This window comes from Lepus europaeus, chromosome 19 (assembly GCF_033115175.1).
Source record: "Lepus europaeus isolate LE1 chromosome 19, mLepTim1.pri, whole genome shotgun sequence".
Classification (NCBI taxonomy): Eukaryota; Metazoa; Chordata; class Mammalia; order Lagomorpha; family Leporidae; genus Lepus; species Lepus europaeus.
In genome coordinates, this window is record NC_084845.1 from 8064758 (window position 1) to 8131321 (window position 66564).

Below are 66564 nucleotides of genomic sequence, written 5' to 3' on the forward strand. Positions count from 1 at the left end.
TGGCCCATGCTAAAGTATTGTTGGCATTTGGGGAGTGAACCAGTAGGCAGAAGGTCTCTGTCTGTCTCTCTGATTAAAAATAAATAATTTGGGGCCTGCGCTGTGGCATAGTGTGTGAAGCCTCCTCCTGTAGTGCTAGCATACCATGTGGGTGCCAGTTTGTGTCCTGGCTGCTCCATTTCCAATCCAGTTCTCTGCTAATGTGTCTGGGAAGGCAGTAGAAGATGGCCCAAGTGCCTGGGTCTTCACACTCACCTGGGAGACCTGGAGGAGGCTCCAGTCTCCTGGCTTCCGATCAGCCCGGCTCCAGCCATTTGGGGAGTAAACAGGTGGATGGAAGTCTGTCTGTCTGTCTGTCTCTCTCTCTCTCTCTCTCTCTCTCTGCCTCTCTATAGCTCTGCCTTTAAAATAAATAAGTGAAAATCAATCAATCAATAATTTTAAATTAAAAAATAGTCAAAATTAACATGTTGAACCCATTATATTTAAAATGTTATCATTTCAACATTTGATCTATATAAAAACTTACTGAACTGGCATCTTTTGCACTGAGTCTTCCACATTCAGGCTGTGTTGTGCACTCTCCGCACATTCCCGCTGGGCTAGTGCCTTGCCCAGTGCTTCGTTGCCACGGACCAGTGCTGTCACCATGGACCACACAGCTCTGGGAGAGAGCAACTTGAGTTTATATATCTGGCTTTGACCTTTCTTGTTGTTGCTGGCAGGCCAAGGTTTTACTTGTCTTCTGAGCTTGTCTATGCGTTAGAAATTACCTTTTGTCATATTTCTGTGTTTCTAGCTGGAGAAAGTGGTCGTCTTAGGCCACCATGTTACTATAATCCTATATCAACCATTAGGATTGACCTACCCTTAATTTTTTTTTCTACAGATTTATTTATTTGAAAGGCAGATTTATATATAGAGAGAGGGAGAGACAGAGAGAGATCTTCCATTTGCTGGTTCACTCCTCAAATGGCTGCAATGGCTGGGGCTGGGCCAGGATGAAGCCAGGAGCTAGGAACTTCATCCGGATCTCCTATATGAGTGCAGGAGCCCAAGCACTTGGACCATCATCCACTGCTTTTCCAGGTGCATTAGCAGGGAGTTGGATTGGAAGTGGAGCAGATGGGACTCGAACCGGTGCCCGTATGGGATTCTTGCCTTACAGGCAGCAGCTTTACCCAGTATGCTGCAGTGCTGGCCTGCTCTTATGCCCAGTTTACAGATGGGGAATCTTGGACTTGTGGCGCTGGCGTGACTTGCCCAAGGTGATGTGGCTGCTGGGTCCAGATGCAGGTCTGCTAGATTTCTCAGCCTGTGCTGTACCCCTGTGCTGTGTTGCCACCTCGTCATTGTGAATCCTCCTTGTTCATTTTCAGGAATTGGCTGCCATCAAGGGCCCTCTCCCACCAGGCACAGCTTTGCTCCTCCGGAGAGCAGGCCTTGGCCAGGACCTGACGGGCCAGCCATGGAGCAGTACGGCCTGGGGGACGAGGGTGCCCTTCCGTCAGAAGTGCACCTCCCCTCATTTTCTGAGGGCCAAGGGCTCAACTGCAGCGACACCCTCAACCGGGATCTGGGTCCCGACACACGGGACCTGCTCTATGCTGGCCTGAGTGGCCTGGAGCTGGAGCCCGGCCTGCCGACCCCCGACGTGCCCAGCGAGGCGCTGGAGGACAACCTGGATGCTCTGTCCCTGTACTCGGGGAAGGACAGCGACTCCGTGAAGCTGCTAGACGAGTATGTGGACCCCGAGTCGCAGACGGCCCTGCAAGGTGAGGCTCTGCCGGGCGGCCGACGGGTGGCCATGGGCGGCCGCGGGAACCAGTGAGGAAGAGCTCTCCTCCAGCTGCTTCAGGGCACAGTGACTTTCTTTCCTGCTTGGGAATTGCCCCCCCCTTCCTACTAAGGGGCATGGAGCACTCGTCCCAGTCACCTGTGTCCCAGGGCACAGCACTGCCCACCAGCATGTCTCACGGGCTCTTGGCGCTTTTCCAGAATGAGCCGGGCTCCTGTGCATCGCGCTGCCTGGCTGTCTGACCCTCCCAGGCCCCCTGTGGTCCTCGGTGACCTGGGGCAGTCATCATCTGCTCTCTGCCACTCCGCAGAGTGGCAGCCAGAGGGGTGGGGGTGGAAGCCCGTCACAGCCTCCCAGCCCCGGGGAACACACTTTGCTTCTTTCTACCAGCGTTGGCGTCTTTAATTCTGGACAGGCCGTTGATTCTGTTCTCAGCCCCTCCCCTCCACAGCCGAGGCCAGAGAGAATCTGAACTCATGAAACACGACGGTCGGCTCTCCTTTGAGAGAGCCAGAGTAGACTGGCATGGGGAAGACACACTTGATGTGGCCTTGGGAAAGCAGGCGGTCACGTTGGTTGGAAAAAACAGCTTAAGAAATGTTGTGAAGCTCTTGGCTAGGATGGGAACTTCTGAGAGTCCCCACTCTGCACAAGGCGTAGTGGACAGGGCACTGGCCTTGCCCTCGTAGTGGAACAGTGAGCGAGTATGAAACCCTGGAACGAAGAGATGAGCGGGTCAGGCTCTCACCCCGGGCCGCAGAAGCTGCCTGGCAAGCGCTGGTGGTGCAGCTGGCCGCGCGCCGTGCTGGGGGACTGGGAGGACGGTCACTTTCCTTGGATTTTCACAGGGCTCTGTAAATGCATTAACCTAGTCTCACTTTTCCTGATGGGATATTTTATCATATGGGAAAAAATTCAATTTTACCACCAAATAGTAAATTTCAGTTCTTTCTACTTCTGTAACCTAAATTCAAGCCCACATCAGTACACATACTTACGTTAGTTTTTTTAATTGGAGAAGTAATATATATTTGTTAAAGCTTAGAAAATAAAGTCACAAGGAAGAAAAATCTGCCCTGACTCCCATACACAAGCCGTTAAGCACACGGACATGGCCGGCACGCTGAGTGCCGCGGAGACGGCGTGAAGCGTGATTGTTTCAGGGTGTTTGTTGTACACAAAGGTCCTCCCCACACCATCGTCCCGGTGCCTGTGGCATTGTTAGACCGCCTGAGTGGCTCTGTGCATGGCGTTTTACGTTGAGTATTTTGGCCAATTTCTTGGAACATTTTCTTCCAGAGCTGCAGAGCAGGGTCAAAGCCCAGACAGCTCTGCTTTCCAGTAAGACCCAGGGACTGCCTGGGCCTGTGGCTCTGCTGGCCAGGTTTTCAGTTTTCTTGACAATTATTTATTTGAAAATCAGAGTTACACACAGAAGGAGAGGCAGAGAAAGAGGGAGAGAGGGAGGTCTTCCATCCACTGGTCCGCTCCCAGATGACTGCAATGGCTGGAGCTGCGTCGATTCGAAGCCAGGAGCCAGGAGCTTCCTCCAGGTCTCCCACGCAGGTGCAGGGGCCCAAGGATTTGGGCCTTCTTCCACTGCCTTTCCAGGCCATAGCAGAGAGCTGGATCTGAAGTGGAGCAGCTAGGACTTGAACCGGCACCCATATAGGATGCTGGCACTGCAGGCGGCGGCTCTACCCACTGTGCCACAGCACCGGCCCCAATTCTTGACAGTTTTTAAAACCTCTTCTTCTGTAGCTTAGTGGTTGCTTTACCGCACACTTTAAGGTAGCTTGGTAAGACTGAATGCTTTCCCCCGGGAGGTCCGGCTTCTCCTTGTTGGAGCTGTCGGGCGTATCTGTCGGCTTGTCACAGGGACTTCTCACGCGGAGAAGAGGAAGGCAGGCAAGTTAAGTGACAGGAGGCCACGGCCCCGGCGGGGCTGGGTGAGAGCCCAGGTGCTTCCATGCTGCGTCTGCGTCTCGTCAGCCTGGGAGAATGCGCCTTCCAGATCCTTCCCTCCTCAGGCCCTGGCCTGCTGGGCTGTTGCTCCTGTCCCCCAGCGCCCTGGGTAAACACTTCCTTCTAAACTTGCCCTTCTCCTAAGGTAGCCTGATGCCTGTTGCAGACCAACCTAGGGGCAGAAAAATCCTCCACGGTTCATTTTCCAAATATGCAGTGAGTGCCTGCTGCTGCCAGAATGGGAATCCAGGCCGTGAGCGGGGCAGAGGCTCGTACCCAGGCCCCCCAGCTTTTGGCTCACGGTCACCCACGCAGCCCGGCCCAGAGCCCTGGAGCCCCAGCAGCAGTCAGCCCCTCCAGACCCAGCCCCTCCACTGCACTCTCCGCTTCAGGCCTGGGCTGCGTGCGCTCCGCGGCAGGCTGCCTCCTCCGCCACCGCACGGCATGGACACCTTTTGTTCCGTCGGCTGTTTTCCTACAGTTCGATTGCAAGTGTGTGAGTCCTAGACCCTCTGCACAACATCACAGTCGCATGTGTGCCTCCTGTCAGACGTGTGCTGTTTCTAACATGTCACTGGGAGAAGCAGCGGCGGGTGAGCTACTTCTTCCTGCGTTTACCTGCTCAGTCAAAATCCCACAGAACTGGGCGGATGAGTCACGGGTGTACGCTCCCCAAGGCTTTGGAGGATGTATTTGCAGACTGCCCTCTGGAGTGCACCAGGCCGTGACCTGGCCCCAAGCCCTGTCCGTGCTGGTCACGCTTCCTCTAGGCGCTTTAGCCTGCCACAACCCGGTCCCTTGTGTGCAGCACCCAGACGAGGCGCTGTGGGCAGGTGTGGCGCCGGCTCCCTCTCCTGCTCCTCAGCCACATTTTCTTGCATGCAGAGTGGCTGGAGTTGGAGTCTTGGCCAACTTCCCCACGGCCGCCTGGTCCTCCAGCCGGGGCCTGCGTCTAACCTGTGCTTCCTCCCTCTGACAGACCTGGGGCTGGGCGTGCTCAAGGTGCCGAAGGAGCCCGAGGACGGAGGCAGGGCCGCCTCGGGGAGTGCCCGTAAAGGGAAGCGGCAGCACAGCTCGCCCCAGAACCCTCTGCTGGACTGCAGTCTGTGCGGGAAGCTGTTCAGCAGTGCCAGCTCGCTCAGCAAGCACTACCTGACGCACAGCCAGGAGCGGAAGCACGTCTGCAAGATCTGCAGCAAGGCCTTCAAGCGGCAGGACCACCTGTACGCAGGGCTGGAGGGCGGCGGGTCCCCCTGGGCCCCCTTCCCGTTCCCGTTCCCGAGGGTCCCCTGGGCAGGGGCTGCGCTGCCCTGGACGGTCGCTCTTCCCAGCCCCCAGATTCACCCAGTGCAGGAGCCGCTGCTTCGCCTTGCAGGGGGGACCGCAGGTCTGCTGGCTGAGGCCCTGGGCTGTCTGGGGGACCAGATGTGCCTCCCTGAGGAGTGTGGTTGGGGCAGTGCGGGAGCAGGGCGGGTTCTGAGGCTGTTCCTCAACCTTTATCGTCTTTGTCTCCTTTGTTTTTCAAAACTCTTGATTTTTTTTTTTTTTAATTCTTGATTTTCAGAAGAAAGCCCTGAGATGTAGGAACAACATTGCCTTTGTTCTTAATGTCTTGGGGCTGATAGCCTTTCTGCCTGGAAGGGAAGAAGCCCAGGCTGTTTTCAAACCAGAAGACTTGCAGGGGAGCTGGGCTTGGCATTTTTAGGGTGCTCCTCACTTCCACAGCAGGCCTTGCTGGCGCCATCTTTCATTTCTTTTATTTTCTTTTAAAAGATTTATTTATTTATTTATTTGGAAGAGTTACAGAGAGGCAGAGAGAGAGAGAGAGAGAGAAGTCTTCAATCTGCTAGTTCACTCCCCAGATTGCCACAACAGCCAGAGCTGTGCCTATCTGAAACCAGAAGCCAGGAGCTTCTTCCGGGTCTCCCACATGGGTGCAGGGGCCCAAAGACTTGGACCATCTTCACTGCTTTCCCAGGCCACAGCAGAGAGCTGGATCAGAGGTGGAGCAGCCAGGACTCTAACCAGTGCCCATATGGGATGCTGGCACTGCAGGCAACAGCTTTACCTGCTATGCCACAGCGCTGGTTCCATTTCTCTCTCTCCCCTTTTTTTTTTTTTTTTTTCAGGCAGAGTTAGACAGTGAGAGAGACAGAGAGAAAGGTCTTCCTTCCGCTGTTCACCCCCCAAGTGGCCACTACGGCCGGCGCAATCAAAGCCAGGAGCCAGTTGCTTCCTCCTGGTCTCCCATGCGGGTGCAGGGCCCAAGCACCTGGGCCATCCTCCACTGCCTTCCCGGGCCACAGCAGAGAGCTGGACTGGAAGAGGAGCAACCGGGACAGAATCCAGCACCCCGACCAGGACTAGAACCTGGGGTGCCGGCACCGCAGGCAGAGGACTAGCCTAGTGAGCCATGGTGCCGGCCTGGCTCCATTTCTTTTTCTCTTTCTTTCTTCATTTCTTCCTTTCTCTCTCTCTCTTTCTTCTCTTCTCCTCTCCTCTCCCCTCCTCTCCTCTTCTCTTCTTTCTGTTTGAGAGGCAGAATGACAGAGAGAGAGAGGGACAGAGAGATCTTCCATCCTCTGGTTCACCCCCCAAATGGCCGCAACAGTTGGGGCTGAGCCAGGCTGAAGCGGGGAGCCTTGAACTCCAGCCGGGTTCCCCACAGGAGTGCAGGGGTCCATGTCCTTCAGCCATCATCTGCTGCCTTCACGGGCATACTGCTGACAAGCTAGACTGGAAGCAGTGCTCCAATGTGGGATGCTGGTACCGCAGGTGGCGGCCTCACCTGCTGCGCCCCAACGCCAGCCCCTGTCTGGCTTTTCACCCTCTCACCAACCCCAGGAAGGCAGAGATTTGCTCCTGGCACAAGTTAGCAGTAGACAGGGCTGGAACCGAGCTCTCCTGATTCCTTCTCTGTGGCTTCCCTCAGAGGACGCCAGGGCTGAGCTTGGGGAAGGCTTTGTTGTTTCGTGGCCGCGCCCGTGAGCCCACTTTGCAAGGGCCGTGCAGAGCAGGACAGTGGGCAGCAGTGGGGACTTACTCACTCCTGGGTACTCTGAAGGGGTCAGTGTAGATGCAGACTCGCCGTGGGTACAGTGCGGGCTTCCATGCACGGCGGGCTGTGGGGCCGGAGACAGTCTGTACTGACTGGGCTCTGTCAGCCAACTTCTCCGCTGTGGGGCTTCCAGGTAGCGGTCTCCACAGAGGAAAACTAGGTCAGGCACAGACTCTGCTGTTAACAGAGGTGAGGCCATGGCTGTCCTCAGAATGCCAGTGGGCTCTTTGTAAAGGAAAACAGAGCGGCTCCCCAGGCCAGTGAGTTGGAGAGAGCCTGGGAGTTAGGCAGGTCTCCGTCTCTCCACGCGGCCTTCTAATTTGCTGCTCTGCACTGTGGGGGCTTTGCAAAGCCTGTGTGTCAGCTGTGCCCAGGCCTGAGGGAGCAGCCGGCTCCCATGGTTGTTTCCACAGAAAGGCTTTGCCCCTTCTGGGCTGCCGGGCATCTTTCCTCCCGGGGACCCTGCAGCGGCTGAGCTGGGGCCGCCCAGCGCCTGCGCCGGAGGCTGACCCCTCTGTGTTGCCTCCAGGACCGGGCACATGCTCACCCACCAGAAGACCAAGCCCTTCGTGTGCATCGAGCAGGGCTGCAGCAAGAGCTACTGCGACTACCGCTCGCTGCGCCGGCACTACGAGGTCCAGCACGGCCTGTGCATCCTGAAGGAAGCCCCCCCGGAAGAGGAGGCCTGCGGAGACGCCCCGCACCCCCATGAGCTGGCCCCCGGTGGGCTGCGCTCCCTGGGGCCCCCAGAAGCCAGGTCCCCCAGCGCACTCTTGCCCAACCGAGACCTCCTGCGCTGTATCGTGAGCAGCATCGTCCACCAGAAGATGCCTTCTCCTGGCCCGGCCCTCGCGGGGCCTGCGGACAGCGAAGGGAGGAACTCAGCCTGTCCCTGCCCCACCTCGTCGGCGTCCTCCTGCACCCCAGCCAGCACTCCTGCAGCCCTGGGAGCCCTGGGCACCGAGGATCCTGAGGAGCCTCGCGCCTCCCATAAGGAGGCAGCCACCCACTCCAGGGCAGCTGAGAATGGTGCCCCTGACCCACTGGAGTCGGAGCCCCCAATGCCTCAGCTCCCATCCAGTCTGGAGGGCTGGCCTGAGGGTGGTGCCCTGCCTGCCTGCCTGCCTCTCTTCCGAAGCCAGACAGTCCCTGCCGGTTCCCAGCCCTCGGGCCACAACTTCCAGTGGCTCCGGAACCTGCCAGGCTGCCCCAAGAGCAAAGGCAGCAATTTGTTTGTGGTCCACAAGCCCCCTGCAGTGCCGTCTCGTGAGGGCTGTGAGTCTGGCCCCGGGCCCAGCAGCGCCTCCCCCTCGGCTGAGCCCCTGTCCAGCGCAAGCACCGGCCCCGGCACCGAGGACATGCCGGCCTTCCCTCCCACACTCCTGAAGGGGCCCGCTGAGGCCCCAGGCGACCCCCGGTATACTGGAGGCGAAGACGATGCCTGGGCCTCCAAGAAGAGCAAGTTCGACTGTGACTCCTTCTCGTGGCAGAGCCCCGGGGAGCCTGGTCCCCAGGACGTCCAGAAACCGGGTGGGCTTCCGTCCGACGCTACGCCGCTCTTCCGCCAGCTGTTCCTGAAGTCGCAGGAATCCCTGGTGAGCCACGAGCAGATGCAGGTGCTGCAGATGATCACCAAGTCCCAGAGGATATTCTCCCATGCCCAGGTGGCCGCCGCCACCTCGCAGCTCCCGGGGCCCGAGGGCAAGCAGGCCACCCTGAAGCCGTGGCCCCAGCAGCCTCCGCCACCCGCACCGCCTGTGGACTCTCTCCATGCTGGGCCCGGAAACCCAGAACCAGAGGGATCCCCAGCCCGCAGGAGGAAGCCGGTGCCCGCAGGGCCCAGGGAGGCCTCCCCGGGGAGCTCCAGGCGAGACGCCAAGGGAGGGCTCAAAGTGGCTGCTGCACCGTCGGCCCTCACAGCACCTGCTCTGGACCCATGCGGGAAGCCAGACATCTCTTCCCTGGCCAAGCAGCTGCGGTCCTCAAAAGGCACCTTGGACCTGGGGGACATCTTTCCTGCTGTAGGCCCACGGCAGACCCAGTTAGCAGCGGATGAGCTGCCCGGGAAGCAGGCCGTGGCCGAGAACAGCACAGCTTCGGGGGCCGCGAAAGGCGAGAAGGGCCCAGGCTGCTCCCGGGGCGGAGGCTACCGGCTCTTCTCAGGTCACCCCAGGGCCCAGCGGTTCTCCGGCTTCCGCAAGGAGAAGGTGAAGATGGATATGTGCTGCGCGGCGTCTCCCAGCCAGGTGGCCATGGCTTCCTTCTCCTCAGCTGGGCCTCCGGCAGATCCGCCCCGGGACGCCAAGACCAAGCTGACAGTCCTCAACAGAATCCAGGTACCCGAGCCCTATGCCGCGTGGCCCGAGGAGTGGGCGGGGCGGGGGCTGGTTGTCCCGCTGCTGTCACTCCGACCCCGGGAGTCCTTAGTGCGATGTTCACAGAGAAGGAAGTCAGGTTCAGAGGACGAGGAGCCGCGTGCCTGTCAGCTGCTGTCTCACTGAGCTCTGCTGGCTTTGGCCTCTCGCATCCTTGGGTTCTTCAGGCCACGGAGATAGAACCTCCTGCCTCACATCCTTCTGCTGGAGTAGGCGCGTGCTTGCCCCGCCTGAGGCTCGGTTCCTGGCACCAGTGACGTGTGCTGACGCTGCAGGCCGTGCCCGAGGTGCTGAGTGTCAGCTCGGTTCCTGTGCATGCGGTCTCCCCGGGGACCCTGCCACCCTCCTGTCAGCCATTCCTTCCTTTCTTTTTTTAAATTTGAATGTAAGAGTTACATAGAGAGAGGGAGAGACTGAGAGAAAGGTCTTCCATCACTAGTTCATGCCCCAGATAGCTGCAGTGGCTGGGGCTGGGCCAGGCTGAAGCCACAAGCTAGGAGCTTCCTCTAGATCTCCCACATGGGTGCAGGTACCCGAATACTTGGGCCGTCCTCTGCTGCTTTCCCAGGAGCATTAGCAGGGAGCTGGATGGGAAGTGCAGCAGCCGGGACTTGAACCGGTGCCTGTATGGGATGCCGGTGCTGCAGGTGCTGCTGCTGTTTTAACAGCTTTATCATTCAGATACCAGAATTCACCACTTTAAAGTGCACAGTCTGGCGGTCTGTGGGGTATTCAGGAGATGGTGCTGCTGTCTCCCCAGGTGTCCAGAATAGTTTCATCCCCCAGCAAGCGTCCGGCACCCATTTGTCGTCGCCCTAGTCCCCAGCAACAGCAGCTCTGCCTTCTGCTTTATGGATTGGCCTGTTCTGCACGTTTCCTGTGCATTGCAAGCAAGGTGTGGCCCCGGTGCTGGCCTTCCTCCCCAGCATGGTGTGCCGCTGTTCCCCTGAGCGGAGGTGACCGTCGCGCCCTCACTGTGTGCCCAGCCGAGTGGGTTCCAGTGCACAGACCATGTGCTCTTTGCTCCTCCGGACTGCTGTTGTGGGGAGAGCTGCTATGCGTGCCTCTCCCTCCAAGGTTGTGTGGATGTGCATGCCTGCCAATGGAACTGCCTGGCCACGTGCAGCTCCCTGCCCGGCGTCTGAGGAAGTGCCAGGCTGCCCACCGCCCTGCACGCGTGCTGTTGTGTCAGAACCGCCACGGGAGGTGGCAGCTCGTGGTTTGCATTGTGTTCCTCTGGAGGTGCCGCTGTGCCTGGCGGCCGTGTGTCTTCTTGGGAGAAGCTGTCCAGAGCTCGTGGCGGTGGTCACTGTGTTGTCTTGTGCCCAGGTTTCGGGAGTTCCTCATACTCTGGATGCGAGCCCCTTGTCACGCGCGCGGTCAGCTGCACCCTCTCGTTTCAGGGGCTGTCTTTCTGTCTTAGTTACAGTGTCTCTTGTGGTGCGAAAGTTTTCACTGTCATCCGATTTGCATGTTTGGTCCTATCTGAGCCAGGCCAGGGGTACCCTCTGATGTCCTCCAGGCGCGTGGCTTTGGCTCTCCCTGAGCTCTGCACTCCCATGGCACTGCCTCAGGTATGTTTTCCTCTACAGGGTGGAAACGTCTACAGGATACCCCATCCCTCGAGGGACGAGCACGCAGCAGGCGCATGGTACGTGCTGCGGCCCCACCCACCTGCCTGGGGTGCCCCTGCCGCAGGCACCCTCTGTGGCTCTGGTGCCGGCCCTGGGGGAGCGAGCGGGGTGCCTCCATGCTGAAGAGGACGCTGCAAGCAGCAGAATCTGGGCAAAGCCTGCATCTGTTAGAGGTGGTCCAGACTCCCAGAGCACCCTGACGGGGGGCGAGCCCCACTCTCCCATCCTCCCCTCTGCCTGTCTTCCCAGCAGCCACCAAAACGGGGGCCCTGGCGAGTGGCCAGAGCCAAGGAGCACGTACGTCTGCAAGACCTGCAGCCAGATGTTCTACACGGAGAAGGGGCTCAACAGCCACATGTGTTTCCACAGCGACCAGTGGCCGTCCCCACGGGGCAAGCAGGAGCAGCAGGTGAGGCTGGGGGCTCTGTCCTGGGGGGTGTGCGCAGGGGCTCAGGGTCAGGGCTGGCTGTGGCTGTGGCTGTGGGGTGGCAGCAGCTGCCCAGCCCTGTCTTTGGCCTGTTCTCCACGGAGAGGCCTCTAGGGCTTCCCCTGTATCCTGGGGCAGCTCCTCTTGTCCCTGCCTGCCATTTCCTTAAGGAGCCCCCTTTTCTCTGGGTTCAGGGGTTTGGCACAGAGTTTTGCAAGCCGCCAAGACAGGCTCTGAGGCCAGATGGGGACGGACAGACTCCCCCGCGAGCCAAGAAGCCCTTGGACAGCACGGCTGTAGCCTCTGTGGTGATCCCCATGCTGGTGTCTGTGGCTCCGGGGAGCCGAGCCCTGGGGAGCCTGGCCCAGGTGGGGGCTCACCGCCTGCTGCCTTTCTGCCACCCTTCCCAGCTGTTGGCGGAAGCCGTGGGAAAAACCCAAACCCCACACCCTAGAAAGTCCTGACACTGAAGAATTCGGGTTGCACATCCGCTCAGTCATTCCGTGTTCACTGAGCCCTCTGTGCTGGCCTGGGCTGGGGCAGCTGGGGACATAGCACTAACCGGGACAGCCTGGCTCCCAGTCCCAGACCTGTGCCACACAGTGACAGTCCAGAGTGGGCAGGGCTGGTGGAAGAGGATTTCTGGGGGAGCTCCGAGGGGCTCCTGATCCAGCCTGAGGAGATCAGGGAGGGCTTCCTGGAGGCGGAGCTGTCAGAGCTGAGTCCTGGGGGATGAAGAGGAATAAGGCCAACAGGGGTGGAGATCTCCTGGTGACCAGTGATCACGCTGTGGGGCCTCTCTCAACTGTACAAGGACCCCATGAGACATTTGTGCTGCACTCGTGCTCAGTGTTTGGGGCCAAAGATGCCCGGGTCCCGCAGGAGCTGCTTTTTCCACTTGGTCCCCTGGCCCACTCCCCCCTGGCCCCACTCGGTAAGTGCTGGCCACCAGAGCCCACGCCGTCCTCCCACGCTTCCCAGATCCCCAGCCTCGGGCCTCCTGGGGCTTCAGCCGTGGAACGTCCCCGCACCTGGTGTCTCGGGGCTGGCTTGGGTGTGGCGGCGGGGCAGAGCTGCCCAAGGCCCTGCTCGGCCCTGTTTGCTGAAGGCTCCAGGCGTGGCCACGTCCTCTTTCCCTCTGTCCCCTTTTCCGGCCTGCTTGCTGACCTGAAGACCGACTGCTGTAGTGAATGCCTGTGGTCCCCAACTCCCTTCTCCAGGGACAAGAGAAAGACGAGGAAGAGAGGGACAGCAAGGAGGGCGGCCAGCACAGGAAGCGGAAGAAGCGCCCCCAGTCCAAGGCGCTGCTCATCCCTCCCCCGCCCTCGGCCTTCAGGGCGCCGAGCCCCGGGGGCCACCAGAGCTGCCTGCGCTCCCCGGTGTTCCTGGTGGACCGCCTCCTGCAGGGCCTGTTCCAGTGCTCCCCCTACACGCCGCCTCCCATGCTCAGCCCCATCCGGGAGGGCTCCGGGCTCTACTTCAACACGCTCTGCTCCACGTGCTCCCAGGCTGGGCCCAGCCAGCTCAGCAGCTCCGTGCTGGGTGAGTAGGGCTGGGCTGCTCCCTCTCGTGCTGCCTAGCCCCTCTGCCCTGGGCCACTGCGCGTGCCTTTGTAGCATCTGGTCCAGTGGTTCTCTCTGGCTATGGGGTGCTTGGCCTGAGGATCCCGCTGCTGCCCAGAAGTACCCCAGAGCCATCTGGGACCAGTAGCCCTGGGTGTTTGGAATTTTATAGCTGGAAAGAAAACAGAGACCGTTTAGCCTGACCATCTTGCTGCCTGCTCATCTCAACATCATTACTGAGATCCAACATCATACACGTCACCCATGTCGCGTGTGACATGTGGCAGGGATTTGGCACCGTGGTTAAGATCCCAGCGGGGACACCTGCATCCCACATCAGAGTGCCTGGGCTCCAGGCCTGGCTCTACTGATTCCAGCTTCCTGCTGCTGCTCCCAGGAGGCAGTGGTGATGGCTGGGGCACCCAGATGAGGTTCCCAGCACCTAACTTTGGCCTGGCCCAGTTCTGGCTCTTTCTGGCACTTGGGGAATAAACATCTCTGTCTCTCTCTCCCCCTTTCCTTACCATTCAAATAAAATGAATAAAAAAAATCCCGTTTTTGAGGATATCTACAAGCGTGTGCCCCTCCCCATACAGTCTGATTGTAGAGCATTGTCGTATCCTGGAGGAAGCCTGAACCCTCTAGAAGTCACCCCTGCCCTGTATCCCAACAGTCCGGACCCCAGGCAGCCTTGCGTCTGTGTTGCTTCTGCGGGTTGGCTGGAACTGGAGTTGTGCAGCGTGCGGCCTTCCGCGTCCGATCATTTCACTTAGCACAGTGTTTCCAGGGTTCGTCTCTGTGGTGGCAGGTGCCAGAGCTCGTTCCGCCGCAGGGACGGACCACGTCTGGTCTGCCTGCTCTTGCGTTGCTTGGCGGAGAGCCTTGTTTCCACATTGCGGCGGTGAGGGATAAGCTGGGAAGAGCCTTCCTGCACAGGCGTCTGCTGTGGATGTGTTTTCTTTCTCCGAGTCACGTGACCACTGTCTGTTTCAACGCTTCCCCAACACTGGCAGCATTCCCCGCCCCCACCAGCCACGTATGAGGGTCTTGGTTTCCCCACCCCTTGGCCGATACTTGTCGATGCCTGGCTTTTTGCTGTAATTAACTTAGCAGGTGTAAAGTAGTATTTCATTGTGGTTTTGATTTGTATTTCCCTGACAGCCAGCGATGTTGGCTGCCTTCCACTGTGTATGTTCTTAGAAGAAGTGTCTGGACCCTGCCCTGTTTCTTAACATGAAACGACCATCTCTTTATCACTGAGTTCCAGGAGTTCCTTATGTTCTGGACGCAAGCCCCTTCCCAGATCCCTCTCCCATCCTGTGGGCTGTCTTTTCATCTTGTTGATACTATCACTTGTGGTCCAAAAGTTTTAGATTTTGATATATTTTTCCTTTTGTCACTTGTGCTTTTGGTGTTAAATGTTAAATTTTTTCCTGAAATGTAATTCACGAACAGTCACTCCAAGGTTTTCTTCTAAGAGTTTTATGACTTTGACTCTGTCATTTAGGTCTTCACTGCATTTTTAAGTTATCTTTTGTATATGGTGTGAGGTAGGGATCCATATTCATTGCTTACGGTGTGGCTATCCAGCTGTTCCAACACCATTTGTTGGAAAGATGATTCCCATAGAACTGTCTTTGCACTCTTGTTGACAATCCTAAGTGTATGGGTTTATTATTGGGCTTTCAGTTCTGTCCCATGTTTGTCCTTATGCCAGTACCACACTTTTTTTAAAAAAACTATTTACTAGCTTTTATTTGTTTGAAAGGTAGAAAGAGACAGACAGAGGTCTCCCATCCACTGGTTCACTCCTCAATTGCCTGCAACAGCTGGGGCTGGGCCAGGCCAAAGCCAGGATCCAAAAGCTTCTTCCGGGTCTCCCACAAGGGTGCAGGGGCCCAAGCACTTGGGTCATTTCCCACTGCTTTCCCAGGCCACCGCAGAGAGCTGGATCTCAAAGCAGCCAGGACTAAAACCAGCGCCCGCGTGGGACGCCGGCGCCGCAGCCCCCCAGCTCGCCATGCTGCAGCGCCGGCCCCACACGCGCAGGCGCCCCTCCCGAGCACCACGCTACTCTGCTCGCTGCACCTCTGTGACTGGTTTGAGACGGGAGATGTGAGTCCTCCAACGCTCTCGTTCCCTGTCAGGATTGTAGCTCCCAAACCCATGCGTCTTCAGACTTTAGGACTAGTAGGGATTCTCACAGCTAGTTTGCTAAGTCTGTGTGTCAGCCAGGGGAGTGGCTGTCCTAGCCTTTCTGCCCATGAACAAGGATGTCTTTCCATTTACTTGCTCAATGTCTTTCAATAGAGTGTTTCACAGTTTTCAGTAAGTCTTAAGCATCTTTTGTTAACAGCTAAACCTAAATATTTAATTCTTTTTGATTCTATTGCGACTAGAACTGTTTTTTTAATTTCATTACTGGTATGTAAATATGGCCATTACTGGGGTCTAGCGCTGTGGTGCAGCAGGCTGTCACCACCTGCAAAGCCAGCATCCCACATGGGCACCAGTTCAAGTCCTGGCTGCTCCACTTCCAACCCAGCTCCCTGCTAATGCACCTGGGAGAGCAGCAGAAGATGGCCTGAGTACTTGAGCCCCTGCCACTGTGGTACGTGGGAGCTCCAGATAGTTTCAGGCTCCTGGCTTCGGCAAAGTCAGGCAGCAGATCAAAACACTCTCTGTCTCTGTCGCCCTCTTGTCACTCTGCCTTTCAAATAAGTAAATCTTTTTAAAAGATGTTTACTCCTGGTTTGTCAAATAATGATTGATTTCTATACTAATCTCATGCCCTGTGCCCTTGCTAAACCCAGTTAGTAGTTCTGAGTTTTTAAAATAGGTTCCTTAGAATTTTCTGTATACCAGTCATGTCATCAGCTAACAGAGGGAGCTTTACTTCCCTGTTTCCAATCTGCATGTCTTCTACGACTTTTTCTTGGCTAATGGTCCTGGGCGGAGCCCCGTCATGCTTTTGGAAAGAAGTGGCAGGGCAGGGCAGGCGTCCTCGTCTTACTCCTCCGAGGCGCCTGCTCCTGAGCAGTCCACTGTCCCTCTCACTGGGATTTCCTCACACGTCAGCAGGTTTCGTCCTCACTTTGCGTTTGGGATTTTATCTTCGACTTTCAGCTTTTTGTCTGGATGTGGATCTCTCTGTGTTTACACTACTTGGCGTTCATAGAGCTTCTTGGATGTATATATTGTAGGTTTTTTTTTAAGACTTATGCATTTGAAAGGCAGAGTGATAGAGGGGGAGAAACAGAAGGGTATGGGTGGAGAGAGAGAGAGAGAGAGAGGAAGGGAGGGAGAGAGAGAGAGAGAGAGAGTCTTCCATCCACTGGTTCATTACTTAGGTGGCCACAATAGCCAGGGCTGGGCCAGGTGGAAGCCAGCAACCAGGAGTTCCATCCTGGTCTCCCACATGGGTGGCAGGGGCCCAAGTATTTGTGCAATTTATCTACTGCCTTCCCTGCCATGTTAGCAGGAAGCTGGATCGGAAGAGGAGCAGCCAGGACTTGAACCAGCACTCTGATATGGGATGCCATCATTGTAAATGGTGGCTTAACCCACGGTGCCACATTGCCCCTGTTTTTTAAAGTATGTATTTACATTTCATCTACTTGAGTGGGAGAGCAGGAGAGAGAGAGGGAAAGAAAGATCTTTCATCCTCTGGGTCACTCCTCACGTGCCCACAGCTGTCAGTTCTGGGTCAGACGGAAGCCAGGAGTCAGGACTCTCTCAGGTTTCCCCTGGGAGTGGCAGGAGCCCGAGGACTTTGGCCATCGTCTGCTGCCTTCCAGACGCAGCAGCAGGAAGCAGTATTGGAAGCAGTGTGGCTGGAACATGAAACGGGCTGCAGGCGTCCCAGGTGGTGGCTTAGCCTGCGCCACCTGCCAGCCCCAGCCATTGGCATTGAGATTTCTTCCTCTCCTCCCCTTCTGGTCTTCCCAGTACACACAGTGGCTGCACTTCATTGTGTGCTGTGTTTCTCCGGGGCTTTCTCCACTTTGCTTCATTCTTTTCCTTGTTGGTCAGAATGCATTATCTTCATTGATCTGTGTTCAGTTTGCTGGTAACTTCTTCCTACCAACTGCAACCCATTTTGGTTACTTTACTTTTTTTCTTTAAAAAAAAAAGATTTATTTATTTATTTGAAAATCAGAGTTACACAAAGAGAAAAGGAGGAGAGGGAAAGAGAGAGAGAGAGAGAGGGGAAGAGAGAGGAAGGGAGGAGGAAAGTCTTCCATTCACTGGTTCACTCCCCAATTGGCCGCCATGGCCAGAGCTGCGTCGATCCAAAGCCAGGAACCAGGAGCTTCCTCCAGGCTTCCCACACGGGTACAGGGGCCCAAGGACTTGGGCTAACTTCTACTGCTTTCCCAGGCCATAGCAGAGAGCTGGATCCAAAGTGGAGCAAATGGGACTTGAACTGGCGCCCATATGGGATGCTGGCACTGCAGGCAGCGGCTTTTACCCACTACGCCACAGTGCCAGCCCCACATGATCAGTCTTGAAAGTGTGTTAGTCCGGCCTAGCGGCGCCGGCACACCAGGTTCTAGTCCCAGTCGGGGCGCCGGATTCTGTCCCGGTTGCTCCTCTTCCAGGCCAGCTCTCTGCTGTGGCCCAGGAAGGCAGTGGAGGATGGCCCAAGTGCTTGGGCCCTGCACCCCATGGGAGACCAGAAGCACCTGGCTCCTGCCTTCGGATCAGCGTGGTGCGCCGGCCGCAGCACGCCAGCCACAGCGGCCATTGGAGGGTGAACCAACGGTAAAGGAAGACCTTTCTGTCTCTCTCTCTCTCTCACTGTCCACTCTGCCTGTCAAAAATTAAAAAAAAGAAAAGAAAAGAAAGAAAGTGTGTTAGTCCGAAGCTGTGTGGCCCAGGAGGCTTTAGCGAGGTGTCTGTCCATGTTCGCTGTGTATCACCTCAGCCGCTGACCCCTCATGGAGCCTGCCTCCACCAAGGCGAGCTGAGGCGCTGAGGGCCGCTCTCCACTGTTTCCTAGATCAAGGGGACGGCTCTTTTGGCATCTGTGTGGTGAAGGACGACTCCAAGATCAGTATTGAACCGTGAGTTGGAACAGTGCACCTGGGGCTCCCTAGGAGAGGCGCTAGGTTCCCCTTGTGTGTGTATGGGAGGCCCCGCCATTGCTTTATCCACATAGGCATCTCTGGCTGCAGGGGGCCGAGCGCCCGGGCAGAGGGTTCTAGGCAGAGTTGGTGGTAGCTGAGGGCAAAGTTCAGGCATGGCGCTCCCCATCCTAGACCCAGAGCAAGGCACTGGGGCCCAGAGAGGCAGCACCGGAGGGAGGAGCAAGGTGGGAGTGTCCCGGAGAGGCCTCTGAAGCACCCACACCACGCCCAGGGTGTCACACACCTGACACGGAGACGCCCATGCCTCTGCTGCCTCTCCAGCCCCAGTCACCTGTCCGTCTCACGCACCTGTGTGTGGCCTGGTTTCAGACACATCAACATAGGAAGCCGGTTTCAGGCTGATATCCCGGAGCTGCAGGACAGGTCGCTGGCTGGAATTGATGAGCACGTGGCATCTCTGGTCTGGAAGCCGTGGGGCGACGTGATGACCAACCCAGAGACACAGGACAGAGGTGGCTGAGGCCCTGGGCGGGGTCCCGAGGCCCCTCTTTTTGCCATCTCCACCTGACCAAGCAGCAGTGTCCCCAGGGCAGGGGTGGGGTTTGGGTGCTGGCTGCAGTCAGTGCACCTTGCTCCTCCCACCCTGAGTCCTGCCTGGTGGCTGCACCTGAGCAAGTGTGCAGCCAGGGCTTCCGCCGCTCCTGCTCGCCCTAGCTGCCCCCAGCCTGCCCCGCCCCCGGGTCAGTGTGTGAGGGAGGGGAGGAACGAGAAGCCCCACCAGCCCCTGCTGACTCCCCTGCATCTCCTTTTGCCGGGGCCCACAGTGACAGAACTCTGCAATGTGGCCTGCTCCAGCGTGATGCCAGGAGGCGGCACCAACCTGGAGCTGGCGCTGCACTGCCTGCACGAGGCTCAGGGCAGCGTCCAGGTGAGGCGGGGCCCTGACCGCTCCCTGTGCTGCCCACCCGGGGCTGGGCTCGCAGCCACTGAGAGCTCGGGATGCCATGCTCTTTCTCTGGTGCTCCTGGGAACTGAGCATAGGGGCGTCCACATACAGGCTCAGTCACTGCCTCCCGGAGCCCCAGCAGGGGCGCAGCATGTGGGGGCAGCCCGCTAGCACCGGCTCAGGTTTGTGTTAATGTGCTTTGTGTATTGAGCTCTATCTTCTGATGAAAACCCCTCGAACAACACCTCTGGTGCCAAGTGAACGCCTGTGCCGCTGCACGCCCCTCCTCACATGCTGAGCGGTTTCCAGCTCTGGGTGCTGGGACAAGGCCAGGGTCCAGTGTGGCCTTGCTCTGTGTGGAGCTGGGAGGCGGTGCCTGGCACGTAGTGGGTCTGCAGCAGGATGATGGGTGCTCATTACTGGGTACTCACTGGCTGCCCGTGCTGGCGCAGGCACGCGTCGGTTACAGCTCCACCATCTCCATCCTGGAATCCCTCATGCTTTGGGCACAAGGGGCCTTGGGTTTTCACCTGACCGGGGCTCCTCAATGGGGAGGGAGACAAGATCCCTGCTGTCACGGGGCTTCCACTTTAGGAGAGTCGAACAGGAAATGCATCGTAGAAAGTTGTTAACTCACAGCAGCAAGTGCTGTGGAGAAAGTGAAATGGGGGCTCTGGGCCGGGCGGCCCCTCCCAGTGCTGCCGTCAATGGAGTAAGACCCTTTGCCAGAGTTAGCTCAACGGCCTTGAGAAAGTCTTGCTAAAAACGGCTGTGTCAGCTTCGCTTGTCCTGTGCAGTGACGTCGCTCAGTGCCCTAGACAGCTCCCAGGCTGGTGGCCCTGGGCGGCAGGGACCGCAGTGGGGTTGTGTTTTTCAAATGAGTGAAACTGCACAGGTGGTCCTCCACCCCATCATTTCTGCCTCTGGGAGTGGCCCGCGCCCCCTCTCATTCCAGGTTGCCCTGGAAACCCTCTTACTCAGAGGACCCCAGAAGCCGCGGACTCACCCGCTTGCTGACTACCGCTACACAGGTGACTGGAGAAGGACGGCTGGGACAGTTTGGGCCCGTCAGAGCCCCGCCTCTGCCCTCTGCCTCGGGCTCTTCCAGCCACATGGGGGTGGCATCCTGGCCAAGGCAGGAGAGCTGGGCTCAGATTCAGCAGTTGGGCCCACCATTCCTGGGGCCAAGCAGTGCGGCCCTCACCTGCCCTGCAAGGGGCGGCTGCCGAGTGGCGACTGCAGCGGCTGCGTGGGGTTTGTGAGGATCGATCAAGGCCAGTGTGGCCGAGTGCGAAGCGGCGGCAGCGGCAGCAGGGAGGTGCCAGGACCGTGGTGGCAGAGGGCAAACGTCCTCCCTGTTGGCCTTGTTCTCCATAGGTTCAGACATCTGGACCCCCATAGAGAAGAGGCTCTTCAAGAAGGCGTTCTGTGCCCACAAGAAGGACTTCTACTTGATCCACAAGACGGTAAGGCAGGCGTGGCTGCTGCACACAAGGCCTCACCCAGGAGCTGAGCGAGCAGGGCCCAAGGACCTCACCAGCTCGCATGGCTCCGCTCGTAACAGCCCCTTGTTTCCAGGGCTGTGACTGACTCCAGGTGGTGCTGGGGATTAAGCGCCCACGTCCTACAGGAGTGCCGGTTCAAGTCCCGGCCACTCCCTGCTAGTGCAACTGGGAAGGCAGCATATGATGGCCCAAGTGCTGGGGCCCCTGCCACCCACGTGGGAGATCAGATGGAGTTCCAGGGTCCCGGCTTTGGCCTTGTCCAGCCCTGGCCATTGAGACTTCCGGGGGCAGTGAACCAGCAGATGGAAGATCTCTCTCTCTCCTTCTGTCCTCTTTTTCTGTTATCCTGCCTTTCAAATTGATAAAGTATATCTTTTTAAAAAAAATTAAAAAAAGAGGACTTACCAAAATGCGTTCCCTGCCCCACACCAAGTCCTGCACGCAGCTCCTGACGCAGTAAGAAGCACCGCTGCCCCGGCGCTCACCGGTGTTGCTGCCGGGCAGCGTCTGCGCGCACACGGACAGCTGAAGGGGGTGAGGTCGTGCCGCACAGCGGCTCCCACTGTCTCCTCTTCTTTACAAACCTTGACGTACACCAGATGGCACAGGTTTGGTGAGTTGACTTCATCAGACCATCACCACCGTCAAGATAAACATGTTCGTCACCAGGCTCCTCCTTGACCCCGCCACCCCCTGTCCCCAGCCAGGCCTTGATCTGCCCTCCACCACTGTAGGTCTGTCTGCGTTTTGTGGAGTTTTATAGAGATGGGCTGTGCGTCGTGCAGCTTCCTCCTCGCAGCCTGGGCAGGTCAGCTGAGCTGAATCCCTCAGCGGTGAGGGAGGGCCTCCAGTCTGGGGCAGTCACTGCGCTGCTGTGCGTGTCCGGGTGCGTCCGTGTTCAAGCCTCTGTGGGCAGTTGCTTTACCCCCTGGGCAGGGTGGCGGTAAATGTGACGGTATTTCAGAAAGTTAATAGAAAATGGAACTGAATGATAAGTTTATTTTGTGCAAAAAAAATTGAAATCCAGCTGTAGTTTTTTCCACAAGGGTTTTGAAGTAGCCTCGTTCCTGGGCGTGGAGCGGCCCGGTCAGGTGGCAGGTGCAAGCTTCGCTTGGCAGGACGCTGCGGACTTTTCCAGGGCAGCTGTGCCGTCCCCACTCCTGCCAGCAGGACCCGAGGTTTCAGTGACATGCTTGGTCCTTGATCTCAGCCTCCCTGAAGAGCGACTGTGTGTGTATCTCTCTGAACCAGAGATGATGGCCGGTGACACTGGGCGTCTGTTTGCATGCTTGCTTGCTGTCCGTGATGCCGCTTCTGGGGAGGTGCCTGGGCGCATTTTCACCTGTGTCTTTATTGGAGTGCTCGCGGTTTTGTTACTGAGTTGTCGATCTTTGTTCTGGACAGAAGTCCTTTATCCAGATAGATGCTTTGTCAACATTTTCTCCCAATCTGTGACTTTTAGGTCTGCTAATAATATCTTTTCAAGAAAAAACTTTGATTTTGATACAGTCTAGTTTATCAATTTTTCTCTTATGGTTCATGCTTTTGGGGTTGATTTAAGAAGTCTTTTCCTAAACAGTCATAAATATTTTCTCATGTGTTTGCTTCTGGAAATGTTAGAGTTTTGGGCTTTATAGTTAGGTTTGCAGGGCTGACGTCGTGGCACACTGGGTTAAGCCTCTGACTGCCATGCCGGCTTCCCCCATGGGCACTGGTTTGAGACCTCATTGCTCCACTCCTGATCCAGCGCTCTGCTAATGCACCTGGAAAAGCAGCAGAGGATGGTCCAAGTGCTTGGACCCCTGCACCCATGTGGGAGACCTGGAAGCTCCTGGCTCCTGGCTTCGGCCTGGCCTAGCCCTGGCTGTTGTGGTCATTTGGGGAGTGAACCTCTGGATGGAAGATCAGTCTCTCTGTCTCTCTATCTCTGGCTTTCAAATAAAGAAGTAAATATTTTTTTAAAAAAATACATACTTAGGTTTGCAGTTCCCTTTGAGTAACTCTGTAGCACGAGCTGTGAAGTTGGTTTTGGCTCATGTGTGTCCACCTGCCCCTGCATCTGCACTCTATCGTGTGCCATTGGTTCCTCTGTTACTCAGCTAATGCCGCACTCTCTGCATTATTGTAGTTTTATAATAAGTCTGAAATTAGGTAAAGTCAGTCCTTGAACTTTGTTACTCTTTTCAAAGTTGCTTTTGCTATTCTAGGTCCTTTGCATTATCATATGAACTCTGCAATTAGTGTATCAATTTCTACTAAAAAAAAAAAAAAAAAGGCCTGCTTGTGTTTTTTAAAAATTGTTATTTATTGGGGGCCGGCTCCGTGGCTCACTTGGTTAATCCTCCGCCTGCGGTGCCGGCATCCCATATGGGCGCCAGGTTCTAGTCCCGGTTGCTCCTCTTCCAGTCCAGCTCTTTGCTGTGACCTCGGAAGGCAGTGGAGGATGGCCCAAGTGCTTGGGCTCCTGCACACACATGGGAGACCAGGAGGAAGCACCTGGCTCCTGGCTTTGGATCAGCGCAGCGCCGGCCGTGGCAGTCATTTGGGGAGTGAACCAATGGAAGGAAGACCTCTCTCTCTGTCTCTCTTCTCTCACTGACTATGACTCTACCTGTCAAATAAAAAAATGTTATTTATTTATTTGCAGCACAGACACAGAGAGAGACAGAGAGCTCTCCTCACTGGTTCTCTCCCCACACGCCCACAACAGTCGGGACTGGGAACCCAGTCCACGTCTCCCAGGGGGAGGCAGGAGCCCAGTGGCTTGAATCATCACTGCCTCCCAGGGTGTGATCGGTGGGAGCTGGAGTCAGGCGCTGGAGCGGGGCAGCAAACCCGGGTACGGAGATATGGGATGCAGGTGCCTTAATTGGCATCTTAGCCAATACGCCAGGACCTCCCCTCCCGGCCTGGTAGGGTTTTGTTGGGTAGTACAGCATCTTAACCACATGGAGTTTCTGACCCATGAACAGGCCTGTCTCCCCACTTATGTTGTCGATAATTCCTCCTGGTCCTTAGTGTACAGCTGCTCCACATATTTTGTCAGTTATTCCTCAACACTTCTTATTTTCTGATGCAGCTATAAGTTGTACTTATTAAAAACTTCCATTTCTGATGGTTTGTGGCAGGTGCATAGAACTGAAAGCTCAGTGGGTCTGCGGTGTTGGTGCCAAACTCGGGGTTCTGCCGCCTTTCTGTAGATGGCGTTGGCTCTTCTGCATGGACGGTCATGCCGTCTGCCAGTGAGGACGGTTTTGTTGTTCCTGCCCATCTGCGTTGTCTCCGTGTGGTTGCTGCAGCCCAGAAACCCCAGTGCAGTGTCGACTGGAAACGGTGACCTTAGAGGGCAAGCCATCCAGTCTCGACCTCTGGCTGTGGTGCTAGCTGTCGGGTTTGCAGATGCCGTGTCCCATTGAAGAAGCTCCGTCTAGTTTGCTGGGAGCTCATATCAGAGACAGGTGTTGGATATAACAGGGCTTGCTCAGCGTCTACTGAGGTGTTCACGCAGTTCTTTTTTGGTCACTTGAGTGAACTACATAGATGCTTGGATGTGAAGCCAGCGTTGCATTTCTGGAATGAGGTCCACTTGATCACAGTGCATTATTGTCCTTTTTATTTGTTCTTGGATTCCACTTGTTAAGGTTCTGCTGAGAACTTCTATCTATGTTCACAGGTGTGTTGGTCTCTAGTTTTCTTTCCTCGTAAGATCTTTGTCAGAGTAATGTTGACCTCAGAGATTCAGTTGGGAAGTATTCCCACATCTTTCTTAGAAGAGTTTGTTTATGGTTAGTTTTACTTCTTCCTTAAATATTTGGTAGTGAAGCCATCTGGGCCTTGAGTTTTGTTTGTGGGAAGATTTTTTTAAAAGGATTTCTTTATTCATTTGAAAGGCAGAGTTTCAGAGAGAGAGAGAGAGGTTGATACAGAGAGGTCTTCCATCCACAGGTTCGCTCCCTATAGGTTGCAATAGCTGGAGCTGGGCCAGGTTGAACCAGGAGCCTGGAACTCCATTTGATCTCCCACGTCGGTGGCAGGGGCCCAAGCACTTGTGTCGTCTGCTGCTGCCTTCCCAGGTGCATTAGCAGGGAGCTGGATGGGAAGTGGAGCAGCTAGAGCTTGAACCAGTGCCCATATAGGATGCTGGCACTGCAGGTGGCAGCCTAACCCACCACAACACAGTACCAGCCCTGTGGGAAGGTTTTTTAAAAAGATTTATTTATTTATTTGAAAGCCAGAGTTACAGAAACACAGAGAGAGAGAGAGAGAGAGGTCTTCCATTCGCTGGTTCACTCCCCAATCGGCCGAAACAGCCGGAGCTGTGCCAATCCGAAGCCAGGAGTCAGGAGACTCTTCCGAGTCTCCCAAGTGGGTGCAGGGGCCCAAGGACTTGGGCCATCTTCCACTGCTTTCCCAGGCCACAGCAGAGAGCAAGATCGGAAGTGGAGCAACTGGGACTAGAACCAGCGCCCATATGGAATGCCCGCACTATAGGTGGCGGCTTTACCTGCTACGCCACAGCGCCGGCCCCTGTGGGAAGGTTTTGAAGTGTAATCTCAACTTATGTAACATACACGGGGCTATTCAGGTTATCCTGTCTTCTTGAGTTGGAGTGAACAGTGTCTGTCAAGGAATCATGCGTTTCATCTCGGTTTTGGCCGCAGTAGCCAGAGCGTCCTGTCAGGGTGCTGCCGCCCTCGGTCCTGACCTTGCTCGTCAGCCCGGCCAGAGTCTGCGCAGTTACTGATCTTCTACACAGTCAGCTTTTGGTTCTGTTGATTTCTCTGTTTAATTGAGTTGTGCTTTGCTATTTATTATTTGCTTTCTTCCGCCTGCTTTAGGTTTAGTTTTTTTCTCCCTCTCTCTCTCTTTTCTTTGCTGCTGTTGGTGGTGGTGGTGGTGGTGGTGGTGCTGTTTATCAAGGCGGAGCCGAGGTGGCAGACGGCAGGCCTCTCTCAGCCCCGATGCAGGTGTGTCGGGAGCTCGTTCCCATTCAGGCCGGCACGCTCTCCTTCCCCGACCGCGAGGGACTGGGCTCCGTGTGTCTGAGGACTTTGCCAAGTCCTCTGTCGCTGCAGTGGGCAGAGAATGGCTTGTCCTTGATGGACAGCCGTGGCTAGCCCCGAACGTGATCCACTTCTTGACTTATGGTCGAGTGCTGCAGAGCGTTCCGCGGTTACTGGTGGAGCCCCCACCCGTGTGTCGGTCGCTTCAGGGTGGCTGGACACGCAGCTGTCATGCCAGCGGTTTGCGTGAGGTCTGTGTCACTGCTGCTGTTGCTACCCCCACGTCTGCGCTGTGTGCGAACGTTCTGCTGGCTTCGTGTTCCCCTGGTTGTCCTGTTTCCTGCACTGACTGCAGTTCCTCGTGTGCTGGGTACGTTTGCATGCCTACTAATGTGGTTCCACTTTGTTCTCACACCCACATTGTTGCTTTCGAATTGGCTTCTGGGTTTCTGGTTGGGACGGGGCAGCTCTCTGCCTGAGAGAATTACTCCTTATCGCGAGGCCCTGCTCACTTCTGCACCCCATGCCCCGGGAGGTTTCCCACCCCGGCTGCTGGGGGCAGGCTCTGTTCCAGGCCCTGTGGGGGTGACGGGCTCATGTCCATTCATTCCCTTTGATGGCCACTCCCCGGCTTGGCGTGTGCTGTCCAGCACTGACTGGGGGGACTCCTTCCACCCGGGGGAGCTTCCTGTGGGCGGTGTCCCCCCTTGGCCCGCCCCCGCCCTGTGCTCCAGGTGGACACAGCCTCGTGGCCACCTCAGGCCGTCTGCTCTGCCCAGAGTCCTTCTTCCCGGGCTGTGGCCCAGAAACTCAAGGCCACCAGCTGGCAAGAGGTAGCGCGTTTCCTGTCTCGGGCTCCCCTGGCCAGTGGCTGATTTTGCCCATTTTCACTGTCTGGAGGGGATGGTTCGTTTGGCCCCTGTTGCTCCGTGTCGTGCGGGAGCGTGCTGTGTGGTGTTGTTTCTAAGCCAGGCAGTGCGTGTGCTGGCTCCTAGCTGTGCGCACGTGCAGAGCTGGCACAGACCCCTGGGGGAAAGTGTCTCCGGGAGTACACTCAACCGCCAGCCTAGCTCCCTGAGAATTTTTGCCAGAGCAGTGAAACTTTTCTGTTTTGTTTTTACAGAAGTTATTTTAAAAATATTTTTAATGCATTTGAGGGGCAGCATGAGAGAGAGAGATCTGTTCACTCCCTAAATGCCTACAGCAGCCAGGACTGGGCCAGGCTGAAGCCAGGAGCCAGGAACTCCATCCAGGTCTCCCCTGTGGGTGGCAGGGGCCCCAGTACTTGGGCCTGTTGCCTCCTTGGGACACAGCAAGTCCTTTCCCAAGAAGGGGGCGGCGTTGGCCTGTGAGGCCTTGAGGGCCAATCCCAGGGAGCCAGCACCTGCTTGTGTCGTCCCCACCAGATCCAAACCAAGACGGTGGCACAGTGTGTGGAGTATTACTATATCTGGAAAAAGATGCTCAAGTTTGACTGCGGCCGGGTCCCGGGGCTGGAAAAGAGGGCCAAGCGAGAGCCTGAGGAGGCGGAGAGGCCGGAGGAGAAGGTAGCGGAGGGGCCGGGCGGCAGGGCCCCCGGCAAAGGCCCGCGAGCCCCAGGCCGCCTGCCTCCTCTGCTTTCTGCCTCCGCACAGGCCACTGGCAGCCCTCGGGAGACGCCCAGCCACCGCCCGACGCCCGACTTCAAGATGAAGACCAAGAGCTTCCGGAGGGAGTCCATCCTCAACTCCAGCCCAAACGCCGGCCCCCGGCGGACCCCCGAGGCGCCAGGGAGCGTGGAGAGTCAGGGCGTGTTCCCGTGCCGCGAGTGCGAGAGGTACTGCCCTCTCCCCGCTCTGGGGTCCCTCGGGGCAGCCCCCCCTCCCGTCTCTGAGGCCTGCCCGTCCTCTGGCTCCGCAGGGTGTTTGACAAGATCAAGAGTAGAAACGCCCACATGAAGCGGCACCGCCTCCAGGACCACGTGGAGCCGGTGGTCAGGGTGAAGTGGCCGGTGAAGCCCTTCCAGCTGAAGGAGGAGGAGGAGGAGGAGGAGGAGCTGGGGGCCGCCATCGGCCCCCTGCAGTGGTGACTGCTGGCCAGCAGCAGGTCTGGACGGGGCCCTCCAGCTCTGTCCTCCCTCCCTCAGGCCTCCCCCGCATCTGCGGCACCCCGCACCTGCCCCCCTGGGCCAGCCCTGTGAGCAGACTTGGGGCCACGTGGCCACACGTGGCAGACACACGGTGTCACCGATGGAGTCCTTGTGGGCAGGGCGGAAGCGCTGTTCTCCTTGGTTAATAGTCTCTCCCCGCTCACCTCCACCTCAGAGCGGGAAGACCGGGGCGGGGAAAGTTAGGTCTGGGTGGCTCTTAAATCTTAGCCTCGGTTGTGGGGTCCGGTTCCTTTCATTAGATGAGGCCAAGAAGCAGAGAATCAGTGGGAAAACACCTCCAGATCGGCCGCGGCGGGGTCTCCGTACCCCGGAGGCAGCCCCTCTTCTGCAGTGACCTGTGCGTTGTTACGTGTTTTTGTACGTGTCTCCTTGTAAATCTTATTAAATTGGGTTCGTGAGCAGCTGTCTTCTGACTTGCCCTGCTGGGCCCACCCCACTGAGGCTGTGGAGCCCCAGCCCCCTCCTAGCCCGTGCCCGCCCAGGCCTCATGGAGGAGCGGCCTGGGTCCGAGCGCCCATGCAGCAGCTGCTGCAGTCCGTGTGAGGCCCTGCCCGCTCACGTGGCGGGGACGCGGGAAGCTCGTGGGCGTCCATTTGGGGAGGGGAAGCAGCAGCAATCAACAGGTGAACACGGTGACTGTCGGCCCTGATGCTGGGCGCGCCGCTGGCTGTGGCTGACACCCGGGTCAGCGGGGTCAGGCGGTCCAGTGACTATGTGAATCAGGGACCCGTGGCGGCCAGTGTCAGTACCTTGCCCCCTCCGCCAAAGTCCAGACCAGCACGTGGGCAGCTCCCCTGGTGGCTCTGGCTGGGACAGTAGTCTGTGCCACCTCTAGGCCGATCCCTAGCAGTGGGACGGGGGATGACGTGGTTGTGCTGGGGCACTCAGGGTTTATCCCCACCCTAGGTGAGCTCTGGGCGCCTCCCTGAAGGGCCGCCAGGTGCACTGGTTGCCTGTTGCTTTACATCCGACAGCCTAAAACACATGGCAGCTTGGTACCAGTGCTGCTTGGACAGGCACGGAACCGAAATTGCCCGTGGCAATCCAGACAGACCCCTGCCGGGGCTGTGGTCGGCACACAGCAGCCACCACAAGCAGCGGCTCAGGAAAGCGCTTCATGGAAGAAGAGAGCTGGGCAAGAGGTCGTCCTGCCGTGCCCTGGTCAGTCACCCCCAGCCCCGCACAGCAGTGCGTGCACACACGCTGGTCCCATGCTGGGCGGGGTTCTGGAAAGAAATGGACTCCTGTGCCTTGCAGGCTCAGAATGGGGATCTGAGCCTGACTGTGTAAAGCAGCTTTTCAGAATAGGTTCCCCAAACCCCAGACCCACAGCTCCCCCACGCTTGCCATTAGGCTGGTACCTCTGATGCAGTGAACAAGCCGATCCGGGCACCGTGTGGCAGCCAGCGTCTGTGCCCTGACTTCTTGAGTTCAATCCGACGCCACCCTGCACTGAGCCGCCGTGGCCCCCTAGGCTCTTACTAGGGAAGGGGAGCAGGACTAAAATTCAAGATCAAGACACCAGGCAATCCTGGAACCGCCGGCAGGCAGACAGCTGGACTTGCGGCGAGTGGCCAGCGGCCAGGTTGAGCTCCCTGCCTGGCGGCTGGCCGGGGAAACCGCCAGGACAGAGGGCCCACGGCGAGAGGGGGCCCCCGCGGCGCCAGCAGCGCCCCACGCTCTGCGCGGCCCCGCGGCTCACACTGGCGAGTCCGGCCCCTGGGAAACAAGCTCCGGGGGCGACGCCTCTCGTTCTCTGCCCGGTCCCTGCGTCCCCCTCTCGCCTAAATCCCACACGCTCGGCTGCAGGCGCTCGCATCTGTCAAGCACGGCACGGGCCTCCCCGCGCCAGTTTCAGCATCGGCCGGCAGAGGGCGCAAGAGAAAGCAGAACGCTCTCCTTTTTTCCCACTGAGGCCTTTTCGAGTGAAAGGAACCACGCGAGACAAGGCTTAGAGGCGGGACTAAAACACCGAGCAAGAGAACTGTCAAACCCAAGCGTGCGCCGGAAGTTGTCACGTGACAGCCGCCGCTCAGCTGACCCGTGCCCAACTTCCGCAAGCCGGGGCGGACCCGAGCAGAGAGCGGCTGCTGATTGGTGGAGAGGCAAATGCTGCGGCAGCACTTTGGGGGAGGGTCCCTGACGATGAGAGCTACGATTGGCTAGTGCGGCGTCACGAGGTGCTTGGTGCAGAGCATCCGGAAGAGAGTCAGGCTCAAAGCAGGTGGGTACGCATGCGTCGAGATCTCGGGACGCCGATTGGAAGTCGCGAGTCACGGGGCGGTGCGCGGCGGCCGGCCGGGGCGTGGCCAGCGGGGAGAGCGCCGCGCTACGAGGTCCCTGATTGGCCAGTGCCAGTCACCTGGTGCCCGGCCTCGGGCGGCGCGCGCCGGTGCGACGTCAACGCAGCCAACTAAGCTCCCGGGACCTGTGTGCCGCGGCCCGGCCGGGCCTGAGTCCTCCTAGGGCCCGGGTCGGGCGGTTCGCTGAGTTCGCTCTGCGGCCGCCATGGATAACTCGGGGAAGGAAGCGGAGGCGATGGCGCTGCTCGCCGAGGCGGAGCGCAAAGTGAAGAACTCGCAGTCCTTCTTCTCCGGCCTGTTCGGGTAGGAACCAGGCCGAAAGGTCGGCCGGGACCTGGGCTGGGGGCCGCGGGAGTCACGGCCTGGGGCGGCGGGGGGGCGCGGGCTGGGGACCCACGGGCCAGGCGACCACCTCTTGAGGCGGGGAAGGGGGTCCAGGCTGAAGACCGGCTCGGGGCCAGCGGAGAGCCTGGGCGAAGCGGATACGGGCAGTGGCCTTGACGGGGACCAGCCGCGGGGGGCAGCTTCCAAAGCCTTCTCAAGCCCTCGGGGGGTCCGTGTGAGGGATCGCGCTGGGGCCTGGGGACACCTGCCCAAGGGGATGACCTTCCCCAGCCCAGGCGGGGGCTGCTGCGTGACGACAGGGCTCCCAGAGGCCTCAGGGCCTGGGGACAGGCGCCCACAGAAGTTGGCGGCAGCTCAGGGCCGGCCGCACTGAGGGGCTTTGGGGTGCGGCTGCCGCTCAGCCCGCGACCTGGGTGAGTTTTAATCTCCCCGAAGAAGGGGTGGCCATTGGGCTGGCGGATGGCGAGCGCTCCGAAGAGGTGGCCGGCAGTGATGGGAGTGCCCTGCAAGGAAAGAGGTGTGCGGGTGTTAGGGGCTGATAGAGAGCCAGGCGGGAGCCGGGGAGCAGGCTCAGGAGCCGAAAGGGGGCAGGAGAGGCCTGCGGACCGCGGGGCTTGGCGGGGTCAGGGCACGGGGCCGGGGAGGGGTAGCGGAGGTCAGCTGGAGGCTTGGCGGGGTCAGGGCACGGGGAGGGGTAGCGGAGGTCAGCTGGAGGCTTGGCAGGGTCAGGGCACGGGGCCGGGGAGGGGTAGCAGAGGTCAGCTGGAGGCTTGGCGGGGTCAGGGCACGGGGAGGGGTAGCGGAGGTCAGCTGGAGGCTTGGCGGGGTCAGGGCACGGGGCCGGGGAGGGGTAGCGGAGGTCAGCTGGAGGCTTGGCGGGGTCAGAGCACGGGGCCGGGGAGGGGTAGCGGAGGTCAGCTGGAGGCTTGGCGGGGTCAGAGCACGGGGCTGGGGAGGGATAACGGAGGTCAGCTGGAGGCTTGGCAGGGTCAGAGCACGGGTCCGGGGAGGGGTAGCGGAGGTCAGCTGGAGGCTTGGCAGGGTCAGGGCACGGGGAGGGGTAGCGGAGGTCAGCTGGAGGCTTGGCAGGGTCAGGGCACGGGGAGGGGTAGCGGAGGTCAGCTGGAGGCTTGGCAGGGTCAGGGCACGGGGAGGGGTAGCGGAGGTCAGCTGGAGGCTTGGCAGGGTCAGGGCACGGGGCCGGGGAGGGGTAGCAGAGGTCAGCTGGAGGCTTGGCAGGGTCAGAGCACGGGTCCGGGGAGGGGTAGCGGAGGTCAGCTGGAGGCTTGGCAGGGTCAGAGCACGGGGCCGGGGAGGGGTAGCGGAGGTCAGCTGGAGGCTTGGCAGGGTCAGGGCACGGGGCCGGGGAGGGGTAGCAGAGGTCAGCTGGAGGCTTGGCGGGGTCAGGGCACGGGGCCGGGGAGGGGTAGCGGAGGTCAGCTGGAGGCTTGGCGGGGTCAGGGCACGGGGCCGGGGAGGGGTAGCAGAGGTCAGCTGGAGGCTTGGCGGGGTCAGGGCACGGGGCCGGGGAGGGATAGCGGAGGTCAGCTGGAGGCTTGGCGGGGTCAGAGCACGGGGCCGGGGAGGGGTAGCAGAGGTCAGCTGGAGGCTTGGCGGGGTCAGGGCACGGGGAGGGGTAGCGGAGGTCAGCTGGAGGCTTGGCAGGGTCAGGGCACGGGGCCGGGGAGGGGTAGCAGAGGTCAGCTGGAGGCTTGGCGGGGTCAGGGCACGGGGCCGGGGAGGGGTAGCGGAGGTCAGCTGGAGGCTTGGCGGGGTCAGGGCACGGGGCCGGGGAGGGGTAGCAGAGGTCAGCTGGAGGCTTGGCGGGGTCAGGGCACGGGGCCGGGGAGGGATAGCGGAGGTCAGCTGGAGGCTTGGCGGGGTCAGAGCACGGGGCCGGGGAGGGGTAGCAGAGGTCAGCTGGAGGCTTGGCGGGGTCAGGGCACGGGGAGGGGTAGCGGAGGTCAGCTGGAGGCTTGGCAGGGTCAGGGCACGGGGCTGGGGAGGGGTAGCAGAGGTCAGCTGGAGGCTTGGCGGGGTCAGAGCACGGGGCTGGGGAGGGGTAGCAGAGGTCAGCTGGAGGCTTGGCGGGGTCAGAGCACGGGGCCGGGGAGGGGTAGCGGAGGTCAGCTGGAAACTGCTGAGGCCGAGCAGGGGACAGGGAATGGGACGGGGCGGGGAGGCCCGTGGGGCCAGAACCACACAGACACGGAGTGGACAGCCTGGGACTGGGGTTTGCTGCAAGCCGGGGAAGGGGGTCTGGGAGGCGGGCCGGGGGCTGGGGCTGGAAAGTTCGGAAGCGGGGGAGGGCTCTTTCCAGGAGAGACTGAGCCTGCCCTTGCTGTTGGAGGTGGGATAACGTTAGCAGAGGAAAACGTGCCTGGCAGTTGCCCGGAGGGGAGTGGCGTCCGGGCCCTCGTGGGTTTTGTTGTAGACTCAGAGTAGAGACCGTGTGTGTGTGTGCGGGTGCGTGTGTGTAATTCCAGTGCGCTGTTCTGAGGGTGGCTTGTGGTGTCTGGTGCCCTTGGCCCAGGGTTAGGGCCCCGCTGGGCTGCACTGGGGGGGCCGCTGGGTTGGGATGGGGGGAGCGACACTTGGCGTAGACTAGTGAGGTTGGGTTGTCTGGATGAGGTGGGTGGGTGATGTCTTTCAAAGCCTGCGAGTCAGGCCTGGGGCCCCAGGACTCCGGGCGTACGGCCCCTGGCACGAGTGCTAGTGAGCAAAGGTCTCACCTGGTGACAGGGACGGCCGGGGTGGCCTCCCTCGGGCGTGATGGGCCATCGGGGGTGCTGTGTGCTGGGGGGCTGTGAGGCGCGCCCTGTGGAGGTTTAGTGCAGGGGGTTGGAGCTGGGCCAAGGTGAGGCCACGAGCAGGGGCTTGGACTTGAGCCGAGCCGGAGAGCGCTGGGTCTGAGTGGCAGCTGGCGTGGTGTGGCGGGGGGTGGGGGTGGGGTGGGGGTGGGGGTTGCTGCCCGTGCTTCCTGACACACACTCTGATCCAGCCGGGCCTGGCGCTTCTGTCCTCACCAAAGCCCCGTGGATAGAGGAGGCTTAGAGACATCGCCGTTGGTGCTGGGAGCGGCATGCGCTGCCAGGCCTGGCGCTCAGCCCCTGCCCCTGCCATGGCCGCAGCAGCTGCTCCAGGGCCGAGCGCCCTGAGCTCTGCAGTAGGGAGGGTGCCGCACACCAGGCCTCCTGGGGAGCTGTCGCCCTCTAGCCCCTCCCCGACAGTCTTCCACGTGTGAAAGGAAGCAGCTTTGGGGCGGTGCGGCGGGGAAGCCACTGCCCGGCATCTGGGCGCCAGTTTGAGTTCCGGCAGTTCCACGCTGATCCAGCTCTCTGCCAACACGCCTGGGAAGGCAGCAGATGGCCCAGGTGCTGGAGCCCCGGGTGGAGGGTCTAGTTCCTGGCTCTGGACTGGCGCAACCCCGGATCTCTATGTCTCTGTCTCTCTCTCTCCACTCCACCCTCCTCCTCTCTGTCACTCTGCCTTTCAAATAGATAAATAGAAAATAACCGGTGCCGCGGCTCAATAGGCTAATCCTCCGCCTGCGGCGCCGGCACCCCAGGTTCTAGTCCCGGTCGGGGCGCCAGATTCTGTCCCGGTTGCTCCTCTTCCAGTCCAGCTCTCTGCTGTGGCCCAAGTCCTTGGGCCCTGCACCCCATGGGAGACCAGGAGAAGCACCTGGCTCCTGGCTTCGGATCAGCACGGTGTGCCGGCTGCAGCGGCCATTGGAGGGTGAACCAACGGCAAAGGAAGACCTTGCTCTCTGTCTCTCTCTCTCTCTCACTGTCCACTCTGCCTGTCCAAAAAAAAAAAAAAAGAAAGAAAGAAAAGAAAAGCAAGCAAGCAAGGGTGTTCATCCCAGTCTCCCAGCTCTGAGAGGGAGTGAGGCCAGGGCCAGCAGGCTTCTCCTCGCTCTGGGACCCTCAGCCATATCTGCTTCCCAAGCCGTGAGGCCTGGGGGGGGAGGCCAGCCCTTGGTGGGGGAGGGGTTGCTGGCCACTGGGCAGCTGCAGCCTTCACTGGTCGGGCTTTCTGGACTGCCACACACCAGGGGGCTTTGAGGCAGAGCAGCAGCCAGCAGCAGGTCAGAGCTGTTCCAGAACTTTCCCCAGGCAGGGGCAGTGAAATACAGCAGCCCAGACCTCTGTTCCGGAAGCAACAAGAGGATGGCACATTCCAGGTAGGCCTCAGCGAGCTGGTCCTGCAGGCCGGGGCTTCCTTCGCAGGGACTGCGCGGGTCCGAGTGATGGGGCCCTGTCCCCAGGGGCTTCACCTCGTCCCCACTGAGTCCCACCACCTCCTCAGACACTCCCGGACAAGAACATGTTTCCTCTTGGCCCAGCTGCCCAGGGCGTGTCTTCTGTGAGTGGGAATCAGGTACTCCCTGCTTTCCGGGTTGTTGTGGAGAGCGTGAGGCACAGCGCCCGACGTTGAGCTGGGGGCGCTGGAGGAGGGAGGTATTCTGTGGGCATCGTCGCTGGAGAGCTGGGCCAGGAGCCCCCGAGGGCAGAGTCCCTGCCAGCATTGAGGAGGTGCCCTGCTCCGGACTCGCCTGGGGTCCCAGCTCTGCTTGCAGACCCCTTCTGCCTGCAGAGCCGGCGGAGGCCCGGGTGAGTCACGGTGCCCAGCGGCGCCCAGGTCCGCCTTCTCCGAGAACTCCGTGCCTCGTGTCCAGGCTCAGTGTGGCCTTTCCTGGGCAGGCAGCATTCTCCAGGCTTTGCTGCCTGGTCGCCCAGAGGTGTTTGTGCTCCCCCGTTTGGGATGGGGCCGCGAGGGGCCTTTGAACTCTCTCACTGGCTCACGGGCCATGCTGAAGGGTGGTCTCGCTGGCATGCAAGGGGCTTGCCTCTGAGTTTGAGTCCAGAGGGGTGCTGGGTCCCCAGATCAGCACCCTCAGCATCACGGCGGGAGGGGAGGGCGGCGCTTAGCCAGGCTGGAGCTGGAGGAGGTGCTGAGCCTTTGAAGTGGGCCGCAGTTCTGGAATCTGCTGTGGGGCCCCGTGGGAGTGATGCGGCTCTGCTGAGCACCTGCAGGGGGCCGGGCCGGGAGGGTGCACCCTGCCCCCCGCCCCGTGCAGCCCTGCAAGGTGTGGGGGCTTCTCCCTAGTGGCAGGTGAGGATACTGAGGCTGGCGGGTGAGCAGCTGGCGTTTGAAGCCAGGCCTGGCTGGTGACTGACAGCGATTTGCCCTGCCCTGCTGCAGCGCCCCCGGGTGGCGGAGGTGGAGGCGCCTGTAGGAGTCCGTGGCTCTGCCCACTGTCACACCCCCGGGGCAGCTGCTGTGGACGCCAGAGCCTGCTTCTCAGCGGGGGGCTGCTGAAGGGACAAGATCCCGCCTGCCCTCCTCTGGGTCAATGAGAGAGGGACAGGCAAGGGCCCGGGGCTCCTTTCCTGGCCCTGCCACTTCCCTGTGGGCCCCGGGCCTCTCACTGCTTGGGAGCAGGTATAAGGGCCCCAGCAGAGTCAGGGCAGTGGGGCCAGCGTCTGAGGGTGGGGGACCGGGACTCAGTGAGGGACAGGTGGCCGGGATCTCAGGCCTGCCGGAGCCGCCCCCGCCTACCTTTTCAGGTCGCAGGAGCTGCAGGCCAGTGGGGAGCGGGTGGCAGGCGCAGCAGGGAGACGGTGACATGTTTCTGGAAGCCTGGGAGCCCCCAGGGGATGGAGCAGGGGCGAGCAGGGCTGGGCCTCTGGCCCTGGTCCTGCCAGGCTGCCGTGCGCGCCTTCCTGGCAGTGCTCACCCCTCCATATGGCGTCACTGGGTTGGTGGCTGCGCCTGGGAGGCCCGAGACTGCTTCCCCCGCTTTGGGAGGGGGAGGGGGTAATTATAGACAGCCCTGCGCCCGGCGGCCCAAACCAGTTCCCTCTATTCCCAGGAGGCTGGGAGGAGGGCCACTGTCACATATGCTGCCCACCCCCCCACAGGCGAGGAGGCTCACCAGCTCCTCCGCATCTCACACAGGAGGCAGAGGGAGGAGGCCTGGGGGGGCACCCTTGGAGGGGTTTCTGCAAGCCCGCCTGGCTTGGGAGAAGCCCTGTGGTGCTGGGGTCTCTGCCTTCTGGTCACGGCTTCCCTGCTGGAACCCTCCTCTTATACTAGTACAGGGCGTACACCCTTATCCTGGCCCATTCCTCTACCTTGAACTTGCCACACTCGTTTCTGTCTCAGGGCCTTTGCACCTGCTGTGACTGCTGCCTGACTGTCCCCCCTTCCCCTTCCATGGGTGGCTCCCCGGTCATCACTGAGGACGTAGCAGCACCCTCACATCCTCCACCCCCAGCCCCTGGAGAGCTGCTCCCAGTTTGCTGAGGGCCGGCCTTGTTACTGTGGTCACTGACACAGAGCCGCTCAGATTCGTCTCCGATTCGTCTCCATGAGCGGCTTTCTGGGTCTTTCCCTCCCAGGGGACCCCTCCCACCTGAGAGGAGGAGGAGGGGGCCAGAGCCCCGCCCTGCCCTGCCCTGTGGGATGACCAGGCCCAGTGTTCAGGGGAAGCAGGAGGCCAGTGGGGGGGGGGTGCTGAGCAGGGTACCCCACAGTTAGAGTCATGGACCCAGGGCGGGGCTGGCCAGTCCCAGGCTTTGTGCTGTGTCTGCTCCGTGGATGCAACACACGGCGACCGTGCTGACTGCTCCTGGTTGAGCTCCCGGCTTGGGCTGGGTGGGGGGAGGTGGGGGCTGTTTCTGGGCCCCGAGTGAGCCCACAGGGACGGGCAGGGCCTGAGAGGCAGGAGCTGTGATTCAGGTCTCTGGACCTGTCCTGTTCAGAGAACATTCCAGAGGAAATCCTCTGAGGCTTTTTTTTTTTTTTTTTTTAGTAAGTCAGAATTACAGAGAGGAAGAGAGAGAGATCTTCCATCCGCTGGTTCACCCCTAAACGGCTGCAGTAGCTGGGGCTGGGCCAGGCCCAAGCCAGAAACCAGGAACTCCCTCTGGGTCTCCCACATGGGTGACAGATACCCAGGCATTCGGAGCCTCTTCCGCTGCTTTCCCAGGCGCATTAGCAGGAAGCTGGATCAGAAGTGGAGCAGCCACAGCTTGAACTGGGGCCCATCGGGGTGCCGGCGCCGTGGACAGTGGCTTAACCCGCTGTGCCAGCACGGCCCGTGAGGCATTTTTCCTACCAGGCCTCGAGGAACCTTCTGAGTCCTCTGCCGGAAGCTGGTGGGAGTTCCTCACTTCCCCACGGCCGGGGGTGGGGCCTGAGGGAGTCAGCCCAGGGTGCGGGGGCTGGCAGAGCCGCTGGGGACCTGGCGGGTGAGTGTGGGGCTGGCAGCGCTATTGGGGACCCGGCAGGTGAGTGTGGGGCTGGCAGAGCCGCTGGGGACCCGGTGGGTGAGTGTGGGCCTGGCAGAGCCGCTGGGGACCCGGCGGGTGAGTGCGGGGCTGGCAGCGCCGCTGGGGACCCGGCGGGTGAGTGCGGGGCTGGCAGCGCCGCTGGGGACCCGGCGGGTGAGTGTGGGGCTGGCAGCGCCGCTGGGGACCCGGCGGGTGAGTGTGGGAGCAGCGTGTCGCTCAGTCACGTCAGCACAGCCCCAGGAGCCCCACGGGGCCGAGGCCAGGAGCTTGGCCAGAGCGGTGCAGCCGCCACTTGAGGTGCGCACACCCGTGTCAGAGGGCGTGGGTTTGAGTCCTGGCTCTGCTGCCGGCTCCAGCTTCCTGTTAACGTGTTCCCTGCGAGGCAGCAGGAGTGGCCCAAGGCTTGGGTCCCTGCCACCACCGGGAGACCTGGATGGAGTTCCAGGCGCCTGACTGTGGCCTAGCCAAGCTCCAGCTGTTTTGTGGCTGTTTGGGGCATGAAGTAGCAGGTGGAAGATCTCTGTGTCTTTCTCTGCCTCTCACATAAAATACATAAATAGAAACTTAAGAAATAACAGACAGACCTCTGCCTGCTGTGCCTTGGGCTCCGGAGGGCAGGATCCCGGCCCTGGGGCTCCTGGCTGGCTGGCGCTGCATCCCGTAGCCAGTCCTGCTCAGTCGCCTCCTCCTGGCTCCCCCCCCCCCATCGTCAGAATCTCCTGGAACCATTGTCAGAAATCCTGGGCCCCCCGCGGGTCCCGGGGAGCGTGGCCGGGGCAGTGCTGCACGGAGGAGAGCTGGGACCCAGGCCCTGCTCTGCTGCTGCTGCTGCCGGCGAGTCTCCATCTCTGGGACTCAGCCAGCCGGCGCGGGCGAGGGCGGCTTCTAACGGGGACACGGCCCCTCTCCCCTCCCTGCAGACCCACAGACAGAAGACGGCATCTGACATCCGTTGATGTGGATTCGGTTCCGCTGGGGCTGTGGGCGGTGGGACCACAGACCTCAGGGGCTGAGCCGGGTTTGATTATGGGGCTGGAAGGAGACAGGCAGGGCAGGGCCTGAGTCGGGAGAGGCTGGTGGCACTGCTTGGCAGGCTGGGCAGCCAGGATGAAGCTGCGCAGACGGGCTGCCCTGTGTGCTGTTTTTTAAGAAATGTACCCTTGGGGCAGGCATTTGGCAGCGCAGTGTTGAAGGTGCCCGCGTCCCAAATGGGAGTGCCTGGGTGCCAGTCCCAGCCCCACTTCCTGTCCAGCTTCCCGCCAGCGCAGCCCGGGAGGCAGCAGGTGAGGGCTCAAGCACTCAGTCCCTGCCTCCCATGTGGGAGACCCGGAGTAGGCTCCTGGCTCCCCTCCTCCCCAGCCCTGGTCCAGAGCCACTATCGCTGGCGTTTGGGGAGTGAGTCAGCAGGAGAGCAGCCTCTGCCTGCCCACCTTGAACTCAGTGATCTTGTTCCAAGGTACCCCGTGTACGTCCCAGGTTGGTACTGTTGCACAGCTGGGGTTTGAGGATTCTTTTGTCACTTTCAATAATGCTGTGCTGAACGTCTTTGTTCCCTTCTGATTGGTTTCTTGGGATAATTGATAGAAATGTAATGTGTTGCTGGACCACAGAGCCAAATATAACTCTTGGTATTAAAAATATTTTTTTCCTGAATAGATCAAATGTGTGGATGGTAAAAAGAGACTCAGGCAGCGCTCAGGAGGGCGTGCGGTGAGCTAGTCTGTCTCCCACGCAGCCCCGCTGCGGCTCCACCTGGGAGGAAGATGCTCTTGCTGGCTTGTGGGGTGTTTCCAGGGATGTTTCGTGTTTATGTAAACACACATATTGCTATTCTTCTTACCCTCTTTGAAAACAAATGAGCACGTTTCATGCACACATCTTTAAAGGGTCTCCCTCTGTAGGGCGGGACTGGCCTTGGCACCCCTCGGGCTGCAAGGGCCTCGTGGAACCACGGCGGGCGGGCAGGTGGGTGCAGGTGCTGGGGAGGCAGAGGTGCCTGCAGGGAGTGCCCCCCCCCCAGCTGTCTGCAGGGTTGGGAGGGAGGCTGGAGCCCCAGGCTCAGGGAGCTGGGGAGCTGCTGCTAGGGCCGTGGGAGTGGCAGGGGCTTATCCCCGCTGTCCCCGGGCACAAGGCTTGCGTCCTCTTTGGCACCAGGCGGGGTGGATGCCTGACCTTTGTCCCTTTGCTTCCCCCCAGGGGCTCATCTAAGATAGAGGAGGCCTGTGAGATGTATGCCCGAGCAGCCAACATGTTCAAGATGGCCAAGAACTGGAGCGGTACGTGCCGTCTATGCACCCCTCTCCAGACCGCCTGCAGGCCTGGCTGAGCCACCCCGCTCTGTGCCATCTCTTGCTCTGCCCCTTGGCCTGCCTGGGTCCCAGGGCCTTGGTGAAGGACAAAAAGGACAGGGATTGGTGGATTACTGAATCTCAATCGAGAGCTTTCTCCCTAAATTCAGGTTCTTGGGTTTCCTGGAAACTGCCCCTTACTGCACCCACCAGACTCTGGGGATGTGGGTGGTGCCAGTGTGACCACAGCTGCCCCTTACTGGGCTCTACCAAGTCCCAAGAGTGCCCAGAGTGCCCCAACAGGTAGGCGACAGAGCCAGGTCTCGGACACTGGGCTGTGACTGCGGGGGTCCCCGGCCCGGGGCCACGGGCATATAGCCAGGTGCAGGATCTGCAGAGAGGTCCCGGAAACCACACCTTCCGGTGCCAGCAAGGTCAGATCCGGCAACTGGGCAAGAGATGCTTCTGGAACCCAGGGAGGAACGTTCCAGCTACGGGGAGCTAGGCCAAGGATGGGGCGTGGAGAGGGGACGGGGCAGGGCACTCCCCCATCACGTCCTGAGTGTCCCTGGTTTCCTGAGCACCCTGAGTTCTTCCTGCACTTTCACAAATCCCTCGGGGGAGCCCGGCCAGTGTCAGGCCGCAGACCGGTCGCCTGCCGACGCAGGTGTGTGTGTGCCGCGTGCGGGTTGCTTCCCCCCGACACTTGTCACCTCATCCCAGCTGCTCAGACCAAAGTCAGGCCGCTTCCCAGACGTGAGGCTCTTGCAGCAATGATGAAGTCATAGCGTGAGCCCTGGGGGGCTCTGGCTCGCAGCTGCTGGGGTCAGGGGACAGGCCCTGGTCCTCCTCTGCTCGGGGATCCTGAGCCCCGGCTGCAGCCTGGGAGGGAGGTGAAGGGAGGCGGCTGCCGGGGCCGCACAGGGGGAGGAGACCCTGCTGCCTCCAGGAAGCCCTGCGGCGGGTGTGCACAGAGCCGGGGCGGGCACTGCGTGTGGCTGAGCGCAGGGCAGCCTGGGCGCAGCTGGGCCTCCTCCCCTCGGCAGGGGCACTTGTCTGCGCCCACTCTGTTTCCCTTTCTCAGCGTGGGCCCTGTGTGCCTCACGGTGCCGTGCCCCGTGGTGCCTCGGCCACAGCAGCCTGTGTGACTGCTCGAGGAGACAGAACACAAGCAGAGGCCCCGGGGGTGGCAGAGACCCTCGAGCAGGGCTCTGGGAGGTGTGCAGTTCATCTCGGCTGCCCTCTCTTCTCCAAACACCACTTCCCCCGCCCCGAGCAGCCCCAGGGCTCCGCCCCCCCCCCTTGTCTCCTGGGTGACCCGGGGTCCCCTGGTGAGGACAGCCAAGACCACGAGATGCAGGAGTGCATCTTGGAAAGCAGAGTGGTGGACAGACTCCCACCCGTTGGTTCACTCCCCAAATGCCCGCAGCAGCTTGGCCTGGGCCAGGCTGAAGCCAGGAGTCAGAAACCCCATCCAGTCTCCCGCGTAGGTGCGATGGTCCAGGCGCCTGAGCCATTGACGGCTCCTTCCTGGGGTGCCTTAGCAGGAAGCTAGATGGGACGTGGAGATGCAGGGACCCAAACAACACTCAGATACGGGATGGCAGCGGCCCAGCCCACGGCGCCACAGCACCGGCCCCTCCTCACTGGCTTTGCTGCCCCTCCCAGCTCTGAGCGCTGCTCGCCTTCGCCCTGGGTCTGGAGCCGTGGCCCTGGAGGTGCTGGGCTCGGGGCGCCTGGGGCTCGGGCGCCTCCTCAGGCAGCTTCCCACCTCCCTCAGAGACCCCAGGTGGGCCTCCTAGAGGTCGCAGCCCCTCTGGGGAGCCCACCCCGCTAGGGGGCAGTGTCTCTGTGCAGCCCCTGAGGTTGATGTGTCCGGTTACAGCTGCCGGGAGCGCCTTTTGCCAGGCCGCCCAGCTGCATCTACAACTGCAGAGCAAGCATGACGCAGCCACCTGCTTTGTGGACGCCGGCAACGCGTTCAAGAAAGCCGACCCCCAAGGTGAGGGCTTCCGGGAGGGCACGCGCACGCGCGCGCACACACACACACACACGGCGCCCTCGGCCTCCGGGAGCATGCACACACACACACGGCGCCCTCGGCCTCCGGGAGGGCACGCGCACGCGCGCACACACACACACACGGCGCCCTCGGCCTCCGGGAGCATGCACACACGCACACACACGGCGCCCTCGGCCTCCGGGAGCGTGCACACACACGCACACACACACGGCGCCCTCGGCCTCCGGGAGCACACGCGCATGCACACACACACGGCGCCCTCGCCTCCGGGAGCACACACACACACACACACACACCGTTTCCGCGCGGCCGCCATGTGATAGGTGGCGGGGAGGCGCTGGCGGCACGGGTGTCAGCTTCAGACTTGGCTCCCTTCCTCGCGGTTGGCACGGGTGTCCGCTCCAGGCCCTGCCTCCCGCTGAGACACGGCACGCAGCCGGAGCATTTGGGAGTGGGCGTTGCGATGCAGACCCACCGCCTGCCAGGGAGGGAGGGAAATCTGTTCTCTTGTCGGAATTAACTCGCAGAGGGGAGGGGCGGTACCAAGAGCAGCCAGGTAGGAGGCAGCGCTGAAAAAGGAGCGGAAACCCGGCTCCTCTGCCCCCGGGAACAGCCTGCGGCCGAGGACTTGGGCGGCCAGGTGGGGCTGACTCGGAGCAGAGGTGGCCCTGCTGAGCGCATCCCGAGCCTGATAGAGTTCAGATGCCCGTCTCCCGCGGCTAGCCCCTGGGGAGGGTGGAAAAGACGCACATCCAGAACAAGCAAGCAGGAAGTGTCGCCTTGGAGTCAGGCCTGTCCTGCGCGAGGGGCACCTGCAGGCCTGCAGGGAGGCCTCGCGCTGCGCACACCCCAGCGTCTGGGAGCCTTACTCCCAGTCAGGGCCTGGCCCTCGGCGTGGACCAGGCGGCTTTCCTCCGCCTTGCGTGTCGGCCTGAGCGCTGAGTGCTGGGGCTCGGGCCTGGCCGGGACGCAGCCGAGTGGTTGTGCCGGGCTGCGGTGGTGACCCCCAGCGACCCCGCCTTTGTTCTGTGCCTGAGTCACCCAGGAGCCTCACACCCTCCCAGCCGGACCCCTCCTCCCAGGCCGTTCCTCTGCCCCTGGGGAACCGGGCGGCCAGGTGAGGCCGGAGTGGCTGGCAGGGCTTGTTCCTGGGCGGCGGCTGCTCCCGGCCTTTGATCCCAGGGCTACCTCGGGGAGCCGACGCGGGAAGGCACTGACTTGATCCGGGGAGACCTTGTGTGGGAGCCTGCCCTGGGCGGGGCCCCGAGCTGGGACATTGCAGCCCTGGGCACCTGGTACTGAGCAGGGAGGGGCGTCACGATGGCGCCCAGCACTGCCGCAGATGCTCTGAGTCAGGGCCGTGCCAGCGGGGTGGGGCCAAGCTCACATTCCTGGGGGGACCCACCCCCACCGCAACCTGGGGCAAGTCGCTTATTCCGTGGAGACAGACTGCACCGTGAGGTGGGCAGCTGTGGGCTCCCGGCGCACCCTGCTCCTCGGCCGGGTGAGCCCTGCCCCCTCGCCCCACTGGCCTCACCAGCCGGACCCTGCCTCCAGAGACAGCTGATGTGGCCTGACACCCGCCACCGCCTCCTGGCCGGAAGGGAAGGATTTGGCACTGTCCCTTGGCAGGGGTGGCCTGCTGGCCCCATGGCGCCGAGGGGGGCTGATGCTGCAGCTGTCAGGGGTGCTCACAGTCTCACAGCCTCTGCGGCTGCTTTGTTGGACTGGGTGAGGGAGGCCTTGTGTGTGTGTGTGTGTGTGTGTGCGCGCTCGGGCACGCACCCACGCCTGAGGCAGGAGAGTGTCGCAGCTCCCTTGCCTCGCTCCCTGCTGCATTTACTGGGCGCCTGCTGAGTTCCAGCCACCTGGAACTCCTAGAACCCGCTGGACTCAGCCCTGTGTAGGGGCAGGGCTGGGCTGGGGTGCCGGCGCGGTCGGGAAGGGCTTCCCTGAGAGGCAGAAGCCCAGCTGAGTGACTGCTGCCAGGGGGGCACAGCGAGCTGGGCCTCGGCCCCCCGCCGTGGGTGGGCACACTCCTGAAGCCCCTGCAGCTCCCTGCGTCTGAGGGCCGGAGGACCCGAGATAAGTGAGACGCTTGGCCAGGAGTGGGCCAGGGCGTCGGGGCTCTCTCCAGGAAAGCAGTTCCCAGAGCGAGGAGAGGCACGAGGCGGACTTGGCCCCACGGGTCCATGTTGCTCCCTGGGAGTCAGCCTTGCTGATGGTGCTGGGGAGCCCGTGCCGGCAGGCCTGGTGCAGCACTGCGGAACGGCCTTTGCCACCAGGACGGCAGGGTGTGGGACTTCGAGTCCTGAGCGTTCCGGCCAGGAGAGGGAGCCCGTGAGAAGCCGGGCCCCCAGGTCAGGCTGTGGCAGGGCGCTGGGTGCGCCTGCTCACTCCTCTGCACCTCGCCTGGCCTGGTGGCCGCTCTGTGTCCACTTCCGCCTCTGTTCTGTTATGAAATATGCACGAGCGCTGGCACCAGCTGCTTCTCGCTTTTGCCCGCCGACTCCCACCCTGCGTTCTCTGCAGCCTCTGGGGGTCTCCAGAATTGGACAAAGCCTGTGGCGTCCCCTCCACCTTCTGCTCAGGGGCCTGGACTCCCCGAGAACCACAAGCCAAAGGCCCAGAGCCCCCCGAGCAGGCATTAGGCCTTGCGCTTCCTGGTAGCACCCCCTGCCGTGGTCTGCCCGGGCCCTGCTGCCCCCCTGCCTCCCCAGCAGCCGTTTCCTGAGATGCGTTAAAATGTTTTTAAAAATGCCCACCCGAGAGCTCGCGTCTCTGCTGGAGACGCCTCCCACTCAGCTTCTCTCCTCCAAATAACCTGTCAAAAAAAAAAAACCCTTTCCCAAATTTGAAGTCTTGCAAGAGATGGCACAGCAGAGGTAGCCAGTTCCTTCTCTGGGTGCTGTGCTGGTGTGCTTGGGTTTCTGGTGACACCTGCAGGTAGCCAGGCCAGATCGGGGGACCGAGGGCTGAGGGCTATGTCCACCTGCCCGCCCCCTCACCAGGATGTGGTGCAGGAAGCTGGCAAGGGCATACACAAGGCGTCAGTGTGCACAGCCTGCAGCCACTAAGCCCACCTGCGCCAGGCCTGGCCGCCCTTGGCCCTGCCACGCCCCTGAGAACCCGGGCAGGCCTGCCTCAAAGCACCCACGGGCAGCTGGCCGTCCTCTGGACATGGCACTGTGGGAGAGGGGCCCCGCTGGAAGGGGGCCCCTCTGGACATGGCACTGTGGGAGAGGGGCCCAGCGAGTTGGTCCGGCTGCCCCTCTGGGTGCCCGGGATCCATGGGTAGGCCTGGCCTCCCCTCCACCAGCTGCCACAAGGACTTCACTCTCACGTCTCCCACCTCCCTGTTCTCTCCCCAGAGGCCATCAACTGTCTGATGAGAGCCATCGAGATCTACACGGACATGGTGAGGGTCCCAGCTACCCCTCCCTCCCCCAGGGCCCTGCCTTCTGTGCCAAGAGCAGGTGCGGAAGGGGATATGGGAGCCTACGGGCTCCCTGAGCTGAAAGTGGTCCCCTGTACTGGTTCAGGCTGGCTGGGCCCCTGCCCAGGACCGGGACAGGAGCACGACAGCCCCACCCTCCCCTGGCCTGCCTCGCCTGGCCAGCCCCTCCCATTAGCAGTGAGGCTGGCCCAAGGGTCAGCAGAGCCTCGAGGGAGCTCAGCCCCCACCCCTCCCCCCCACCTGCGATGCAGCCCAGGAGCCGGTGATGGATGACCTGCACAGCCTGGGCGCTGCCTGCTCCTTCCTCTGGCCTCCCTCACCCACTGTGCAGAGGGCGGGCTGGGCCTACGGGAATCGCTGTGATTACTGCGCACCAGGCCGAGGCCGGTGGGAGAGCGCTCAGCCCCTGGGAACCCAGGGGTCCCAAGGCCTGGGACAGGAGGGCCGAATGTTGCTGGCCACAGTGACCTCCTCCGTGTCGCCCCAGGGCCGGTTCACCATCGCAGCCAAGCACCACATCTCCATCGCCGAGATCTACGAGACAGAGCTGGTGGACATCGAGAAGGTGAGAGGGGGCCGGGGGCCGGGATCAGGGCCTCTCCCCGCCCCACTGTGGACATTGAGAAGGTGGGGGGCGGGGCCGGGGCCTCACCCCCCCACATTGAGAAGGTGAGGGCGGAACCTCTCAAACCCCCCCCCCCCCCCCGCCGGGGGCTTCTCTGATATCTGAGCCCCAGGAAAGGGGCCTCCCTGCCCACCCCCCGTGTCTCCCCAGGCCATTGCCCACTACGAGCAGTCCGCGGACTACTACAAAGGCGAGGAGTCTAACAGGTACCCGGCCCCCCGCCTGCCCCGCCCCTCGGCGGCCCACCTGCCGCCCCTCACCCCGCCCCTCCCACAGCTCAGCCAACAAGTGTCTGCTGAAGGTGGCCGGCTACGCCGCGCAGCTGGAGCAGTATCAGAAAGCTATCGACATCTATGAACAGGTGGGACCCCTGCCCAGGGCCCCCCGACTCCTTTTGCCCACTCCCCGCTCTGTCACCTCCTTGGCCTCCCTGGTGCGCAGCTGGGCTAACGTGTGCACCCACAGCCCTTGCAGTGCAGTGTCCCCTTCCCGCCCATTCGCACGCGGCTTCCTGGGGAGGATGGGCGGCCTGGGCAGCCCCGGGTCCCTCCACGGTGGGAGGCAGGGAGTGTCACGCGGTTCCCACGGCTGTGCCAGGAGAGCTGGGCCACGGCCATGAGGGAGGCAGGCAGCTGGCCCCGGGGGAGAGAGGGGCGGGCGCTGCCTCCTGTTCCCGTGGCTGCCGCCTGCTGCCCACCGATGCGCCAGCCTTCTCCCCAAGGTCTCAGGCGCCCTGAGGCCCAGGGACACCTGGCTTCAGCCCCTGTCAGGTCCTGGTCCTGGTCACTTAGGTTCCAGGCCCTTGTCTCCCTGCCCACGGGTCCCAGATTAGCAGGGCTTGTCCCCAGGACCCCGAGCTCACAGTGCTGGCTCTGGCTGCAGGTGGGGACCACCGCCATGGACAGCCCCCTGCTCAAGTACAGCGCCAAGGACTACTTCTTCAAGGCGGCCCTGTGCCACTTCTGTATCGACATGCTCAACGCCAAGGTGAGCCCAGGCCTCCGGCTCGCTCGTGGCTGGCCGCCTGCCTTGCTGGGGTGCTGTGGCTCCTTGCCACCCACTGCGGGCCAGCCTGTTGTGCACAGGAAGCCCTCCCTGACCGGCTCCCAGGCCCTCCCCATGGCTTTGTTGGGCCAGGTCCACGTCCCCCGCCCTGTGCACTGAACGGTCGCTGCCCTCTGGCCCTCCCAGGGTTCACGCAGGGGTCAAGTGTGTGAGGGCCCAGGCCTGCCTTGTTTGCTCCCCTCCCCCGCCAGGCCAGGCTGGGCACTGGACACCTGCCCCCACCGCCCACCTCCCCTGCAGCCCGCTCCGCAGCCAGGCCAGCTCCAGGCTCGGCTCCCAGAGGCACCGCTGGGCACAGAGCCAGGTGGCCCCGTGCGGGGGAGGGGCCGGGTGCTGACTCAGGGCTGCCAGGCCCCTCTGTTAACAGCCCTCTCTCTTTCCCCAACCCTCACCCACCCAGCTCGCTGTCCAGAAGTACGAGGAGCTGTTCCCAGCCTTCTCTGATTCCCGGGAGTGCAAGCTGATGAAAGTGAGTGCCAGGCCCTCGCGGCCTCGGGGGGCGTGGGCTCCGGCTGTCCGACAGTCCTCCGAGGGTTCGCCTCCCTCTGTCTGGGCTCTCCTTACAGTCAGGGCCGGAAGCCTGGGTTCCCTCCCTCCCTCCCTCTCTCTCTCCGTCGCACACACACTCCCCGCGACAGGGTAGGGGTGGGGTGGGAGCACAGCCTGCCCTTCCCTCGTGGCGTGGGAGCCCCAGACGGGTGAGCAAGGCCTGACCCCTGTGCCCTGCACCTGCAGAAGTTGTTGGACGCCCACGAGGAGCAGAACGTGGACAGCTACACGGAGTCGGTGAGTGGCCCTCGGAAATCACCTTTCTCTAACCCTGGCTCACCCTGGAATCCGCAGCAGCCCCAGAGAGACCTGGGAGCAGCGGATGGGGCAGGAGATGAGTCCGGGGCGGTGGGAGGGACTGACTTCCTGTCCCCGCAGCCCGCCCCTCCCTGTGCTGGGCTGGGATGTTCTGGAACTCCGTGTCTCCATCTCAGGGCCTAATTTGGTCCTCTGGAAGAAGTCAGCCAAGCCCGCCTCTCCCCGGCTGAATTCCCTGGAGGAATTTAGGCCCCTAACTGAGGATGGGGACCAAACCCACCCCACGCCCCCTGCCCCGCTCTCACCTGCAGCCGCCCCTCCCCGGGGCAGGACAAGGCACCCACACAGCTAGCACTTTAATAACGAAAATGCCGTAAAACCGGAAATGGCCCAGGACAGCACGGGCGAGGGCCCTGCCCTGCCTGGAGTGCCGCCAGCTGGCCTGTCCCCCTCCCCCCACCCCTGAGAGAGAACCCCCAGCCTAGAGACCTGGGGCAAGGGGGGGGGGGGGCCAGGAGGGGCAGTGGTGGCTGGGGCTGAGTGCACGCCCCGGCAGGTGAAGGAGTACGACTCCATCTCGCGGCTGGACCAGTGGCTGACCACCATGCTGCTCCGCATCAAGAAGTCCATCCAGGGCGACGAGGAGGACCTGCGCTAGGCTTGCTGCCCTGGGGCGCCGCGGGCTGGGCCTGCCCGCCGGACAGTCACCCATTCTCGCCGTGTCCCTCGCCCCCTGCCCATGTATTTAAGCCCCCGAGGTGCCTGTCTGCACCCCAGAACCGGCTATACAAACCTCCGGATTCCGACCTCTCTGCTCTGGGTGCCGCCGGGGACCGGGGTCGGCCTGGGCGCCCTGTCCCGACCACTGGGTCGTGAGGCCGGAGTCTGACTCTGCCGGTGTCCCCGAGACTTGCCCCTCCCTGCCTGGGCCCTAGCAGCCCCAACCTCTCAGGTTAGACCCGAGGCCCTGCAACTGCTCCTGCCCTAACGCTCTGAGGTTTTGTTGGCCAGAAGCTGCAGTTGGCTCAAGAAAGAAAATAAAAAATACCACTTTTGCATGAGTCTTCCTGCTCACCTCCACTCCCCTAGGGCCCCTGGGCCTCTGGGAAGAGGAGGGCACACCTGCCCAAGGCGACCTGGCCTGGAGATTTCAGGTTCTGTGGGCCTGGGGAGGGCACGGGTCCTGATCCGACCTTCCCTGGCCACTCGGGTTCCTCCCGAGGAGAGGAGGGGGCTGGCTGATGTCAGCTGTCAGAGCTGCTGGAGGAGGGGGGAGGCGGCCTCTGGATCACCCTTCCTGGTGTCCACACGGAAGGAAGGTAGAATGGGCTGGCAGCGGCAGCCCCCTCTGTCACAGAAAGGGACACGGGAGTTGGCCACGCCCACCCTGGCGGTGCGGGTCTGCTACGGGTGCTTCCCCCTGGCCCAGAGCGGGTGGGCAGATGCCAGGAAGCGGCCTGGGGCAGTGACCAGAGCGAGGGGCTGCTGGGAGAGGGCGCCCGGCCAACGCAATGCAGGCGGGATTCACGTTCCCTGTCTCAAAACCTCTGCTTTGCTGAGCTCCTCCTAAGACCCGCGGGCCGTTCCCAGTGTCTGCCCTGGGCGCTGGCCGAGGGAGCGGCGTGAGCACCTGCTTCCAGCCCCCGCCGTGTCCGCGTGAGTCCTGGTGCTCTGCCCTGGTCATGGAAGCCTGCAGGAGACGCTCGGACGAGGCAGAGCCAGGCCCACTTTACACTCACCCTGCGAGGATTCCCGGAGCAACGCAACGGCCAGGCCTTGAGAGAACATCACTGGGCGAGCTCCCGCTCCCAATCCACAAACCTGGAATCCTCACGGGCACCCCCCACACACACACACCGCATCGCGTCTGCCTCTGGAAACCCGTGTCTGTTAGGCACTCAGTCCCAAGTGCTAAGGTGCCTGCACCACACCAGCCTGGGGCTGGGGACTCGGCCGACACCACGGGGGACACAGCCTCTGCCTCCAGGGGTCCTGCCGAGGGGCTGTGCGGCCACACGGGGTGGCGGGAGCTCACACCAGGTGCTAGCCAGCCGGGGACTTCTGGAACGGGGACAGGCCTTCTGGGGACACTAGATTACCTCCCACCTCCACCTCTTCCCAGTCAAGGATGGAGTGGGACAGACCTCTAAAACATGGCCTGGCACAGAGCAGAAGCCAAATAAATGACGGGGCCCCGGGGGACCGCAGGTCCCTGCAGAGCAGACATGAGGAGGCAGGGTAAGGGGGGCCGGCGTGACGCAGTGGCCCTGCCTTCCACAAAGGGCGATGGTGATTCGCTAGGATAGACGGCTGGGTCTTTTTATTTATCTGAAAAGCAGAGCGAGCTTGGATGGCTGATTCACTCCCCAAATGCCAGTGACATCCACGCAGGAGCCAGGAACTCCATCCGGGTCTCCCACGTGGGTGCAGGGGCCCGAGCACCTGGGCCATCTTCTGCTGCTTTCCCAGGTGCATGAGCAGGGAGCTGGATCAGAAGCGGAGAAGCCGGGACTTGAACCGGTGGCCTTATGGGACGCCTATGTCACAGGCGGCGGCTTATCCCGCTGCACCCCCAAGTCCTTATTTTAAAGGCAATATTGTTAAAAATAACGGCCCGTGGCGTTATCTTGTTTGGGTCCCGGGACGCCTGTTTATCTGCGTAGTGTGCAGGTGTCGCCTCTGCCTCAGTCCACCTGCAATAGGGTGCCCACCTCGGCATGCCCGAATTTGGAATAAATCGCTAGTGGGAAACACTTAGGAGCAGTTATGATTCTTCTACCTTCCACACGGCCCATAGCTAGGGGCCACGCGCCACCACGTCCCGTCTCGGGTCCCACTCCTGCGGCAGCCCGTCGCCTGCCCCTGAAATGCAATGGGAGAATACGCATGCGCAGTACCGCTGCCGCCATCTCAGTAAAGGGCAGCGACGGCGGCTTCTTCGCGTCATCAGTGCGCGACGGGCGGGCCGCCGGCCGGTGACTCAGATCGCTCCCGGCCCAGTGGGCCGGGTTGGGTAGGGCGGCCCGGGAAGCTGGGTGGCTGAGGGGCGTGATGGGAGAGGCGGTCGTGGCCGCGGGGCCTTGCCCGCTGCGCGAGGACAGCTTCACGCGCTTCTCGTCGCAGAGCAACGTGTACGGGCTGGCAGGCGGCGCCGGTGGCCGCGGGGAGCTGCTGGCCGCCACCCTTAAAGGCAAGGTGCTGGGCTTCCGCTACCAAGACCTCCGACAGAAAATCCGGCCGGTGGCCAAGGAGTTGCAGTTCAACTACATCCCCGGTGCGTGGCGCCCTAGAGCTGGGGGGCGGGCGGCGCGTGGAGCGCAGGGTTGAGAAGACTTCTGAAACCCTGGCTGGGCGCGGTCCCCAAAAAAGACAGTGGATCAGAGTGACTGGCGGGATCATTGGTGCCAGCGCAGGGGCAGTAGGGGCCTGGACGTGGGGAGGGTCAGCGGCCACCCAAGTATGGAGGTATCAGGGGTCACGAAGCTCCCTGAAACGCGACCTCTGACCTCTGCCCTCCAGTGGACGCTGAGATTGTCTCCATCGACACCTTTAACAAGTCGCCCCCAAAGAGGGGCCTGGTTGTGGGCATCACGTTCATCAAGGTACCTGAGGGCCTGCCCCCTTCCACGTGGGTTGGGCCCCCCCAGCCTGCCGCCCCTCCCTCTGAGGCCACTCCCCCCACCCCCCAGGACTCCGGGGACAAGGGCAGCCCCTTCCTCAACATCTACTGCGACTACGAGCCTGGCTCTGAGTACAACCTGGACTCCATCGCCCGTGAGTGGGGCTTGGGAAGCAGCTGGGGGGGGTGGTCTGGCAGGTGTCCCGTGCCCACCTGCCTGTGCCCCCTACAGAGAGCTGCCTGAACTTGGAGCTCCAGTTCACGCCCTTCCAGCTGTGCCATGCAGAGTGAGTGTCCGCTGGGCCCCTACGCCCAGCTGAGACTTCCGCAGGGTGGTGGACGCCAGGAGCCCCGAGGGTCGGGACAGGAGCCACAGCGCTCCCCTGTCTCAAGGCCCCGGGGTCTGGCACAGGGGTCGCAGGCTTAGTGTTCGGGGGCTGCTCCACGCACCTGCAGGGGGGAGACTGGAAGCAGCACCTGAGGGGCCCGGGAGACCTGCAGCTGGGGCTGCGCATGGCCGGCTGTGCCCTGAGCCGCTGCAGGGCCTGGGTCCCGGAGCCGCAGGGGTCCCGCAGGAGCGGGGCTCACGGACACGCGGCTGCTCTGCCACACTGAGGTTCTGGACGCTCCGCGGGCAGGGTCCAGGTCGGGGGTCAGCTGGAGACCGTGTTTCTGCTGAGTGGGAACGACCCTGCCATCCACCTCTACAAGGAGGTGAGGCTGGGGCTGAGGGTGGCGGGGCCGGCGGGGGCCGGCGCTGCCCGGGGCTCAATCCCGCTCCCCCCAGGACGAGGGGCTGCACCAGTTTGAGGAGCAGCCGGTGGAGAACCTGTTCCCAGAGCTCACAGACCTGCCCAGCAGGTAGCCCGGCGGCGGCCTTAGGGGGCCTGGGCAGCGGGGAGGGAGGCAGCAGCGGCCGCGCTCCGGCCCCCAGGGAAATCGGTCAGCCGTGGGGACCCCAGTGAGTGGGTGTGGGGAAGGACCCCCAGGGAAACCGGGCTGCTCCCTGGAGGGAGGGCTGTGTGGGGCGTGGGTGCATGATGGCCTGTCCCGTCCGTCTGTCCGTCCATCCACCCGCTCCTGCCCAGCGTCCTCTGGCTGGACGTCCGCAGCCTCCCGGGCACGACCCGGCGCCTCTCGGCCCTCGGCTGTCAGAGCGGCTACGTCCGTGTCGCCCACGTGGACCAGCAGAGCCGAGGTGGGGGCGGGGCCGAGGAGGGGAGGTGGGGCCAGGGACGGGGCTGGGCCCTGAGTCCGCACCCTCCTCACAGAGGTGCTGCAGGTGTGGACGGTCCTGCAGGACGGCCCCGTGTCCCGAGTGATCCTGTTCAGCCTCTCGGGCCCAGACGGTGAGCTCTGGGTGCAGGGGTGGGGGAGGGGAGCCAACTGCCCCTCTCCCAAAGCGTTGGGCCCTCACCCACTCCCCCCTCTCCTGCATCCCCCACTCCCACCCTCGAGCGTGGCAGCCCCATCCTCCCTCTGCCATCTGTTTGCCCTGTGGTCCAACCCAGACCCAGCATCTGCTGGGTCCTCCACATCCTCCCATGCTGGTCTAGCCTCAGACCTCTGCCCTGGAGTCGTGTCCACTGCCGTCCCCTCATGGTCTAACCTGCACCTCCCTTGCTGTGGTTTCCTCTGATCGCCCTGCTGCCGCTGCTGCCCTCACAGGGGCCCCGCCTCCCCGGGCTGGCCGCCGCCTCTGTGATTGGCCCTTGTTGGCTTCCCCTTGACCTGGCCTCTGTCCCCCGACCCCTCGACCCCTCAGGTTGCTCTGCTGTCTTCCTCTCCTGCTGCAGTCCAGCCTGAGACTCCCCTGTGTTCTCTCTCCTGTCGTGGTCTAGCCTTGGACTGTTTAAACCACCATCTAACTCCTGTCTCTCCTCGTGGCACCTGGCCTCAGGCCAGCCTCTGACCCTACCCCTGTTAGCACCAGCTCCAGTCTTTCCCTCGAGGGGATGGGGTGTGCAGGAGGGCCTGGAGCCCACCCCCACAGACCTCTCCCTCCCCTCCCCCACTCCCGTGCCTCTCCAGAGCCCGGGGACGGGCCGCATCGGGAAGAGCACAGCTTGCTGGTGGCCAGCATGTTGGAGCCGGCCGTGGTGTACCGGTGAGAGGGCCTGGGGCCTGCACCTGCACCCTGGGCCCGGCCTTGTTCTCCACAGGAGGTCCCTGTGGGTACCGTGTGACCTGGGGAGGGGCCGAGGGCGTGGAAGCTGTCTCCTGGGGACTGCTGAGGCCCCGGGGGCAGGAACAGTGGGGGGATGGGAATGCTGGCCCGTGTGTAGCCTCTGGCTCTCAGAGGTGGAGGGGAGAACTTCCAGAAGCGGCCCAGTGGGCTCCTGGGGCAGGGCACGCCCTCCCAGGCTCAGCCGGCAAGGAGCCCTCGGGGGTGGCGGGGCTGCCCAGTTCCCCAGCCTGCACCAGCCGGGGCGGAGGGAGGGGGTTAGCCCTGCTGGGGCTATGACGACGTCCACAGGGGACCCCGAGGGCCACGGGGCGGCCACTGCCAGGGACCCCAGGCCCTGCCTCGTCCACCCCGCAGGGACCTGCTGGGCCGGGGCCTCAGGGACCAGCTCCTCCTGCCTGGCAGCGACCAGTTTGACAGCGTCCTCTGCGGCCTGGTCACGGACGTGGACCTGGATGGACGGCCGGAAGTGCTGGTGGCCACCTACGGACAGGTGGGGCCTGGGCCACGGGCCCCGCCCCCCCACCTGCCTCCTCCTCGCGGGGCCCCCCCCGAGTGACCGGGCCCCCTCCCCCTGCAGGAGCTGCTCTGCTACAAGTACGGGCCCCCCGAGGCCGGGCCCCCTGAGGCCGAGCCGGGGTTCCACCTGCTGTGGCAGCGGAGCTTCTGCAGCCCACTGCTGGCCATGGCGCATGTGGACCTCACCGGGGACGGGCTGCAGGAGCTGGCCGTGGTCTCCCTGAAGGGCGTGCACATCCTGCAGGTAGCCTGGGGCCCCGGGGCCTCGGGGCAGGGGGGCCTGGGTGCTTGGGCGAAGCCAGGCCACCAGCTGGGCTGGCTGCAGGCTGATTCTGGGGGCGGTCCCTGTCGGCCAGGGACCACTGAGCACAGCATCCGTCACCCCCGGCCTCGGGAACCTGCCCCGAATCCTGCCCTTCCCTGCAGCCTGACCACAGCCCCCTTCCTCTCCACGGCCACCGGCCCTGCTGCAGCCACCCTCCCCCTCCCGCCTGCCGTGGGACCAGCGACCTGCCCACCGCCGCGTGACCCCTCGGTCTTCTGTTGCACTCTGACCTCTGGTGTCCCGCAGCACCATGACTGCCATTTCCTACGTTAGGGACTAACATGCAGCCATCCCAGTGGCGCAGGGTCTAACCTCGGCCCCTCTACCAGGCCGCACCTCTCCGGCTGCACCTTTGTTTCCCAAGCTGCCATCTGCCTTCTCCTCCCTCTGCTCTGATTCCGGATCCCTGGGCATTTCTGCTCGAATCTTGGCCGCTCCCTCTGCAGTGTTTGCATGGCCTTTTTCCTCTAGTCTGATCCTGGGGTTAGAGTTAATGGCCAAGTCAGAGGTTAGACCTCCATGGCAGAGACTGGGGTTAGAGTTAATGGTGAGGTCTGAGGTTAGACCTCCATGGCAGAGACTGGGGTCCGATTATGGGAGGAAGGGCTTCCCTTGTACTGTGACCCCTGGCACGTCATCCCTCATTAAACTGATTTGTTTATTTAGGAAGAGTTACACAGAGAGAAGGAGAGACATAGGAAGAGAGGTCTTCATCTGCTGGTTCCCTCCCCAGATGGCCACAACAGCCAGGGCTGGCCCAGGCTGAAGCCAGGAGCCAGAAGTTGCTTCCGGGTCTCCCACGTGGGTGGGAGGGGCCCGAGCACCTGTCCCAGGCCATTAGCAGAGAGCCAGATGGGAGAGGAGCCGCGGGGACACAAACAGGCAGCCAGATGGGATGCTGGCACTGCAGGCGGCAGCTTTACCCACTACGCCACAGCGCCGGCCCCCTGTGATCCTTTTTAAGCCATTTCACTCTGGCCTCTCCGTCTCTTCTATTAAGGTCTAACCTCAGACCCTCCAGCTGGGCTCTAACTCTGTCCTTGCAGCTGTGACAGATCCCCCCGCCCTCCACTGTGATCTGCCGCTTCCCTGCCACACTGACGTGCCCATTCCGGCTGAGTCTCGCCTTTGTCCGTCCCCTGTGGTCTAACCTCAGCCCGCCTCCAGCAGGGGAAGCTCACAGCTCCCTACCTTTGAGTGTAGACTTTGTTCCTCCCATGGAAATTCACTGATGCCCCCCCCGGGGGGTCTAGCCTCTGTCACAGAGACCCCTTTCCCCCAACACACACACCTGTGCTCTGCTCTCTGCCCTCCACCTTGGCCGAGCTCCTGGCTACAGGGTTATCTGACTCCAGGCCGGCCCACTGTGGTCTAGCCTGCAGCCCTTGGCTCCGTCTCAGCTCGCTCTCCCCTCTCCTTGCCCACAGCACAGCCTGGTCCAGGCCTCGGAGCTGGTGCTCACACGGCTTCGGCGTCAAGTAGAGCAGAGGAGACGGCGCTCACAAGGCCTGGGGGGCGGGGCGGCTCCGGGGCCTGCTGAGTCCCCAGCCCCCTGAGCAGCCATACCCTCCCTCTTCGTGGGCCTGGGGCCAGTCATGGGGAGCCCCCAGGATAGAGGGGCCCCGGCCCTGGCGAGCCCCCTCCTTCCCGTGTGCCCCAGTGTCCCACTCGGCCCCCTCCCGTCCTGACGAGACTCATCCAGCCAACAAGGATTTCTGTGTTGGAGGAACAAGGCTGTCACAGGTGTCGTCATCCTTTTGTTTGGCAGGCATCCGCTGAGCACCTGCTGTGTGCTGGGCTCCGCGCTGTCCAGAATCCAGGGAGGGGGCCTCGTGGGCCGGGGGAGCCGGGGCCAGGCCCAGAGGCAGGGCAGACAGGCTAAAGCGAAACCGCTGTGGAGCAAACAGTGTCAAATGTAAGGCAGGGGTCTGAGGTTAGACCCCTGTGGGAAGCCCTGGGCTTAGACCAGTGATGAGGCTGCACGGTCCACCCAGCACAGAAGTCTGAGGTTAGACCTTTGGAGATGCTATCTTTAGCCCTCTTCAAAGGTCTACACTGCAGCGGGATCCAGAGGAAGGGCTGTGGGTGGCAAGAGCTGTGTGGAGGGTCTGAGGCTAGACTCCTTATCAGTGATGCTGAGGCGGGACCCCGACAGTTGCTGTGCGTGGGCCCTGTGCCAAGGTTAGACCCCAGCCAGGAGCCACTGCCTCACGTCCCACCGAGGCTACGGGTGCACAGATGGAGCCCAGGCTGTTCCCTGCTGGAGGCCACTAAGGTTCCACCAGGGGCTGGGGGAGCCCAGGAGCCGCCTCTCACTGTGCTCCCTTCCTTGGAATTGGGAGGAACGGGGTCCGGGCTGGGGCAAGGCGGGGCCACAGTCACCCTGGCCCCTCTCGCCCCAGTCACCCTGGCCCCTCTCGCCCCAGTCTGGGGAGCTAGGAGCCCACCAGCTCTCGGCCACCTGTCCCCATCCCGTCCCAAGGAGCCAGGCCCAGGCCGGGGAGGCTACAGGAAGCTGGATCCTCTCCCTGCCCTGGCAGCAGGCCTGAGGGCGCCCAGCCAGGGCCGGCAGTGGGCAGGAGCAGGGTCTCTTCCCACCTGCCGGGCTGCGTGGGCTGGGCTCACACTCCCGTCCCTGGGAGGGGAGGGAGTGAGGGGTGCCCTGGGGAAGCCAGCAGGTGTGCGTGCTCATGTCTGCTTCAGGACCCCTGAGTGTGACCGCGGGACCGGCCTGGACCTTTGCAGTCTGCTTCCTGTCCCTGCCAGTCCCCAGCCTGGGGCACGAGTGGTGCCCCGAGTAGGGGTGCGGACCCTGGGGCAGCACTTCGCCCGCCCCCTCTACCCGGTGCCTCTGTTTGTCGGTAAAAATGGAGCTAAGGGTAGCCTCTACCCCCCAGGGCTGGCAGGAGGGTTGATTGTGTCTACATGTGTCAGGCGCTTATTAAAAAAAAATGTTGTGACAGTGCCTGCCACGTGGCGGTCGCCGCCTGAATGGCAGCTCTTGTTACTATTATTAATGGGTGCCTTTGTGATTGTTTGGGGCTTCCGCGAGGTTGCTCGTGCGAGCGCAGCGTGTGAATTTGGATCTGGCTCGGGTCAGGCATTCTTGCCCGCCCTCCCCCGCCCCGTCCTGGGAGCCCGGAACTATTTGTGGCTGTGTGGCTCGTCTGGTCCTTGTATGGTTTGGAGAGGTGCGCGCGCCTATGCGCGCGGGGCTGGGGATACCGGTGAAGCGCGCGCTGGCGCGCTCGCCCCCGCCGCTGTCCCCAGCCCCTGGTGCTGAACCCGGAGCCCGGGTCGGAGGCTCAGCGGCCTCGGCCCCGCGTGCTCCCTCCCCGCCTCCCGCCCGCGCCGCCCGCGCACCGCCTCCCCGCGGCTCCGCCCTCCAGCCCGCCCGCTCCCCGCCCCCTCCTCCTCCCTCGCCGACCCCCTCCCCGGGGCCCTCCCCTCCCGCTCTCCTCCCTCGCTCCCCTTTCCCTCCCCTGTTCCCGGCGCTCCTCGCAGTCTCCGGCTCCCCTCTCTCCCAGTCTCTCCCTCCTCGGGCGGAGTCGCCCACCACCGCCAGCCCAGGGCTGGGGGGACCCGCTCCAGGCTGCAGCCGCAGGTAGGCGACCCCAGCGCTGGGCGTGGGAGCTTGGTGCTGCCCAGGTGCGGGGTGGGGAGGGGGCGGCTGGAGGACCCAGGAGCCGCTTTCCATGGGCTTGGGTTTGGAGGGTGAGGGACGCCCAGCCAGAGCGCGAATGCCAGGGCCCTTCTGTGGGCGGGGGCGCCAGCAGCAGCCCCTCCAGCGATCCCCCTCCCCGCCGGAGCTGGCCTGGGGCTTGCGCCGAGGGGGAGAGGGGGAGAACTCCCTGCCCCCACCCGGTGGGGCGGCCCCGAGCTCGCTGCCGCCTCCGCCTCCGCCCCCGCCCCCGCCTGCCTGTGTCCGGGTCTGGTCTCTGTCCGGCCCCTGTCCCCGGATCCCCGTCTCTCCCTGTCTCTCCGTGCCTGGCTGTGGTCTCTGACCGCCCGGCGCCCTGTCCCCACGCTCCTCGTCTTGCGCCATCCCTGCTTCTCTCCCTGCCGTCTGGGCTGTCCCGTGCCTGTGTCCGTCTGTCCCCACTCTGTCCAGATCTACTGTTTTCCCATCTCGCTCGGCTCCATCTCTGCCTCTGGGTATTCCTGCCTCGGCTCCCTCTCCCTCTCCCCGGAGCGGGTTAACTCCTCCTACACACCTTTGTCTCCGCCCCCGGCAGAGGGACACCTGCAGGTGCTCCCCACCCCCCAAGGCCTGATGTCCAAACTCCCATCCCTTTCTCAGCCAAGCCCCCTCCGTCCTGCCAGCTGGCGCCCGCCCCCTCTCCCTGGAGCCCAGAGGGCTCTCCTCTCCCCTGCTCTGTCGCTGGCACTGGGCGGACGGTCCTCCTCGTAGCCTAATCTGGAGCCCAGGTAGTGGAATTGGCCCAGCCCTGTCTTCAGTCGAGTGCCCCCATTCCTGTCCATAGAACCGGACCAGTCCTTGCTGTCGGTCTGATTGTTGCCTCATTCATTCTTGAGACGGCTCCTGAGCACCTCCCTAGCCCAGGCACAGCCCTAGGTGCTGGGTCAGGCCGGCCAGGCCTCCCCACATCCCCCTTTCCTCCCCCTCACGGCATGGTTGCCTCAGACCTGCCTCCCTCGCAGGTGGAGCTCCAGGGTTTCTTCTGCCTGCCCCCTGGGGCTCCGAGAAGGCCCTCTGAGTCCAGGGGTGGGGCCTGTCATGATGCACCCCAGCAGTCTTAGCAGGACCAGGTTAGGAGCCCCGCATCTAACTTCCCACCTCTGCCCTGCCCCTGGCTTCGTGACCCAGCCCAGCCCTGTCCCCACTCTGGGCCTCAGTTTACCCACTGTGCATCACAGCCTGGAACCCGGAAGCCCTGTGCATGCATGGGGAGAGGGACGGGGTGCATGGGCTTGGCTCACACCCGCCCCCGCCCCCTCCCCTACCACCATCAGGAGCCATCCCCACCCTGCCTCAGGGCATCCGAGTGAGAGAGATGGGGGGGATCCCATCTGGCAGTGCCAGGTGGGACCCTTCAGAGGAGGACATCAAGGCCCCCAGAGGCGTGGGGCAGAACCGGGGTGCACACCACAGACCCGGCTCGACGCTGGCCCACAAGGGGCCAGAGAGAGATGGCTGGGACTTCGCTGGTGCCTGCCATCTGCCCACCCCTCTCCCACCCTGCACTAAACCTGATCCCTCCGCCCCTACAACTAAACCCAGATTAGATTTCCTCACTGCCCAGGGGCCGGGGGCGGGGCCGGGGACCGGTGGAGGGAGTGAGGCTGCCCCAGCCACAGGACACAGACCTCTGTCTTCCGTTGCACAAATATTTATCCCATGCTTCCCCAAGCCTCCCCCGTCAAGGCCAGAGAGAGGAGCCCAGGCGGTGCAGGGAAGGGCCTGAGCTGGGCGACGGGGCCCCGGGGACTGAGCCCCGAGCTGTGCTGCAGACCCCCATGACACCCCCACTTTTCATGAATTCGTGACTGCCAGGTGCCCCCTGCTTTGCCCAGAGCCTGGAAGGAGTGGGGGAGAGTCCTGGCTTTGGATCCCAGCAGGTTTGTAATTATGCCTGCGTCGTTGCTAATTAGGGGGCTGCTAATTAGACATATCATTAGGGGCCCTGCGGGGGCGGGGGGACTGACTGTGCAGTGGCCCTTTAAGAATCACCCCGCTCGCCCTCCCCCGAGCGCCTGCACACACTCACACGCACCAACACACACCGCACTCCCGCTCTTTCTAGAACTTCTGCCAACATCCAGCCTGCCTCCCGAGAGGAGCCGACTCCCAGCCCACGGGGGTGTGGGTGTGAGCGGGGGCAGGCCGTGGGTTAGACTCCCAGAAGAACTAACTTTGCAAGACAGACGTGGAAGTTGCAGAGAAGGGTGCTGGAGGGTGGAGGCTCCGAGAACCCCACCCTGGTCGGCTGGTTGACTGTGAACAGGTGGCGGGGTTACCACGGCGATGCAAGGGCACGGCAGAGGAGCTCTGTGGGGCCACACAGTGGACGCTGGTCCCTTGGGGCCGATTGTTTCAGCTCTGTCAGCCTTGGTCCTCACCTCATTGTCTCAAATGTGGTAGTCAGGGAAACAAGACCAGGGGATGGGGAGGCAGGTGCAAAAGCCCTGAGGCAGAAACTTGCCTGATGTCCGAGGAACAGAGCGGGGACAGAGTGGCTGGAGCAGACCAGGTGAGGGGCAGAGGCTAGCACGCGAGGCCGGAGAGGGACTGGGGAGGCTGCTGGGGCAGGGGCTTTGTGGCCATGGAGGCAGCTTGGAGTGAGACAGGAGCCAGGCAGGGCCTGGGCCGGGGGGCCTGAGCCAATTTGCATTTATTTTTAAGGTTTATTTTCTTTGAGAGGCAGAGTTACAGAGAGAGAGAGAGGAGGTATCTTCCATCTGCTGGTTCACTCCTCAAATGGCCACAAGAGCCAGGGCTGGGCTGGGCCAAAGCCAGGAGGCAGGAGCTTCCTGCGGGTCTCCCACGTGAGTGCTGGGGCCCAAGTACTTGGCCGCCTTCTGCTGCTTTCCCAGGCCACAGCAGGGAGCTGGATGGGAAGTGGAGCAGCCAGGACTCAGATGGGATGCGGGCACTGCAGGCAGCTTAACTGGTTATGCTAGAATGCCTGCCCCCTGCACTGCATATTTTTAAAGATTCAATTTTATTTATTGAAAGAGTTACAGAGAGAAGTAGAGACAGAGACAGAGAGAGAGAGGTCTTCCATCTGTTGGTTCACTCCCCAATTGGCCACAACAGCTGGAGCTGAGTTGGTCCGAAATCAGGAGCCAGGAGCCTCCTCCAGGTCTCCCATGCAGGTGCAGGGGCCCAAGGACCTGGGCCATCTTCTACTCTTTCCCAGGCCACAGCAGAGAGCTGGATCAGAAGTGGAGCAGCCGGGACTCGAACCAATGCCCATATGGGATGCCAGCACTTCAGGCCAGGGCTTTAACCCACCGTGCCACAGTGCTGGCTCCTGCTTTGCATTTTTAAAGGGAACGTGAACAAGACACAGCACTCCACAGCCACTCCCACCCAGGATCCAGAGCAGGGAGAGGAAACAGTAGAGACCCCACACCCACAAAAGGGACAGAAAACCCGGCCCAGGCATGACGTGTCACAGCTGCTGGGGCACAGGGCGACTGAGAGCTGGGGAAGCCCAGATCAGAGACCCAGGGGCGCTGAGGTTGGCACCTGCTCCATCACAGGGGAGGGAAGCGAGTAAGACCCTCCAGCAGCCCCTCCCCAGACCCCGGAGACAAGCCCCCAGCACCCATCAGAACCTAAGTCCTGCACGGAGCCTTGCGAGGGCCCAGTGGGGAACCGCCAGAGCCCTGAGAAGTCTCGGCCCTCAGCTCCCCAGCTTGCCCGCTGTGCCGGGTACATCCGTTTTCAGTGCTGTAGAGTGTTCTACACTTGACGTAGCTGTCCATTTCCGTGGCTGCCCCGTCGGGGCCTCTGGGCAGACACCCTGGGCTGCTTATCCGGGCACAGGGCTGGGAGCGGAGCTGCTGGCCTGCAGGCTGCCTGGGGCTCTGCGGCCAGTCCCCGCAGCGCTTGGCCCAGGTGGGGGCCCTCTGTCTGTCTGTGTCCTCCTCTTTGTCCCCGGGGCTCCGTCTCCCTCCTGCCCTGCCCATCCTCCCTGGATTTGTCCTCAGCTCCCCCCAGCCCAGCTCCCCCACCCCCACTAAGCCTTGACTTTTGGTTTCCTCACCCAGATCTCCCCCTCCACCCCCACAGGACCCTACCACCCCCCATGGCTCCCCTGGCCCTGGTGGGGGTCGCGCTCCTCCTGGGGGCCCCCCCATGCTGGGGGGCTGCCACCCCCACACCCTCCCTGCCGCCTCCACCAGCCAATGACAGCGACAGCAGCTCCGAGGGCTGCCAAGGCTCCAACCGCTGCCAGCCGGGGGTGCTGCTGCCCGTGTGGGAGCCCGACGACCCGTCGCTGGGCGACAAGGCGGCTCGGGCTGTGGTCTACTTCGTAGCCATGGTCTACATGTTCCTGGGCGTGTCCATCATCGCCGACCGCTTCATGGCATCCATCGAGGTCATCACATCCAAGGAGAAGGAGATCACCATCACCAAGGCCAACGGCGAAACCAGCGTGGGCACCGTACGCATCTGGAACGAGACCGTGTCCAACCTGACGCTCATGGCCCTGGGCTCCTCGGCGCCCGAGATCCTGCTCTCCGTCATCGAGGTGTGCGGGCACAATTTCCAGGCGGGCGAGCTGGGCCCCGGCACCATCGTGGGCAGCGCTGCCTTCAACATGTTCGTGGTCATCGCCGTGTGCATCTACGTCATCCCGGCCGGCGAGAGCCGCAAGATCAAGCACCTGCGCGTCTTCTTCGTCACAGCCTCCTGGAGCATCTTCGCCTACGTCTGGCTGTACCTCATCCTCGCCGTCTTCTCGCCGGGGGTGGTCCAGGTGAGCTGGGACCGCCCCCCGCCCCGCACACACACACACACACACACTCCCTCCAGGCACGTGCATGTCTGCGGAATCCAGAGGGCGTGGCTGTTAGCAGGCAGTGCAGATCCAGGTCCTTGCTGAGTTGCTTGCTTGCTTACATCCAGAGGAGGCCACCAGGTACAGTTGCCTGGGTCACACACTGCACAAGGAGATTGAGCCAGAGTGGGCGAGGCAGGCCTGGAGTCCTGCTGGTGTTATAGAGCTGTGTCTCAGGCTCCCATAAACTGTCCCTCGGGAACTGTCTGATCTGTGTGACGCGGGGCCAGGTATGTGCACCTGTTCCTTCCCACTCTGCAGCGAGCTGGCCCCCCACCCCCTGCACAACACACTCACATCTTCCAGCCTGTGCTCACGGGTGGGGGCAGCTCGGCCTGCTGTGCGTCATTCATCCGAGGGCTCGCGTAGCCACGTGCCCGTATCTACAGAACTTGGCTCCGCATCTGTTGCCAGATACGCTCCCGCGGTCTGCGTAACCCATCCATTATTCATGGCTGGTTTCTGGTGTTGGGATGGTTTACGCGGCTTCAGTGTAACTTACGCTCCCCCGTAGCCCGACACGGCACAAGCGTGAGCCCAGGGGCTGCCCTGCGTTGCTTCTCCCAGCCGCTCAACATTTGCATAATTTATTCCCTCACGATTCCGTGCCTCCTGCCCAACATTTGCATAATTCATTCCCCCACGATTCCATGCCTCCCGCCTACATTTGCATAATTTATCAGTGGGCAGGCCCTCGCGCGTTCACACACAGGAATAATTTATCCACGGCGGCCCTGGGCTCACTCACTGCCCGCCCCACTGTCGGGTTTCGCCAGCTGGTGGCAAAGGTAGAGATGAGGCAGGTGACCTGACAGCAGAACCAAGGGGCGAGAAGCCCCAGCCAGGAGAGGGGAGACAGGGAAGGCAGCGATGAGACCGGGAGTGGCTGACCCCGGACTAGTGCAAGTTTCCTGGCAGCCACAGGGAAAAGTGCAGAATGCTGCATCGTGGGGGAGGGGGGGCGGGGGGGAGGCATCAGAGCAGAGGAGGGCGTGAGACCCCACTGCTCTGGGGGAGAGAAGGCGCCTGGTCGGGGGTCCTCTCCAGGAGTCACTCACTGGAGCCCATTATGGGATGCATGAGGCAAAGGCAGGGGCAGTGTGGGCAGGGCAGGAGCTGGCTGCCTCTGCTGTTCTCTCCGTTGCTGTGTGACCACAGAGCACAGACCCTCTCTGGGCACTCGCTTTCCAGGGAGTCGGACCTGGCCAGGGGTTCTTGAGCTCCGTATCCAGCGATCCTTCGTCGTAACAGGCGTTGTCTCCTGCCCTCACTCAGCCCCTGGGGAATGCTCGGGTGGCAGGAGGGAGGTCTTCTCCCTCGGGGGCTTCTTCACGGGCCCCTCGAGCCAGGGGCCTGGGTTCAGATCCCACTTCTACTCCTTCGCGGCGTGGCCTTGGGCGAGCTGCTTGCCTTGTCTGTGCCTCGGTGTCCACGCGTGGAACACAGGAGTCATCACGGAACAGGACTGTGACCTGGCCAGCACCATTGGCCTCCCAAAACGTCAGAGCCATACAGATTCCAAACTGTACAGAGAAATTTCCAGAACAGTCTGGAACTCCAGTGTGACTGCTGGAGCAGGCTCGGTCTGGGAGAAAGACATGGCTTAGAGACCCTGTGGGCCAGAAGGCGCGGTGCTGGTGCAGGCCACACAGGACTAGTGCAGCGGGCAGGAGACGCCGCCAAGGCCTGGGTCCCAGGGGCCGCAAACAGGTTGCAGGACAGGACCAGCAGTGGCACACTGTGAGGCCAGGGAGGCCAGGCGGCTCTGGGCCGGGAGGGGCTGTCCCAGGAGTCCCCTCCCTGATGATGATGGCAGCCAGGCGCAGCCCTGGAGCGCCCAGCCCCACCGCAGGGGTTCCAGCTCCCCCAGAGACCTGGCAGCCACCCACGGTGCAGCCTGTGCCGCTGTTCACAAACCTGTCTCGTTGGGGCCGGGGCTGGCGGCCTATGAGCCGTCAGTGAGCAATGACCAGGGCCTGGGGCGGGGCATCCCAGCCAGGCTGTGGGCCCGGAACTGCTGTGTCTCGGCGTACGGGGTGAGGCTGGGGGTCTGTGACTGAAAGACTTTCCACCGGGCAGGTGTTGGGGAGATCGGTCGATGCGCCTGTTGAGACGCCGTGTTGGGGATCAGAGTGCCGGAATTCCCGTCTGGGCTCTGCTCCCAAACACAGACTCCAGGAGGCAGCAGGGTGGCCCAAGTGCTTGGGCCCGCCTCCCCACCCCCCAGACCTGGCCTGGGCTCCTGGCTTCAGCCTGACCCAGCCTCGGCTGTCAGGAGCATTCGGGAAGTGAACCAGCAGATGGGAGGTCTCGCTCATCTCTGTCTCTGTCTTGCCACCTGTCAAAAATAAGTAGATAAGAACCTTAGGAGAGAGAGAGAGAGATGGGTGTCTACCAAAAGCAAAGTCACAGAGATAGGGAAACTGAGGCAACAAGAAAGATTTTAAAATGACAGAATGAGCCAATCAGGAGACAGACACACACAGTGATGGGGAGAGGCAGAGATGGACACAAAACCAAAGGGACCAAAGGGATGAAGAGATGGGGAAAGGAGAGGCCCATACAGCAGGCAGGTGGATGGACAGGCAGGCGGGTGGATGGATGGGTGGGTGGGTGGGTGGACAGGCAGGCAGGCGGGTGGATATGTGGATGGACAGAAGGATGGGCAGGTGGGCAGTTGGATAGACGGATGGGTGGATGGATGGACGGGCACGCTGGTGGGTGTGTGGATGAGAAGAGACAAGCGACAGGAGGACAGAAAATCGGTGGGAGGGCGACAGACGATTAATGCAGTGGGCAGGTGATGAGTGGCAGATGATAGGACGGATGGGCGGACGGGGAGAGAGGGAGGGACGGGGAGACGCAGAGATGCCCCAGAGAACCACGCGAGGGGCCAAGACGGGAGGGGCCCGCGGGGCGGGCGGGCGCCCCCTGGCGGCGCGGCCGTGCTGACGCGCACCGCCCGCAGGTGTGGGAGGCGCTGCTGACCCTGGTCTTCTTCCCGGTGTGCGTGGTGTTCGCCTGGATGGCCGACAAGCGGCTGCTCTTCTACAAGTACGTGTACAAGCGCTACCGCACCGACCCGCGCAGCGGCATCATCATCGGCGCCGAGGGCGACCCGCCCAAGAGCATCGAGCTGGACGGCACGTTCGTGGGCGCCGAGGCGCCGGGCGAGCTGGGCGGCGCGGGCGCGGGCCCGGCCGAGGCGCGGGAGCTGGACGCCAGCCGCCGCGAGGTCATCCAGATCCTCAAGGACCTGAAGCAGAAGCACCCGGACAAGGAGCTGGAGCAGCTGGTGGGCATCGCCAACTACTACGCGCTGCTGCACCAGCAGAAGAGCCGCGCCTTCTACCGCATCCAGGCCACGCGGCTGATGACCGGCGCGGGCAACGTGCTGCGGCGCCACGCGGCCGACGCCTCGCGCAGGGCGGCGCCGGCCGAGGGCGCGGCCGAGGACGAGGACGACGGCGCCAGCCGCATCTTCTTCGAGCCCAGCCTCTACCACTGCCTGGAGAACTGTGGCTCGGTGCTGCTGTCCGTGGCGTGCCAGGGCGGCGAGGGCAACAGCACCTTCTACGTGGACTACCGCACGGAGGACGGCTCGGCCAAGGCGGGCTCCGACTACGAGTACAGGTGGGTGCCCGCGTCCAGGCGCCCGG

At 62.1% G+C, this 66564-nt stretch overlaps 4 protein-coding genes across 6 annotated transcripts in view; all 4 read left to right on the top strand.

Annotated features, from left to right (window-relative positions):
* Positions 1-1468: 1468 nt before the first annotated feature.
* On the top strand, positions 1469-27431 carry ZNF541 (zinc finger protein 541). The gene is made up of 15 exons (XM_062177526.1): positions 1469-1775; positions 4743-4986; positions 7351-9157; positions 10789-10847; positions 11080-11239; positions 11452-11625; positions 12478-12799; positions 17822-17885; positions 18279-18421; positions 18734-18837; positions 19811-19886; positions 20233-20321; positions 26770-26910; positions 26998-27179; positions 27263-27431. Exons 1-15 carry the CDS (start codon positions 1469-1471, stop codon positions 27429-27431), a joined length of 4041 nt encoding a protein of 1346 aa, XP_062033510.1.
* A 2466-nt stretch (positions 27432-29897) lies between these two features.
* NAPA (NSF attachment protein alpha) lies at positions 29898-48782 on the top strand. Its single transcript, XM_062176852.1, has 11 exons — positions 29898-30118; positions 39658-39737; positions 41635-41751; positions 45144-45190; positions 45717-45794; positions 46005-46060; positions 46131-46215; positions 46737-46841; positions 47320-47388; positions 47655-47705; positions 48283-48782. The coding sequence occupies exons 1-11, from the start codon at positions 30021-30023 to the stop codon at positions 48382-48384; spliced, it is 888 nt and encodes a 295-aa protein (XP_062032836.1). The 5' UTR covers positions 29898-30020; the 3' UTR covers positions 48385-48782.
* A 1908-nt stretch (positions 48783-50690) lies between these two features.
* Positions 50691-57315, top strand: KPTN (kaptin, actin binding protein). Of its 2 annotated transcripts, XM_062177129.1 has the most exons (12): positions 50691-51000; positions 51246-51328; positions 51416-51500; positions 51578-51632; positions 51984-52059; positions 52133-52206; positions 52434-52543; positions 52617-52694; positions 53377-53452; positions 53888-54023; positions 54111-54293; positions 55802-57315. In XM_062177129.1, exons 1-12 carry the CDS (start codon positions 50778-50780, stop codon positions 55928-55930), a joined length of 1308 nt encoding a protein of 435 aa, XP_062033113.1. In that variant the 5' UTR covers positions 50691-50777; the 3' UTR covers positions 55931-57315. The 2 variants fall into 2 exon arrangements, with proteins under 2 accessions (XP_062033113.1, XP_062033114.1); XM_062177130.1 differs by lacking the exon at positions 53377-53452 and having other exon boundaries at positions 55802-55888.
* Positions 57316-62149: 4834 nt separating this feature from the next.
* The window catches only part of SLC8A2 (solute carrier family 8 member A2), an 18055-nt gene continuing 13640 nt past the window's right edge, over positions 62150-66564 (top strand). For both annotated transcript variants that reach the window (XM_062176518.1, XM_062176519.1), the window contains exons 1-2: positions 62150-62824; positions 65874-66538. In XM_062176518.1, the coding sequence (XP_062032502.1) occupies positions 62150-62824; positions 65874-66538 (1340 nt within the window). The remainder of the gene's footprint in view (positions 62825-65873; positions 66539-66564) is intronic.

Excerpts from the sequence above, each read along its gene's own strand:
- KPTN (XM_062177129.1), top strand. The coding sequence starts at position 50,778 with ATGGGAGAGGCGGTCGTGGCCGCGGGGCCTTGCCCGCTGCGCGAGGAC. Across the intron at positions 51,329-51,415 it reads TGGGCATCACGTTCATCAAG|GACTCCGGGGACAAGGGCAG; the intron begins GTACCTGAGGGC and ends CCCACCCCCCAG. Across the intron at positions 52,060-52,132 it reads CCATCCACCTCTACAAGGAG|GACGAGGGGCTGCACCAGTT; the intron begins GTGAGGCTGGGG and ends CGCTCCCCCCAG.
- NAPA (XM_062176852.1), top strand. The coding sequence starts at position 30,021 with ATGGATAACTCGGGGAAGGAAGCGGAGGCGATGGCGCTGCTCGCCGAG. Across the intron at positions 46,061-46,130 it reads AAAGGCGAGGAGTCTAACAG|CTCAGCCAACAAGTGTCTGC; the intron begins GTACCCGGCCCC and ends CCCCTCCCACAG. Across the intron at positions 46,216-46,736 it reads CTATCGACATCTATGAACAG|GTGGGGACCACCGCCATGGA; the intron begins GTGGGACCCCTG and ends CTCTGGCTGCAG.
- ZNF541 (XM_062177526.1), top strand. The coding sequence starts at position 1,469 with ATGGAGCAGTACGGCCTGGGGGACGAGGGTGCCCTTCCGTCAGAAGTG. Across the intron at positions 10,848-11,079 it reads GAGCACGCAGCAGGCGCATG|CAGCCACCAAAACGGGGGCC; the intron begins GTACGTGCTGCG and ends CTGTCTTCCCAG. Across the intron at positions 26,911-26,997 it reads CGGAGAGGCCGGAGGAGAAG|GCCACTGGCAGCCCTCGGGA; the intron begins GTAGCGGAGGGG and ends GCCTCCGCACAG.